Source organism: Brachypodium distachyon, chromosome 3, assembly GCF_000005505.3.
Source record: "Brachypodium distachyon strain Bd21 chromosome 3, Brachypodium_distachyon_v3.0, whole genome shotgun sequence".
NCBI classification, from domain to species: domain Eukaryota; kingdom Viridiplantae; phylum Streptophyta; class Magnoliopsida; order Poales; family Poaceae; genus Brachypodium; species Brachypodium distachyon.
Window position 1 is genome coordinate 35229907 of NC_016133.3, and position 68164 is coordinate 35298070.

At 46.9% G+C, this 68164-nt stretch overlaps 9 protein-coding genes across 11 annotated transcripts in view; 1 reads left to right on the forward strand and 8 right to left on the reverse strand.

Annotated features, from left to right (window-relative positions):
- Positions 1–2565: 2565 nt before the first annotated feature.
- LOC100826247 (expansin-B6) lies at positions 2566–4015 on the reverse strand. Its single transcript, XM_010236687.2, has 3 exons — positions 3743–4015; positions 3531–3640; positions 2566–3444 (listed from the first exon to the last, which is right to left on the reverse strand). The coding sequence occupies exons 1-3, from the start codon at positions 3930–3932 to the stop codon at positions 2935–2937; spliced, it is 810 nt and encodes a 269-aa protein (XP_010234989.1). The 5' UTR covers positions 3933–4015; the 3' UTR covers positions 2566–2934.
- A 2040-nt stretch (positions 4016–6055) lies between these two features.
- Positions 6056–7421, reverse strand: LOC100841962 (expansin-B2). Its single transcript, XM_003574267.4, has 2 exons — positions 7164–7421; positions 6056–7017 (listed from the first exon to the last, which is right to left on the reverse strand). Exons 1-2 carry the CDS (start codon positions 7336–7338, stop codon positions 6380–6382), a joined length of 813 nt encoding a protein of 270 aa, XP_003574315.1. The 5' UTR covers positions 7339–7421; the 3' UTR covers positions 6056–6379.
- Positions 7422–9123: 1702 nt separating this feature from the next.
- Positions 9124–10725, reverse strand: LOC100826560 (expansin-B2). Its single transcript, XM_010236688.3, has 3 exons — positions 10412–10725; positions 10200–10309; positions 9124–9945 (listed from the first exon to the last, which is right to left on the reverse strand). Exons 1-3 carry the CDS (start codon positions 10587–10589, stop codon positions 9418–9420), a joined length of 816 nt encoding a protein of 271 aa, XP_010234990.1. The 5' UTR covers positions 10590–10725; the 3' UTR covers positions 9124–9417.
- A 4915-nt stretch (positions 10726–15640) lies between these two features.
- On the reverse strand, positions 15641–17305 carry LOC100842257 (expansin-B2). The gene is made up of 4 exons (XM_003574268.4): positions 17128–17305; positions 16869–16978; positions 16572–16762; positions 15641–16385 (listed from the first exon to the last, which is right to left on the reverse strand). The coding sequence occupies exons 1-4, from the start codon at positions 17303–17305 to the stop codon at positions 16061–16063; spliced, it is 804 nt and encodes a 267-aa protein (XP_003574316.1). The 3' UTR covers positions 15641–16060.
- Positions 17306–24534: 7229 nt separating this feature from the next.
- LOC100843684 (expansin-B6-like) lies at positions 24535–26185 on the reverse strand. Its single transcript, NM_001279941.1, has 4 exons — positions 25940–26185; positions 25453–25562; positions 25053–25243; positions 24535–24957 (listed from the first exon to the last, which is right to left on the reverse strand). The coding sequence occupies exons 1-4, from the start codon at positions 26094–26096 to the stop codon at positions 24621–24623; spliced, it is 795 nt and encodes a 264-aa protein (NP_001266870.1). The 5' UTR covers positions 26097–26185; the 3' UTR covers positions 24535–24620.
- Positions 26186–30509: 4324 nt separating this feature from the next.
- LOC100843079 (expansin-B3) lies at positions 30510–32260 on the reverse strand. The gene is made up of 4 exons (XM_003574271.4): positions 31950–32260; positions 31690–31799; positions 31323–31507; positions 30510–31139 (listed from the first exon to the last, which is right to left on the reverse strand). Exons 1-4 carry the CDS (start codon positions 32137–32139, stop codon positions 30809–30811), a joined length of 816 nt encoding a protein of 271 aa, XP_003574319.1. The 5' UTR covers positions 32140–32260; the 3' UTR covers positions 30510–30808.
- Positions 32261–43254: 10994 nt separating this feature from the next.
- LOC100826873 (expansin-B4) lies at positions 43255–45664 on the forward strand. The gene is made up of 4 exons (XM_010236689.3): positions 43255–43577; positions 43696–43805; positions 44094–44278; positions 44877–45664. Exons 1-4 carry the CDS (start codon positions 43361–43363, stop codon positions 45217–45219), a joined length of 855 nt encoding a protein of 284 aa, XP_010234991.1. The 5' UTR covers positions 43255–43360; the 3' UTR covers positions 45220–45664.
- A 1857-nt stretch (positions 45665–47521) lies between these two features.
- On the reverse strand, positions 47522–51227 carry LOC100842568 (transcription factor UNE10). The gene is made up of 5 exons (XM_010236690.3): positions 50213–51227; positions 49916–50038; positions 48464–48529; positions 48016–48390; positions 47522–47916 (listed from the first exon to the last, which is right to left on the reverse strand). The coding sequence occupies exons 1-5, from the start codon at positions 50897–50899 to the stop codon at positions 47809–47811; spliced, it is 1359 nt and encodes a 452-aa protein (XP_010234992.1). The 5' UTR covers positions 50900–51227; the 3' UTR covers positions 47522–47808.
- Positions 51228–62731: 11504 nt separating this feature from the next.
- LOC100843991 (CCR4-NOT transcription complex subunit 1) overlaps positions 62732–68164 on the reverse strand; it is a 20663-nt gene continuing 15230 nt past the window's right edge. For all 3 annotated transcript variants that reach the window (XM_003574274.4, XM_010236693.3, XM_010236691.3), the window contains exons 42-51: positions 66934–66978; positions 66700–66843; positions 66533–66594; positions 65129–65282; positions 64849–65040; positions 64656–64760; positions 64237–64368; positions 63595–63843; positions 63395–63496; positions 62732–63310 (exon numbers count right to left, since the gene is read on the reverse strand). In XM_003574274.4, the coding sequence (XP_003574322.1) occupies positions 63173–63310; positions 63395–63496; positions 63595–63843; positions 64237–64368; positions 64656–64760; positions 64849–65040; positions 65129–65282; positions 66533–66594; positions 66700–66843; positions 66934–66978 (1323 nt within the window). In that variant the 3' untranslated portion in view covers positions 62732–63172. The remainder of the gene's footprint in view (positions 63311–63394; positions 63497–63594; positions 63844–64236; positions 64369–64655; positions 64761–64848; positions 65041–65128; positions 65283–66532; positions 66595–66699; positions 66844–66933; positions 66979–68164) is intronic.

Below are 68164 nucleotides of genomic sequence, written 5' to 3' on the forward strand. Positions count from 1 at the left end.
CATGGTGGCGCCTCGCTAGGACGGCACTCCTAGGCACCGAAGGAGTCGGCGTCGAAATTCCGTGCGCCCCCGGAGCTCCCCCGGGTCACACTCGCCTCCGACCGTCGTGACCTCGCCGTCACTGGACGCCTCCAGTGACGGATCGACTTTGCCGCTGCTGCCGATCATCTCCTCATGCCGGCGTGTACCTTCAGGACCTCTCGGCGCGCCTCGCTGTGCCTTCGGGCGCATGATCGGCTGCCATCTTCCTTGACTCCGGCCGCTTCACCGACGTCGTCCTGCGCGCCGCCATTCGGCTCCTTCACTCGTTGATTCCACTAATGAAGCCCGGGGCGGCAGAGAACGGTGCAAAGCCGCGCGACGCCGCACGGCGGAGATGAGCACGCACAAGGAGCGGCGGTGGCGGCTGAGGCCCGCGCGGCGGAGCGGGGAGTGACGGAGGCCCATGCGGCGGAGGCGCGCAGGGAGCGGTTGTGCACAACAGAGCGGCGGCCCTCGGGGTGCAGCGGAAGTGCATGGGCAGTAGTGCGGCGGCAGCGGCAGAGGCACTGTGGCAGTATGGAGGCAGCGAGGTTAGTGAAGATGCAGTAATTTTCTGTTTTTTTAGATGTGATTTGGAGTTGGGTTCAAATATAGACTGAGATGAGGGGTTGGGTGAAAAAGAGACCATCTGCCGTGGCATCTTACATGTGGGCCCGATTTGTCGGTTTCGCTGTCACAGGCACTAATCCGGACATTTTGGGTTTTCTGAAGAAAAAAAATTACACCAAAACCTTTGTCAAACTGTTGCAAGCCTTTAGACATGTGTCTCCGTGATACCCTAACCCCAAAACCCGTGATTTTCTGAAATTTACTCTCCGGCTAAACCAAGATATAATATTTTATTTTTTTATAGCCTGTGTAGGTCATCTTATTAAACTTCCTCCTAAGGAGCGATAATGCAATCTTTCTCGCAAAAGGAGGAAATCATCCGTGAGCATCATTACTATAATCGACCACTGTCGGGAAAACGTGCACTCTTATGAATGTACAGCTACGACTGACGGTTATACTTAACTTTATCGTTGGGAACTAAATTAACTAATTAAGTACGCTTGCAACGGTGCTCCTAATGATTATGACGGAACTAAACACAGGCTTTATATATACTAATGGAAATGCCCGTGCGCTATCACAGCCCAAACACAAGATGGTCGTATTTGTATACACTATCTAAGGATTCTAATCTTTCCGGCCCAAAGCATATAAATCTAACACACTAAAAATCTGAAGGATGTGACTACATGTATATAAATACACAAGGTGTGGCCTCATACAACAGATGCAAAAGATACTTATTGATTGAGAAATCGAATCAGGTTGGCTGATTCAGATTGGCCAAATCTCTTTTTGCTATTCCGCCTCTTATGGTTTTATTATATTCTAGTTGTAATCTCTCTTTCCTCTTTGTCTTCATGGACCATGAACTAATTGCAAGAACTAAATGAAACAAGATCAGAAACATGAACATTTGGAAGAAAGATCTGAACCATGAACGGAAAGTAACGAGATCTGTCATAGAAAAATGCAAGAACAAATATCTAGAAAGAACAAACAACCAAAACAGAATCTCAGAAAAAAGGAAAAAAAATATCCATCGCCCTATGTCCTAATAGAGGCTGAGTTCATTGATTTGTTGAATCAAGGAATGAATCTGAACGAGGAGCTCACAAGAGGTGAAGCACAAGGCAGTGGGTCGTTCTGTCCTCACTGACCCAACATCTCCTTGTCTCTGCCTGGATCTCGCCGGACTGCTCCTCGTTAGCTGCGGTGCTTCGCTTCTAGAGACAGGGCAACTGGGGCACGCCGTGGTCGGGGAAGAGGGAATGGGGCATGGTCATGGAAGAGGGGCGAACGCTCCGATTCTGCCGATCTCACCATGGTGCACGCAGCCAACGCAAACAAGGCCAAGGCCATGTGCGGTTGCAGCGAGCTCGCGAGGACCGCCGCCGCTTCATGCGGCGCCTCTTCTGCTGTTGCTGCCTCGGCGGCCATGTTTGATTTTCGCGTGCGTGAGCAACTTCAGAAACACGTCGCTTCGTCGCCTCTCTCTCTCATCTCCACGGCTCGTCCACTTCATTTTCCCCGATGGACTGGCTCATTGACTCTCTCTCAGACCGTTTATTATCCATGGCGGTGGCGGCGAATCCAGTCTCCATGACGGCGTGCGCAGGAGAGGAGCGCGGCGGCGACGGGCCGTCCATAGATCTTTGCCGGCGGAGATGGCGCTGCGGCGTGCAGAACGAGACGCGAGGTACTCTTTAGTGCCAATTTTGGCTGGCACTGTTCTGAAAAGCGGTAATATAGTATGTTTGTTTTTTCATATCAGCTGCAGATATGCTTGTCCTAAAGCACCAAAGTCCTTTTTCTGCCAGCCCTCTAAACTAATCCCGATCCAGATTCCTGAAATCAATCCATCGCTGGAGTCCATTAAGCTTTTTTTTGTTCGAGTGTGCAGCAGGTTCATCCATGCATCATAGTGTGATGATGCTACGCTCACAGAAAACTGATGCGAAAACAAGAGGCTCAGAGAAATAAATTGAATATATATCGCACACTGTACGTATACAAAATTACAAATTTATAACTTGGATCTGATTACACACTGGTAGTATGATGTACTCCATATGGGTAGTGTCAGTGGACGGGAGATGGAGCACATGCAAAGCTTGCCTTCCTCCCCTTCTTCCGAAAACATGCATGTTGAGGACGCTACAGGACGACGCCCCACTGCACACATATATGACACGCCCGACAGACGGCATCTCATCAAACTTCCTGATCGATCCCATGCAAAGAGCAAATAAATTAAGGCAGTGATTTGGACCGATCGACAGAGAGCACGTGTCTGGCTCGATCGATCGGGCCGGCCGGGGTTGGTCAGTTAATCGATGATCAGCTGAATTGAACGAAGGAGCGGTAGTCGGTGTTGGCCCTCCAGTTGGCCGGGATGACATTGTTGGCAACGAGCTGCTTGCCGGAGTCGCTGGTGATGCGCATGGAGAAGGGCGCCTGGAGGCGGTGGTTGGAGTCCATCCGCCAGATGGAGCCCCAGGACTCGCGCATCGGGACCCATTGCCCGGAGTTGGCCTCCTTCATGTCCACCTGGGTCAGGTCGCCGTCCATGTCCTCGTACTCGATCAGCACCGCCAGGTAGACCGCGTTGGAGCCCTCCACCACGTGGAAGTTGATCTTGAGACCGGGGAAGTTGCACGGCACCCTCCTGAACTGGATGTCGATGATGCCCGAGTGGCGGAGCTTGTCGTTGAGGCCAGGCTTCGCCATGGCGCCGAACGCCGTGCCGCTCAGGTCGAAGTGGTACTGGGCCACCGGGTAGTAGTTCATGTCCGTGATCATCACCGTCTTGATGTTGCCCGAGCAGGATTGGTCCTTGTCGCATCGTATCTGAGAAAAAACAGAGCAACAACAGGTCAACCACTGTCTCTGGGTTGTGTCCGAGTCCCATGAAAATTCTGTAATCGTAAGTGTACCTGGTAGCAGGAGCCGCAGCCCTTGCCGTCCTTGAACAGAGGCTGGTTGCCGCAGGAGGTCATGGAGGAGAAAGGGTACTGGTTCACGTTCTTGAACCCGCACGCACCGCCTGCACGCACACATCAATCAATCAATCAGATAAAGATTAAGCCACGGCCGGCGCGTTTGGAAAGAACAGAGCATCGTCCAGCGCGGGTTGGCATGCCCTTACCGTTGTCATCTGGGCCGGCGCCTGTGGGCGCGCCGTACCAGGTGGCCCTGGCGGGGAGCCAGCCTGAGCTGTAAGCCGCGGAGGTGTCGTAGTTCTCGGCCGGCTGCTGCTCCTGCTGTGCGGCGGCGGCACAAGCGCCATAGGTGGCAACAAGCACGGACATGAGCGCGACGGCCCCAGCCATAGCCATCTCTTCAGTGAAAGTGTAGTTGCTACTAGTAGTTGTTGTACTGTGGACACTGGTCTGTGTGCTGATGGTTCAAGGGAGGACCATTGCCGGGGCATTTATAGGCAAGGGAGCGGGGACAACGGTCGCTGCATCCGTGTTAGTTAGATCGAGCTAAAGATGCCTCGTTACTGTTCACATTACTCACATGGGGTAGAGAGAGCAGAGAGGGGAGCGAATCATGGAGGATTGGACTCGGAGGCTTCGGTTCACGAGTAGCATTATAAAATGGCATCTCGGCCGCTATGCCATGTTACCCTTGATGGAGAACAGGTGCGCGCGTACCGGCCAATGATTTCTTGGAAGTTTTGTTTATTATTCTCTTGGTTTCGATGGAGATGGGCAACTCGATTGGATTAGCAAAGGTAGAACACGGTTGATCGACCCGGGCACATGCGGTGGGAAACCATGCGCATGAACCCATCATCGACCGCCGCCCGCTCGCCAGGTCGATTAGAATACACGGACAGTAGTCTTGGAATCAAATGGAACTTTGGAGGGAATCATCGTATCCGGTTAGGACAAGTATTGCTTGCATGGTTCGGAATTAGGATATCCAACAATTCTTTCTTTTTTTGCGGGGGAGGATATCCAACAATTCACTGCTACTCCCTACTAAATTTGTTATTTTCTCGTCCCAAAATAAGTAACGCGGATTTGTACAAGAATCTATACAAATCCACGTCACTTATTTTGAAATGGAGAGAGTATAACTTCTCCAGCTGGTACCAGTTTTTTTTACTGGGCCGGGACTTCAACAGGTAGTTAGCCTTACTATTAAGACTATCAAAATATGTATAGTTTATAACGATCGGCCCCACAAAATTGATTTTAATTATTTTTTAGCTTTTGTGCGAGAAATATCAATTTATCCAAGGAGGCTGTTTTCTACGTCTCTTTGGTTTTTCCGTATCCACTTCGTCAATATGTTGGCATGTCAACATTTTTGTAACAACTAACTCATCTTATTGGAGATTCTCTTAGTTTCGACATTGTACCCTCGTCCCACTAGGGATCAAAACTCATGCTTGACGTCCTTTGCTATTTTGGATGTATCCCTGACGAATCGGCTGCCGAAGATGAGGAAATAAGGGAGGTGTAAGAAAAGGATTCTTAGGTTGAAAGTTGTGAAGCATGTCTACCCCAGCCATATACAATGGGCCGTCAGCAACAAGAATCATTACAGGTAGCTTAGTTGCCGCGACAATGAATTCTTGGCCTACAACAATGATCGTCCTAAGTGCTATGAGGATGTGCATTGTCGGTTGTTTATACTACCGTACTTACACTTAGATTCGATGAGCATTATTTTGAACCTGGGTGGACTGGTTCCACCATCAAAAACCAGACCACCTAAGATAGGGTAAGTCCACGCCAAGAACGATTTGTTACCTATGTAGATGCCTTAAGCCACTCTCCTAAGATCAGCGAGGCAGCCCGACAGTAAGTTGTAACTACCATGTCACATTTTTTTGCAAGGACAATGATACACCGGTACGGTGGGCATATGTATCAAATGTAGAATAATACTCCCGATTATTCCCTCTTTTTGCGGGGAGAGCATACTTATTTGTTGGGGCTAGCACTGGCACAAAGGCTGGATACAATGATCGATCTAAAAATGGTTGGATGCAGTGATTGCTTGCAATGATTCCGAGATTAGCTAGTGCTTACATTGATCTGCTGTTCTTCGGTTCTTCCAGTTGCATGTGCTCACCTGCTTAGCGAATCCAGCGAACAGAGATCTGTATCTCGAAGAAAGTAAATGGTTAGAGATCGACGATGGAGATGCACATCTTGGTGATCTATTTTGTTAAGTTCTTTTCTTTAGGGAAGCCTATTTTGTTAAGTGAATTGTACTTCTCGACTTAAAGAAAAACATTTTTTTTTAAAAGACGGTCGATCTCGGTCGTTCGATTAAAGACAAACATGAAAGGTTATCTGCATGAATCATCTCCATTTTGATAGGTCTCACAAAGGAAATGCATGCAAACCACAACGTACTGGACTAGATAATCCAGAATTAACGCACACATCTTTGAACAAAACAACTAACAAATAGCAGAGGACACACACAGTAATGTATATATACTAGTCAGACACTCGATCAATCATATCAATAATTTTGAATCATACATAATTTATAAGCTTGATTTGATTACACTCGATCGGGCATGGGTGGAACTGCGATAGTGGCCGTACGTGCATAGCATGCACATGGATACTACTCCCACAAATAATCTTCACGACCCACAATTTTGCATGGAAAGTAAGCCTAGTGGAAAACCCTCGGTCCATCGTAGACTCGTGGTACTACTAAATTTGGTATGGACAAGGACAACACATGGCACGATACAGTATCGATCAGTTAACGCAACTCGGCCTCGATCCACATGACGCGGTTGATCGAGCTAGTAGTACTGGATGTTGGACCAGTAGTTGGTGTCGGGCTTCCAGTCGGCCGGGATGGCCTGGTGTGCGACCAGCGTGGCGCCGAACTCGCTGCGGATGCGGAGGGAGAAGGGCCCCTGCAGCGGGTGGCCCGAGTCCAGCCTCCAGATGGCGCCCCACGACCGCCTCATCGGCATCCAGTACCCGGTCGGCCCGCCGTACCTGGACTCCATGACGTCCATCTGCACCACGTTCCCGTCCCGGTTCGCGAACAGGACGAGCACCGCCAGGTACATCGGGTTCGACCCGGCCTCCACGTGGAAGATCACGTTTATCCCCGGGTAGTTGCACGGCACCCTCCTGAACTGCATGTCGATGATGCCCGCGTGCCGGAGCTGGTCGTTCTGGCCGTAGTTCGCCATGGCGCCGAACGCCGTCCCGCTCAGGTCGAAGTGGTACCTGGCGACCGGGTAGTAGTTCATGTCGGTGATCATGACGATCTTCGGCTGGCCGGAGCAGGCAGGGTTGTTGACGCTGGTGCATTTGATCTGGTAGCAGGTGCCGCAGCCCGCGCCATCCATGAACAGAGGCTCGTTGCCGCAGGAGGTCATGGACGAGAACGGGTACAGATTGGTGAACTTGTAGCCGCATGCACCACCTGCAGTAGAGGATCATCGACCAACATTATGAGCACGCAGCTGTAAATTGTACAAAGTGCGCACTGCGTACGTAATGCAAGCAAATATGAGCGTGCATGAGCCGTCGCCGAAACATATATATGCACGTACGTGCGCGCTTAATTACCGTTGTCGTCGGGGCCGGCGCCGGTAGGGGCGCCGTACCAGGTGGCCTTGGCGGGGAGCCAGGCGCCGGAGTTGTAGGATCTAGCGGCGTCGTAGCTCTGCGAATGCCCGGAGGTGACGAGCACGGCCGAGAATAGTGCCACAAGGGCAATGGCATTGGCGGAGACACGACCCATCCTCCGGCAAACTACAAAATAGGAAACCTTCTAATTGCTGGAGTAGTGCTACTCCAAATTCCTGTTTGTGCTTTGATGGCTGGGTGAGACGACATTAGCGGGGGATTTATAGACAGGCCCAATAGGCAAAATCAGTTGGGAACGACGAGCTGATAGGCGCGCGTCAATGGCAGTTGCACCCGACGTATACGTGTGTGTATGGCGTGTTAGAGCTGCAAGGTCGTCTCACATGGCTATGGAAGGAATCGTGGAGGAAAGGAGGCAGCGGATTACGGTGTGTTATGCGTACACTATCGTACATGCAGTATACGCGGATACCGGGTAATGATTTGGATGCATAAGTCAAACATTAACCCTGCGCTTAGCCGATTCTTAGCACATGGATATATCTTCGTTAGGGCATACAAAATGCAGGTGCTTAATTACTTAATCAACAAAACAGTTTTTTTCGTCACGTAGGATATGATACGCTTATCTTGAAGCGGACTTTCTGCACCCACTTGTGATATAGGAGTAATGCCAGGCCAGCATAACCACTTGACGGATGCCACATCAGCATTGACCCAATCCGTTAACCCGCGATTAAACCCCATGGCCTCCATTCTCCTTCACTGCTCCCAACCTGTAAGAATCGCGTGAAACAGACAAACTATCGGTTTTGTGCTACTTGAGATAAATTGCTTCAAAATGTGTGGTTATGCGGACAATTTTGCGATAAGTGTGGTTCAGCGATACTGAAGAGCTTCATGCACTAGGCAACGCAACCAAAAGACCGATCTAATGGAAAGGTCTAGCCAATCAACTTATACTTCAACACTCCCCTCACGTGTGGCTCCCGCAGACTTAAACATGGACTGAAAGTGTGTCGCAATTTAATTGCGACAACCGGGTCTCGAACTCGAGACCTCTTGGTTCTGATACCATGAAGAGACCGATCTGATGGAAAATGCTACGTAATCAAGTTATACTTCAACAGATACGATTGTCCCAAAAATTATGATTTTCTAAAACCTACTATTAACACTTTAGAGTAGAAAGAGACCACAAAACATATATAGACAGGAGATCCAAGTGAGTACACCTAGGCATTTACGCATTGCTTGACGATGAGGCAACAATACTTATTAATCTGATTGGGGATTTATTATTTATCTTATTTATTTTTTTAGAAACACAATACAAACGTAGACACTCACAACACGCACGTAGACTCATCCCTATGAACGCACAAACTCACACTGTACTACCCCTATGAGCACCTCCGAAAGACTGAAACAATGGGTCTTTTCGTCAGAGGATTTATTATTAAAAAACATAGATACAAACCACGTCCAAAGAAGTGCTTTGCACATCAGCGGAGACTACTCTTGCAGGGATGTTTTCTAACGGATCTAACTATCTCGCTATTGATATAGAGTTGACGGTAAAATAACTTGTGCAACAGGTTGCGTCTTTTAAGCTAACTGCAAATAATTTGTTAGCATTAAATTCGGTCGTGCACAATGGTAAAATGCAAGGTCGACTTTTAAGTAACTATCATTTCTCTCCCCTCCATGTTAGGAATTTTGAAATAAAAAATCATCTTTGTGGATATACATGTGCGCCTCTTCGCTTGTCTTTCTCTCGCATGCATGTCCTGTGTCCGCCACATTTTTTGTGTGTTTCTTTAATCAGCAGATTTTGAAATGATGCATGGAAGCCATTGTGCATGCGGTCCGAATAACATTCAGTCGAGTGCATGCATCGAACTGATGTAGAGTCTGAGCGGATCATGATTCATTAAAATGATCAAAATAAGTCCAACCCTTTTGAATTAATTTATAAGTCTGATAAATTCGATTACACTCGATCGAGAAGGGTATGGAACTGCAACAACAGTGGCCGGGAATATCGATCACATGGATGCTACTCCACTTGCCTCCTTCCATTTCCCACACAAATTAAGATCTTGCAGGACACACACAATTAACGACGCACACTTAACAAGCATAGGAGGAGTAACTTAGTAAAAATCCATTGTAACCTGTGGTGACGGTCACATGACACCGGCCGGCCGAATCAGCTCGGCCTGGATCGAGGTCAACGGTACTGGATATTTGACCAGTACCTAGCGTTGGGCTTCCAGTCTGCAGGGATGGCCTGGTTGGCCACCAGCGTGCTGCCGGACTCGCTGCGGATGCGGAGGGAGAAGGGCCCCTGCATCGGGTAGTTGGTGTCCCTCCTCCAGATGGCGCCCCAGGAGCGCGTCATCGCCGTCCACTGCCCAGTCGGGCGGCCGTACCTGGACTCCATGATCTCCATCAGCACCACGTTCCCGTCCCGGTTCGCGTGCTGCACCAGCACCGCCAGGTAGTTCGGGTTCGAGCCGCGCTCCACGTGGAAGTTCACGTTCATCCCCGGGTAGTTGCATGGCACCCTCCTGAACTGCATGTCGATGATGCCGGCGTGACGGAGCCGGTCGTTCTGTCCGTTGTTCGCCATGGCGCCGAACGCCGTGCCGCTGAGGTCGAAGTGGTACTTGGCCACGGGGTAGTAGTTCATGTCGGTGATCGTCACCAGCCTCGGCTGGCCGGAGCAGGCAGGGTTGTTGGCGTAATTGCATCGTATCTGAAACGAAGCATCATATATATTGATTAATTACTGCAACAAACACAAAAAAAGGCAAGTCAACCGATGAATATGTACTTCTACTTGATTGCATGCACATGGCAGGGCGTACACTATGGTGATCAGCATCGTAAAGTACGCGGATAGGTTTGACCAATCTAATAAAATTATTTGGCACCAACTAATTTTAACTGACATTGTCAGCGTCCTGCATGCATGGAGACATTAATGCAGCACGTAAGTAGTGTGTATACCTGGTAGCAGGTGCCGCAGCCCGCGCCGCCCATGAACAGGGGCTCGTTGCCGCACGAAATCATGGACGAGTACGGGTACTGATTCGTGTCCTTGTAGCCGCACGCACCACCTGCAGATCGATCGACCAACATTAACTTGGCATGCAGAGCGTGATGCATGGCCGTGATGCATGGCCTTGTGCTGTGTGATGGGAACATATTTGCCTGCTTACCGTTGTCGTCAGGGCCGGCGCCGGTAGGGGCGCCGTACCAGGTGGCCTTTGCGGGGAGCCAACCTGAGTTGTAGGATCTTGCGGTGTCGTAGTTGACCTGTTGCGAATGGCCGGTGGAGACGAGCACGGCCGAGAGGAGTGCCACCAGGGCAACGGCATTGGTGGAGACACCAGCCATACCGGCACTACGTACAAGTACTTGCTGGAGTAAGTAGAGTACTCTCCCGCCTAAGCCCAGCAGACTCCTTTTTGTGTTTTGATGGCTGAGTGAGACGACATTGCCTGGGCATTTATAGGCGGCCAGAGGAGTTGGGAACGATGGGTCCGTCAATGGCAGTTTCGATCACCCGACGTGTGTATGGCGTGTTAGAGATACAAGGTCTCACATGGCTAGGGAGGGAATCATGGAGGAATGGAGCTAGGCACCGGTTTACGTGCGTCCGACTATATATAAAACTACATGCATCTTGACAGTCACCGCATGTTACGCGTACACTAGCTTGTACATGGAGCGCCGGTACCGGCTAATGATTAATTCTGATGCACAAGTCAAATGTTGATCGTACAAAGTCAGATGATTCTGTACCCACTTTAGATCTCCTTCCTATGCTCCCCTCTCTCTCCTACTATAAACTATGATCCTTTTTCTTGAAATAATCATATGCATCATATGCACAGATGTCTAGTCTACGATTCTACCAGATGAACATTTACACAACCTGACTCAAAGGGCAGTAAAAAAAAACATTTACACAACTTGTTACTAAAATAGGTCCAATTTTTGTAGAAAATAATCAAAGAGGTACAACCAAAAGAGAGTATTGTTTTCATCGAGAGGGACAACGACATAATTAGGGGGTGTCGATATATGGACTAGAGTGTAAGTGTTAGCTGGATGTGTAGGCGGTCCTTATTCGAGAAGGTCACCGTACACTCGACAAGAATGACATGTCAATGTTTTTCAAATAGGTTATGTCACCCTGACTTCCCGATGAAACCTCAAGGCTCTCTTGACACTCCGTCGGAGATTTCCCAAACTCGGGATAGGCCGCCCAATGTATTCATTGGGCCTTCCCTATGCTTCTTCCCTTGAGTTCATTATATTTAAGCGAGGATAAAATGAGAATACAATCCCAAGAGGGTATGTATATGGATAGAGGTCCAAGATAATTTTTACGAGCAAGCATGAGCACCGCGTTTTCATTAACTATCTGTGAGAGGTGGGTAGGGGGAGGGCTTTACAAACTGAGAGCTAGAGAAGGTAACAAACGGAGAATAGAACAAAAAAAATCCAAGCAAAACAACCTTGAATTGGGGAGCACACTTGGTAGCCAATTTCTATAGATACAAAACAACATTGGGCGTACTTGGGCATCGCCCGAGGCTATATTGGACCGCACCAATGGCCATAATTAGGCCTCTATACATCTTTCCTTCTTTGTGGCTGGCCATCCGCCTCCATTTTTTGTTGGATCACATGCATTCGTGTTTCGATCGCAAGTGCAGATGATGTTGGGAGAGCCGCCCGACTAGGCCTCATGTGTGTTCACTCGGCACAATCCTACTTGGACCTGTTTCAGGCCTGTGGAAACCCTAAGGGGCTTGCTTGATCAAACATCCATGGATGCTTGATGCGGATTCAACCGTGATCACCAACAAAAGGAGCAATCATGAGGGTCGAAACCTTGAACTTTAGCTAGATTGTAAGAAAAATGTGCATATCCATGTTTGAAATCCTGGCTCTGTCCCTAATAGGGACATATATAATTGGCGAAATATCAGGTGAAAACGTCCATCTGATGAAAACCTGAAAACTTGCGACGCCAGACGTCGGATCCGTAATGTACACCTCAGATCGAATGTGGGAATGGAACCCACCACTTAAACACGATTCTACGGAAAAACCCTATCGTTTCCGCCCCTTACAACAACTAGCAGGTGAAAGAGGGGGGCCTACGAAAGAACGAACCGCTCCCGATTTGATCCCCACCGGCGCAAGCGACCTTGAGACCTAAGCCTGGACGGACAACGACCAACGGCGGCGCCGCTCCCGAAGCTCGTGACGATGACCCTAGTCTGCGGTGGCGTCCCCAAGCGCAGGCATCGTGCTGGCGACGGCAAGGCTGACGGCACGCGCTGGCGGTGGCAACGCTGACCCCACGTGGCGGTGGCGGCGCGGCTACCTACGCGGCTCGTCGGCCTGGTCCTGAGCGACAGCCTCCTCTGCTACCTGGCGACCCGGTGCTGCACCACGCGAGGTAGAGATAGCAGCCTCGGCAGTGCCTCCATGGCTTGGCGTCCCGGCGGCTTGCTTGCCCTGCGCCTGCGGTGGCACTGGCCCAGGCAACCGGCCAGCGACGGTGATGGCCACGCGCGGCGATGACCCAGGCGATGACGAAGCTCAACGCCCCTGTGTTTGCTGAACCTGCTGTCTGCAGTCCCCTGGGTGTTTGCTTCCTGTTATCTGAATGGAGCTGTGTTATCTGAAGATTGTGATGTGATGAAGCTGTACAGAATTTTTTTGTGTGATGTTGTTTTGTAGCTGAATCGGTGCTCTTAGATGCTTTGCTGTACACTACTGAATCAATTTGGATGCACAGTGTGTAATTGCGGATTGGTTTAGCCAAAACATGCGAATGTACAGAGAGTATTTGCAATAATGTGAATGTAAGGGATTTTTTTTTGCTGTACACTGAATTATTTTGGATGTAAAGATTTGTAATTGCAGATTGGTTTAGGTTTAGTGTAATCAATGTGAATGTACAAAGATTACTTGAATGAATGTGAATCACATGGGAATTTTGGATGTTTTGCTGATTTTCTATTGTTGCCAAAATCTGTGGATTTTCCTCTGTTAAAAGTAAGGCACGATGCACAGCTGAAAACTAAAATATTTGTTGAGTTCCGAAACAGTTTCATGCAACACAAAAAAAGAGGGGCAAAAGATAGTTGAATTCTTCCACGGTTTCAGATAACACACAGCTAGACATCAAAAAATAGGCATGAATGACACACAGAATGTGAATCTACATGATTTTTTTTGTTGTTTTGCTAAAACACATAAGCTCTTGGACAGGTTGACACTTCTGAGTTCTGACATCAGCTCTTGGATATGTTGGAGCTTCAGCAAAACCTATAGTTTGACATGAATTGATTAGCATTATGTGTGAGCATACGCTTGGAGGAAAAAATAGATTATGTGCATACGACAAATACCTGTAGTTCTTAAGTTTTGTTAGGACAATTACGGCTGTCATGAAAGCCAACTTGATTACACTTCTTGCATGTTCTAGGCACTTTATTTTTCTGTCCACCAACATTTTTCTTCCCCTCCCCATTCTTATTTTGCGTCCCTTGCCCGTCCTTACTTTGGTGTCCACCTTTGTCTAAGTGTCCCTTAATTCTTTTGCATCTCCCCTTTGTACGGACATCAGTTGGTGGATGAATCTCAACTTGGTTAGGCATACTACAACCAATGTATGCCTCGAATTCATCTTGTCTACTAGGACAATTTGCAGCAACCCGTTGAGACATGTTTCGTTTCATGTCAAGAAGAGTGTTTCTCAATGCTTCCAATTCTTCAAGAGATTGTTCAACCAACCTGATTGTGTCACCTAGTGTTTGGTGTATCTCAGAAACCATTTTTCTTTTTGCCAGATCTAAGGAACTCAAATCCACCCTCACCAACACGAAGCAATCGAAAGGCCTCAAATGTGCCAATGCTATCTGCGTGACATGTGAATAATGTGCTTTTGGCCTTTTCACTGACTTGTCTGTTAGACCTAATTAAATGATGCTTCCTTTGTGTGATAAAGTCATGAGTGTGCTCTTCGTGAAAGTATCATATTTGATATTTGTCATCCTTCGTACGCTTCACGATTATCATGGCCTCACACCCACATCTAGTGATTTTCCTGACATGTTTTCTTTTCTTCTCTCCATTCAAACTCATCTTACTTTACTCCTCTTTCTTTGATCGGAAGCCTGATTTTGCGCAAAGAAAGCGCCTCCAGACTATCCCATTATCAATGTTCTCCTCCTTCTGCCTAATTCGAACCGAAAATCCAACATTGTGTGCATAAGCCTTATAAAACTCTTCAACTGCTTCCATACTATTGAATGTCATACTACGGCTGGCTTTAATTTTTCATCACATTCGGGTGAACATGATGAACCCTAAAAATTACAACACCTATTAGTCATACAAGCTGATAATTATTAGAGAAATTTGAGATAATGATACTCACACAAATTGGGCCGCTAGAAGCTCCCTTTTTGGTGTACAGAAGCTATCCAAAATGATCGGGGGAGGATGTACTTATGTATCAAGGACCCCTTCCTGGTTGCAGTGAGCAATTTGAATCAACTAATGAAGAAGAACAGCAACATCAAAGAATTCCAATGCTTACCAGTGTACTGCTACTAGGAGTCAGTTGCGTGGAAGCGGACATAGGCTCATCGATGTTGTTGCTTATGACGAGTGGCAGTAAAACGCGCTTTGAAGGGCGAGTCATGACCGGTGTAGCACAATGGCTCACAGCCAAGGCCAATGGAGGTCGAGGGGTCCCGAAGGAGATCACGGCCGGCGTCCAATGAGTGCTCCCGTACATGGACGGCGGAAGGACAGTGCTTCCATACGGGAGCAGCAGAGGGCGCGGGATGATGGCAGGCAATCGGCGAGCACTCCTGAAGGTACCGGGCGAAGGGATGGCGGACACGTACGAGGCCAGCAGAGGGCGTGGGATCACGGCGGGCGTCCGGCGAGCGCTCCCTTTGGTTGTCCAGCGAAGGCCCACTGTGCCCGAACATGGCAGGTGGTCCAGCGTCGGCAGGCTCCATGGCGATCTCAAGATCGATCGTGGAACAAAAAACTAATCGTTTCCAGTGCCCAATCGTTACAAGTTTTGTGGAAACGTCATGGGGTTTTCCGTAAAATCGCGTTTAAGTGGTTAGTTCCATTCCCACGTTCGATCTGAGGCGTACATTGCGGATCCGACGGCTGGCGTCGCAAGTTTTCAGGTTTTCATGCATCAGATGGTCGTTTTCACCTGATATTTCACCTATATAATTAACGACATAATGCACACTTGATAATGTAAGTATGTTGATTTGAGATCGACTACAATTTGGAACCGTGGCCGCGGTCCATGTGTGAATCGTTATATAACATTTGCATGGACTATAATTCACTAGCTAGCCCACTTCTATTTCCACACAAATTCAAGAATCAAGACCCACAACAACAACAACAAGTCCCTCTGTACCGAATTAATTGGCGCCGGAAGTTTTGTAAAAAAAACTTGCTATTTCTTGAAATCGAGCTCCAGCCCACGTTATACGAGAACTTTTTCAAAAAAAAACTGTAGTTTTTCGAAATCAAAGCGCAGTCCATTTTCAATTGAATATGTGAACTGCATGTTGATTTACAAAATTAACAGGGTTTTTTTTGCAAAATGGCCGGCGCCAATTAATTAGGAACGGAAGGAGTATATATGTACTTTTTTTTTCGGATAACAACTATATATGTACTCATCCCCTGCAAAAGTAAAAACTTATACCGAAAATATAAAAATAAAACATTGTACTGTGTATTTCCAATCACACGTGCAACACCAGGAAAATGACCGATCTGCCTTAATCGCAGTAATATTAGTACTGAACGTTGGACCAGTAGTTGTTGCCGCCCTTCCAGTTGACCGGAATGACCTGGTAGGCCACCTTCGTGGCCCCGAACTCGCTGCGCATGCGGAAGGAGAAGGGGGCCTTCAGCGGGCGCCCTGTGTCCATCCTCCAGATGGCACCCCACGACCGCTTCATCGGCGTCCAGGAGCCATACGACCCGGAGTCCTTGAGGTCCACCTGCACCACGTTCCCGTCCTTGTTCGCGTGCTGGACGAGCACCGCCAGGTAGTTATTGTTCGAGCCACGCTCCACCCGGAAGTTGATGTTCATCCCCTGGTAATTGCAAGGCACCCTGCATGTGTACGTGCAGGCATGACGTTGCAGTCGACGCGTCAGATCGATTGCGAGTACGAAACAGGAGACAAAAATTCCATGAACGAGTCTCCGGATTGTTTCAGGCAACTCGATCATATATTTCAGGTTTCAGCGATGAAGAAGTAATGAATTGACTTATGTCAGAAACGTGTTAGTTACCGACCTCCTGAACTGGATGTCGAGGATGCCGGCGCGGCGGAGGTTTTCGTTCTGGCCGTACTTTGCCATGGCGCCGAACGCCGTGCCGCTGAGGTCAAAGTAGTACTGGGCGATGTTGTTGTAGTTCATGTCAGTGATCGTCACCCTCTTGGGCTGGCCGGAGCAGGCACGGTTGTTCTTGTAGTCGCATTTTATCTGAAACAGCAAGAGGAATCATGTACAGCAGGGCAGGGCCTTCACTAACAGTGATCGGCATCGTAAAATTACTACTCCATGCTTGTATGAAGCGCAATTACCGCACCTCGTAGCAGGTGCCGCAGCCAGCGCCGTCCATGAACAGGGGCTGGTTGCCGCATGCGTTCATCGACAAAATCGGGTACAGATTATTGTTCGAGTAGGCGCATGCACCACCTGCGGATCGTCGACCAACGTTGTGAGGGGTAAGTCAGCACTGCGTAATGCAGGCAGCATTTCTAAAAAGACGACCGAGTTCACACGCATGCCTAATGCAAGCATGTGCCGTCATCGGCAGGAAACATAGTAGTATGAGCTTAGCGTACCGCCGTTTGCGGGGCCGGCGCCGGTAGGGGCGCCGTACCAGGTGGCCTTTGCGGGGAGCCAGGCAGAGCTGTAGGATCTAGCGGGGGAGGCCTGGGCGCCGTAGTAATTGGCCGCCGAACGGTTGACAAGCATGGAGAAGAGGATTGCCACAAGGGCGCCGGTGAAGACCCCAGCCATGTTGGCACTACAATACGCTGCACGATCGATCGAACCTTAGGCTATGTACTTGCTGGAGTACTTCTCCTGTCTGTGTTTTGATGGCGGCATGAGATGACATTGCCGGGGCATTTATAGGCTGCAGGGCCAATAGGAAAATGAGATGGGAATTAATTGAACGATCGATCGACGTGTACGAGACTACGAGTCGATCGGCCGACCGACGTGTACGAGTCGATCGATCGGTGTCGATGCCAGTTGCAGCTGACGTGTGAATGCCGTGTTTTAAAGCTACGTGCAAGGTCTCTCTCACATGGCTGATGGAATCATATGGAAGAACGGAGCTACGCACCGGCCGGTTTAAGTACGTGCGTCCGACTATAAAATCACGTTGGCTCGCAGTCACCGCTTGTTATGCGCCCCCGCTAATGATTTGTACGCACAAGTCAAATGTTGATCGCGGGAAGTCAGACGATTCTCATGCCGCGTTACATCCAATCCTACGCTATCCCGATTCTTAGCACATGTATATACGCTCTGTTAGCTATAGGGCGTACAAAATGCAGGTGCTTGATCTATAAAAATACCCCCTCCCTCTGTTCCTAAGAGGGAGTACTCTTTTTTGTCACTTGGATACGATATACTCCTACCGTCTAATATTAAATAAATCAAATTTGTCTAAATATAGATGTGTGTATATCTAAAAGTGTTTAGATACATGTAATATTTCGGGACTTAATATTTGACGAAGGGACTATTAGTATTAGTATATGCTTGTCTTGACAACTGCTGCTTGACGAGGCAATAACGATGTTCAATACAAATGTGAATATGGATTAGTTTACGTCGATTGTTGATTGATATTAATACAACCGTAAGTCACTTGCAAAGAAGTGCTCTGCACATCAGGGGGACCACTCTCCTCTTTTTCCGGAATGAAAAGAGGACACAATTCTTGCATGGACGTTTTCTAGTGTACCCCATCCTCTCACTTTTTATCCGATTCCGATGAACAACTGTCCAGCAACACACATCGCTGAGGACCGACACATAGCTGAAGTGCCTTTCCCGCGCGTGTCTTCTGCACCGTCATGCATCCCGGCTCCTTGTACTCCCCTCGCATGCATGTCCCGCCTCCCACGGCTCTGTCGTGGGATTCATCAAAAAAGTATTTCATTGTAAGTTCCACACCTTTTAAGTATTTTTAGAAAAAAACTAGCACGATGGCCTGCGCGAAATACGCGGGCTAGATTGATGATCATTGTTGTATTATTTCTATTGTACGTGTGTGCTGATGTCGTACCTCTTTGATTCTCTGTCATACTGATATACTCCCTCTGTTCAGGTTTATAAGTCCCGCATGGAATTTTATGCGGAACTTCGCAAAACATTACTTTGGTAATACGACACTATTGTGACACAAAAAAATATTGTTTTATTCGTATTGAAAAAATCTACCAATAATATAATGTTTATATACATACATTATTTTGTGTATAATTGTTCGTCAAGGTTTGGCCGAAAATTCAACGCATGGCTTATTAATCTGTACGAAGGGAGTATAATTCACTGGTATTGAATTTTGTCTGATACGTATCTATTCGTCGTATTTGTAATTTTAAAATCGAAGACATGAGATTTGTATACCTAAGAGAAACTCCCGCAGATTTCCTAAATTTAAGCCTCCAAAATCCTATATGGGGATTCCCTATAAAAGATTCTTCCTCTAAATTTGTGTTTTCTCCGGCAGGCTTTCTACCGCACTCCCCTTATTTCACTCTTCTAGTATTTTATTCAACCATTTTTCTAAACTTTCGTGTTTCAGACGACTTATTCATAAAATTTAAATTCAAATTATTTAAATCAAATCATTTTATTTATAGCACCAAAATTAACTATATAATATGGAGTATCATAATGGTTATAATTTAATTTACAAAGTTTTTTAATTAGCGGTGTGTGTTTTTACAAACTATTATACTACTACTTGAATTGTTCTCTCCTTGATCTCTACATGAAGAAAGATCCACATGCAGCAACGGCTGTTTCCCTTTTCTCCCTCTCGCTCTCTTACCTTTTTCTCATTCTCTCTCTCTTCCTTTCCACCGTACAGGCTGGGGCTCACTTGAAGCTTAAAATCGTCCGTCGTCGGACGCCTCTCCCCATCCCCAACACCACCGCTAGCTATCCCATCCCCAGCACTAACGCCACCGACTACCTCAACCAACGTCGTCGCATCATTCGTTGCCACTGTGCCGACCTCGACGCCGCTCGGCCACTACCTTCCCCATCTCCTGTCCAGCAACTCGACGACGCCTCGCTCAGATCCGGCGGTGCCCCACTACTTCCTGCTAGTAGTTTGGCGCGCCAGCTTCACAAGCCGTATCGGATATCTTCTTCCTCGTATCGCCGTCGCTAGTGTCCGCTGGCACCTTGTCGGTCTCTTCTTTCTCTGAAGGTGAGTCTTCTCGTATTCTTGTGATATTGTCTTCCTTTTCCCTATCTTCTTCTGCGTCCAAGTCTTCAGATTTCATGGCCAGCTGTTGTACCTACCCATGTCGAACAGGCAGTATCTTCAAGCTAGAAATGAGCAGCAGTGGTGGCCGAAATTGATGAGTAAAGGAGCGGCTAGGGATGAGTTGAGTGGTGAAAGTTTGTTGGCATCTTCGTCCTTTTTGCAACTTTGGCTTCGACGGTTGAATTTAGAAAAAATTTTGTCCATGATGTGCTGCAGTGTGTTATCGGGATCTGACCTGAGGGCAGGGCCATCTCGAGGAATTGGGCCCCCACGGAGCGAAATTGAAAATTTTGGTTTTGAAATTATGACCGAAAATGAAAGAAGACAGGGCCGTGTCTCTTGTTTCGTAGCTTGACGAACTATAGTGTAATAGTGTCGCGTACCGTTAGTCACAAAACTGATCAATTGATTAGACCTGAAAAATGGAACTAATTGAATTGATCTTCAATGAATCAAAGGAGACATATTATTGACCAGAGCTGGATTTGGGTATCTGATCGGTTCGACTCAGGTCGTCTGCCCTCGACTCGTGCAGATGTTTTTTTTGCGGCCTCATGCAGAATTGACGCCGCTTGTGGAGAGCAGGGACGCAACCGCGCAGGGACAGACGGATGCAGGGCAACCAGAAATCAGCTGCAGATGAAGATTGAAGAGTAGATGAACCGACGAAAGTCGAGCAGACGAAGCTTTCAAGCAGGGCGCGATCGAATAGACGATTCCTTTTTTCCTCCGCGTCATTGTCGACATGCAGTTGTATGTCCCTGAGGGGTTGTTATTTTTTTTTCCTTGGCTTAGTCCTATCTAACTAATTACGATTTGGGGGCCGCAGTGGAGAATCATCAGATGGACGAAGCTAACGGCCATGGAAAAGCATCGGACCGCCGAAGCTAACGTAATCTGTTTGGACGACTGGGTTCGGTAAGATCTCATATCTAACGTCTGAAAATAATTGGGGTGATGTGGATCAACATGGAACCTTATATATCATAATGGAGAGTAATAACTCATGAATGCAAAAATATAGATTATCATGAGTAGAGCTGAGCTTAGTACTTAATATTTTCTTAATTCATGAGAGAAAACAACTCCAAATAAAATTGAGAGGTTGTACTATATTGACAGATCATCTTTGAGCTCATAATTTGTTGTATATTTTGCCCTTGCATGTTGTGGCGACGTCACCAGAATTTGGTTAAACACTTGAAGTTCGGCAATAAAAGCTTGCATATAAACAGCCGTGTAGTATTATCAAAGTTTGTCAAACGATTAACCAAATATCGTCAACTTAAATGAACTTAAAAAATGTTGTCGCATTTTAGGAACCAAACAGACCATCGATACGCGTGATTACTTTCAAAAGCCTGTCCATGCTATGAAATATACGACGAGTTAACAACTTATAACTTATTTTCGCGTCTAGTCTAGTACGACAGTGTAGAACATAGATGGATCATTAGTTACTTGTTGGGCTTTACGTGCATTTATAAATTATTACACACATTGGGCCATGTATTTAAGTGAAAAGAACTCCTATTAGCTACCACTAACAATGACACCCTAGGACTGTACGTGTGGGCCAACAAAATCTTTGACGTTACATGAGCAGCCCATTAAATATAAGTATCTCATTAAATATTGACCCATAGATATAAGATCCAACGGTTTAAATAATTCTGATGATGTGGATCAACGTGGAGCCTCCCATCAGTACCCCTCATATTGCTTTTAATATATAATAGATATTTTTAAACACTTTCGACTTTATGGAAAACTTCCAAAATATTTGAAGAACTTCCGTCAACGTATTGACCACCTTTCAACAATTTGAGGACTAACTTTCAAAAATATTACCAATTACCAAACTTACAAGAACACCATTCAAAAAATGTAGGACCAACTTAAAACAAGATTTGAGGAACCAATTTTCAAAAGTTTTTGATAAACTTTCAAGATTTTTAGGTCCAACTTTTAAAAAAATTGAGAACCGACTTTGAACAGAAAGTGGAGCGAAATTTTAAGAATTGACAACAAGGAAGAAATAAAATTAGTAACGCCATAAAACGCCGGCCTCCGACGGTGTCCGAAGCTTGATTCAATCGGTATGAGCTCCTGGCGGCACATAACGTGGCAACACATAGCATCAGCCTCTCGGTGGCAGCCTCTACAATGCCAATGTGAAAGTGAAGGCCTCCTAGTGGCACCTGATGCGACCATGAAGGCATATTAGGGAGCTACATAAGACGACAATGCAACGGCATGGACTCATGGTGGCCTCCTTGTAACACCCCAGGTATCATCCCTACCTAGAATATTACTCCTCTAACCCATCTAACACTAAATCGAGAAAAAAACTATAAAAAAAATTACAGCACTTTCTTTATTTATAAGGACATCCACATCATGCAGGTTATAAAATCTCTCAATCAAATACCAAGATTAAAAAAAAGATAATCAGCTATGAATGACCGAAGACTGATACAAACAATTACAATTCAAGGGAGTTCTCTCTAGGGATGATATCTCTAGTTCAACGGTATGAGATTAGCGCATTAAGTTATAGTGTGTAATGTTCATGTGAAGGTGTACTACTCCTGCCCATGCATGTCTTTACGCTGATGACCTGAAATCCAAATAAAAACAACAAAGGAAAAAGAAGAGCAGGGGTGAGTAAAATATAATCAGCAAAGTACAATATAGAGCCGAAAATGAGAACATACACCTTCTGAAAGCACAATGCAACTAAAGCCATCAAATCTTTTTATAAACTTTGTACTTTACTTTTGGAGCATTCCGGAATATTCACCATTAACTTTCTCACCGTCCGCACCGGAATAGTTAAACACGTGCATTACTCACCGACCTAGCTCAAGCTCACCGGAATAGTTACATAATAACTTAACTCACCGACCGCATCGGAATAGTTACCTGTAACTTACTCACCGCCCTGGCTTAAAATGAAAATTTTCCGATAGCACAAACACCAAATCAAATAGCAACTCGGATAACCAAACAACGTTGGCGAACAATATCACAAGAGGTTTGTCATGCACTTGCCTTAGATATCGTGAACAATCCACATATTTGCCTTGGCTCTCAAACATCCAAAACCTTTGAAGTGCATCTGGAAATTTATCTCCAATTTGGTGTTTTTCGTCTGAATCTAGAGGTTGTTCCCTTTTCTTTTCTTCCCTAGTTCCTCTTCGCCTCTGATTCCAGATTCTCTCAGTCTAGCACAACAGGGCAGGAGCTGCACCTCCTCCTCTCCTTGATCTCTTCTCTCCTCCTTGCTCTGCACCTAATGGAGCCTCCTTCTCCTAGCAGTAGAGGCTGCAACTCTTGGGGCGTGGCTGATTGAGGCATGGATTGGCGACAGAGCTTCGGCAAGATTGTACGGTTATGGTGCAGCAGCAACGGTGCCTGGCAGCGGGAGAAGCGGCGGCGGCGGAAAACAGCAGGGTTAGCAGCAGTGGAGGACTCCACAACGGAGGCTGCAGCAATGGGAAACGGCAGCAGCGGCGCTCAAACCCTAGGCAAGCAACAGCAATGCAAAGGAGTTGGAGAATAAAAGGGTTCAGGTGTGGGCTCCGGTGGCAAGGCAAGGCCCAATGGAAAATATCTGCGGCTAGTAGAAATCCTTCTTTGAATCCAAAATGAAGAGCAAGCCATGAATTTTTATTTTATCTCGAATCCGAAATAGAGAGCAGTCTCAAATTCATTTAAAGGCTGGAAATAAAAGGTGTTCCAAATTATTGGTCGGGACTCCAAATTTAACAAACTATATTTGTTTTCAATCGACGAGACGAGACGGACCCAACCATGGCCTCCGATCTTCGGTACGACTTACGGTCAAAAAAGTTAATTTTTAGTTAATTTCTCTGGCTCGTCAAGAAATTTAAGTGTTAGAAAATTTCGAAGTGTTACACTCCTAATGCGGTGGCGGCGATGTAGCCTCCTCCTGATGCGACCATGAAGGCCTGTTAGGTAGCTACATGAGCCATTGGCTTTCCCATGTTGGCCAGGACTCATGGCGGCATATCTGGCATTTCTCGGCTCACGCACATCGAAGCTCGGAATGCTCGGGAAGGAAAAGACTAGAGTTAGCACTAAGATAAGGTGATAAGTTGAGTGGACCCAACACTGGTAGGTGATGTGACGTGGTTCAACTGAGCGGCACGATCAGTCGCTACCGAGACTTTTCATCTTACACGTGGCAAATATATATAGTATGTTGAGTTGCTACCAAGACTTCTCCTCTTACACATGGCAGCCATGTTAGATTTAAGGTATCCCTAGATTTAAATCCCTCGGATTTCCTATAAATTGTAGTAGAACTACTCCAAAAGCAACCGAGCTAGCTTGCTTACGAAATGTGGACATCAATAGGTAGAAAAAATTGAGCTAGATACGTGAAAATCATGTATCCATAACATTATTTCGAAAAGAACTTTCTGTCGAAATAAACAACTATGTTGAATTTTATAAATATCTTATGATAGAAAATTAGAGGTCAAAGTTGTGGTTTGAAGACCGCCGCGGCTGTACGTGCTGCATACTAATGCACATACTGAGAAATGAATGCATGGGGTACGTATACTTGGACAGAATGCACACTTGATATATATAAGATAAACCCGAATAGAGATTACAACCAATCATATTCTGAATTGGGATAGTGGCTGGGGTAGCACATGGACACTACTCCACTAGCCTGCTTCCTTTTCCCACACATCTCGTTGAATCGAGACCCCATAACGTAGTACCAAATTTAAAATTCAAGGGAGTACTTCCCAATCACACATGCAACACTACCGATCGAGATCAACGGAACTGGACTCTGGACCGGTAGTCGGTGTCGGGCTTCCAGTTGGCCGGGATGACCTGCTTGGCCGTCAGCGTCTGGCCGGACTCGCTGCGGATGCGGAGGGAGAAGGGTCCCTGCAGCGGGCGGTAGGTGTCCAGCCTCCAGATGGATCCCCAGGAGCGGCGCATGGGCCTCCATGGGCCGCTCGGGTGCCCGCGCCTGGACTCCCTGAGGTCCATCTGCACCACCGTCCCGTCCACGTTCGCGTACTCCACGAGCACGGCCAGGTAGTTCGGGTTCGACCCGTGTTGCACGCGGAAGTTCACGTTCAAGCCCCGGTTCTTGCATGGCACCCTGCATCCACCAACGGATGGCGTCAGATTTTGCCGCTAACTAATTAATTAAGCGATTATGCAGAAGTGTTGAGTAGAAAATGTGTTATGGGTCACCTCCTGAACTGCATGTCGATGATGCCGGCGTGGCGGAGCTGGTCGTTCTGGCCGGGATTGGCCATGGCGCCGAACGCCGTGCCGCTTAGGTCGAAGTGGTATTTCGCGACGGGGTAGTAGTTCATGTCGGTGATCATGATCTTCTTCGCCTTGCCGGAGCAGGCAGGGTTGTTGACTTTGGTGCACCGTATCTGAAAAAAAATAACCAATTAAGGATCGAGACAGTCAACGATGTGCATGTTACCCGGCGCCCATGTACGTATTCCATGATGCTGTTCTCCAGCGTGAACGGAGCTCTGCGTTGCAGTTAATGAGCTTTGACTAATCTAATTTAATGACTAGCATCAACTAGTAGTACTGGCAGTAAGCTAATTTAATGAGCTTTGAGTAGTAGTATTACCTCGTAGCAAGCGCCGCAGCCGCTGCCGTCCTTGAACAGGGGCTCGTTGCCGCACGAGATCATGGACGAAAACGGGTACTGGTTCACATTCTTGAAGCCGCAAGCACCACCTGCACATATGCATCCCGCGCGTACGTCGATCAAGGATCATCGATCAACATAATTAGGAGAACACTCTAATGTAATTGACACTGTAACTCCACAACAACATACTCCCTCCATTTCACAAAGAATGACGTCCACGTTTTTTGAGATCGAACTTTGACCAACAATCACACCAATATATGTAGATTATATGTTACAAATTTTATATTGTTAGAAAGATTTTTAAAATACGAATCCAATGACATAGTTTTTTGGCATAAAACTCTCAAATCATTAGTCTAATTGTCAGTCAAAGTAAAATCTTGAAATAGATGCGTGACATTCTTTGTGAAAAGGAGTAAGTATGTACTATACTCATGAGGCCCCATCGATCGGAACATACCGTTGTCGTCGGGACCGGCACCCGTAGGAGCGCCGTACCAGGTGGCCTTGGCGGCTTGCCAGCCGGAGGAGCCTGCAGAGGCGCAAGAGCCACACGTGAGAAGCGCGGTGACGAGTGCAACAAGCGCAACGCCATTGTTGCCAGGGAACCCAGCCATCTTTTGCACTTGCAATTCGATCAGCTCTTGCGCTAGTATATCTAGCTAGCTAGCCGGTGGTTGGCGCTATAGCAACGCAGATGTGGTCTGCCGTTTCGATGGCCGGATGGAACGGCATTGCCAGGGCATTTATAGGGAGGCCAATGGGCAGAAACGGAATGGGAACGGGAATTCTACGTCAATGGCCTCTGCTCTGCACTTGCACCGCAGCCGTCAGCCGACGTACGTACATGTGCATGTATGCCGTGTTAGAGCTAGCAAGGTCACATGCATGTTGGCTAGCTAGCTTAAGGAGCGGATCATGGATCCATGAGAGGCATCGGTTTACGTGCGTCCTACTATAAAATCACATGTTGGCGGTGATCGCGTGGTATTGCCATGGCGTACACTCGTGCTACTACTACGGTACTGTACGCCAGTATTCCCGGCGCTAATGATTACTCCTAGTTTGGATCCGCGCGTCGGACGGGTTGATAGAGCGGAAAGTCAGACGATTTCCACGCCGTTGGATCAAACCTCTGTGACATCCCTGATTGTGACACGTGGTCTCCTCTGCTCTCGTGGCTGACTAGATCGACAACTCACGCCATCCCAGATTCTGACATGTAATCCCTCTCGATCTTATAACCTTTGCACGCCACTCCGGATTCACATGCCTCTATCGCATCTGGCATCAGATCAAGATTACTCAAATCCTCAATATAAAGACAAGCAGGACAGAGCACTGCAGGTCGATCTTTATTTTTTTTTGGCATCCGAGCAGCCGGCACACCTTCAGAGTTTAGGGAATTGCATATGCAGATTTCTGAACACATTCCACAAATCTGCACCCATGGTTCTATACGCGTTTCAGTGCCAACTATGTGCACTTGCAAAAAACAATGTGCACAAATTCACCTCTGTGTGCCCGTACAAAGAAGACAAAGGATAAACCAAATGCTAAAGCAGAGGCCCTTAAAAAAACTAAAGTAGAGGCTAAATTGGCAAGGGAGCACACATTTGTCTATTTTTACACTAGCGAGGAATCATTCAAAAAAAAATTTGCTCATTCCGTGTGACATTCCATTTGGACTGCTTTCATATTCCACCACCTACTAGTACTTTGCACAATTTTGGGAAGGGTTTTGTTACATTCTTCTAGCTTGATGGACACACATTGACTTTGTGTTGGTCGAATTGTGTTACCTAGTAATGATGTACCAATTGGTTACAATAGTATGGTCTTTGCTACTTCTAACGAAGCGGGGACTAGCTGATGAATGCTTGCGCTACAAAGTTGGACATGTTAAGCTATATGTCAAGAGAATATGTTATGGCATGGGTGATGGCTTGCCCTGCCGTTCCTTTCTAGCGTTTGACTTTTTCTTGTTTTACTTAAGGCTCTCAAATACTCCTTCTATTCAGGTATATGGGGTCTGTTCTTCGAAAATCTAGATTCGGAGTTGAGCTATTGCAATATTTGAAAATGATTAGGTAGTTTTGCAATACTGGAAAAATCTCGGCATGCCCTTCGGTATTTGGTAGTTCGAAACGTTTGTATTAATGGGAGCAATTAGAGGGCATGCAAAAAAATTTAACCGTCGCAACTTCTCAAGTAGCTCACGCTATGTCTATTTCTCCCTATCTCAAACAGAGTATTGACACTACCAGACTCCACAAATTTGTTGAGTGGCATGGAACCTCGGCAAAGGGCACTCATCCATGATTCAGTCGGAAATGGCACCTAATTTGCCAGGTGCTTTACTCACCCACTCGACAAAGATGTATGTTACCCATTGCTCAGCTTGGCTTCAGTAAAACTGTGACACAACAATAAAAAGGTTTGACGGACGGTTCAAAGATGGAGATGGGTAGTTTGCCAAGTTTTTTTTTCCTAGGACACTCGTCAAAGTGTCGGACGCTTGAGAGCATCCCAAAAACCGCATGGACCTTGTTTGCCAAGTGTCAACTTGGTGGCAGTTAACACATATTGATGGGTTTGCCGAGTGTCTGATCGTAAAGAAATAAAACAACACGCTGGCCGAGTGTCTAGAAAACACACTCCATAAACACTGACGATGTCAACCGCAGTCTGCAAGGACACGTGGCAAAACCCTTTGAAGATCGACGATTTTCATTCCGACCCTCGTCAAACAATCACTTACGCCGAGTGTTCTTGGTTTGCCGAGTGTACAATGCGACACTCGGGATATCGGGAGGCTTTGCAGAATTTCTGATAAAATGCAGTTGCAAAATCATCTGGCACTCGCCAGGGTTGCCGTTTCTGGTAGTGTGACAGCCATGACTCAGTTTCGATCCAAATCCCGATTCCCCACTCGGTGTCCCAGCCAACCCAGACGAATCCCGCCGTCGCCTCCTCCCGCTAAAGAGGCTGCTGTACAGGGCAAGATATCTCGACGGACGGCCGTGATTTTATTTTCCTGTCCAAAAGAACTCTGGTTAGTTAAGTTAGAAAGCATACGCTACGACCAAGTGCACATAAGCACATCGTCACATTTCCATGTGTGGCCGGCTGGTGCAAGTAATTAAGAACTAGTTGCGCACATGATATTTCCCCGATTTTCTTCGGCGATGCGTGTGTGCATTTCCTTCGCTGCTAGCACTCCACGGAGTCACATGCAGAGTCTGCTTGACATTCACACAACGTACGTTGCACTTCGCTCGTCCAAACATTCCATCCACCGGCCGCCGACGCACGCAAGGTCGAATCAATCAACTCAAAAACAGGCCGCTTCCGAATCAGAATTTGACGGCAGTTAATGGGGACGCGGGTCCTCTGACGTAACGCCGACAGGTGGGCCCGGGTCCACATGTCAGTGTCTGCAATCCATCTCCAATTAAGGGCTCCAAGATCCGTCATACTGTGGTGCTCCTTCTTCGGCTCTTCGCGGCAGCGGGCCACGGCAAGCATCCCCGCTAGCTAGCTCGCGCGCACCGCACACACTCAACACATTAAAGCCAACAGCGCCCCCACACGATCGAGTGGGGGAAATCTCTCGCTTGCTCGCACTGAAAGCTCAGTTCGAGACGGGGCCGGCAAAGCGGCAACGGTGGGTGCGAGCCGCGGCGGGGCCCTGGAAAATCTGGTGCGAGAGCTCACCAAGTTTCGTGGTTCCAGCGGCCGGCCAGGGGGCAGTAGTTGCCTTCGGCGTCCGGGTCCGTGTGGCCCGCACCTCACATGCGCGGATCGGTTCGGGTATGTACGCGACGCAGCCGTCGGCATCCGACTCGGCGCCCCCCGCACATGCGCCTGAGCAGTCCGTTGCTTGGTCACTTTCCCTTTGTTAACTGCTCACACAACCGAAACGGAGAAGGTGAAAGGTCTCCTCCTCGCCACTTTTCCATCTCCTTTAATTTGTCTGCTGGGGGAAGAAAAAGGGCATAGATCGACAAGGTCTTGTTTTCCCCTCGCCATCACGGTCTTCAATTCCGGTACACCAAGGTCAAAGAAAGATGAAGCGCAAGTACATGCAAGAAGCATTACTATTTAGCTAGCGCAACAAACTGGCCGGTACGTCTGGTAAATTTGTTCAAGAGAGTAACAGCTTCGTTGACCGATTAGTACCTCGATTTGATGGGGTCAGTTGCAGTTGACGAGAGGGGTTAATTAGCGCCAGTTTTTACGGCGAAAATCCAGTGGGTCTATCGATCGCTAGCTACGTAGGTGAACTTTTTATGCGGCGATGTTGCCGGCCTCGATCTGATGTTAAAAAAGGCAAACAATGACTCATTCATTCACGGTCATTGGCTAAGACTGACGGTTATAGAATTGGTTAGTGGTTACCATACGGAAAGATAAAGCTTTTTGAAAGAGAAAGACATGTGCTCGGGGATTAGCAATATGATTAGTATCCTTTGCGTTCGATAGACGCTGCAGGCCTGCAGCAATGAATTCAAGTACTCCTCCTCCGTCTATCTGCTGCATGCGTCCGTTGGGCGTTTCAGGAATTATGACGTGACTTTCCGGCCAGGATCGCCAAATCTACCGGCCGGAACAGAGTAAGTACGTACGGAGTACGAATGTACTACGTGAGTCTCACGGAAAAGAAAGAAGCATCGTCGACGCGCAGAAATACACTCCGTATGGTCTCCTCGAGTTGTCGTAACTGGATTTGGATTTTAATTCTGCAAACGCAGCACATTCGAGGTCAGCGGAAGATTAGTTCATTTGTACTACTCCAGTGCAGTTATCTTTCTCGACCTGTACTAGTATTAGCCGTCTGATGAGGAAGCTTTTCGCTGTGGCCGTAAGTTGGGTGGAAAGTCAGGATCAGATTCCTGAATCGTGCATATCTTGGTGGGCATATACGCCTGAATGCTTGATCACAATGGTCAATGCCGAAACTGATTAAAGTGCGTAGCAAACCAGAGATAGAGGCATCGAGGGATAACACTATTTAGCAGATACAGAAGTAGTAGTAATGCCAAACCGAAACTGTGATTAATAACTTATGCTCTGGTTACACACTGACGACTGAACGACACTGGTACAGTGAAAGAGTAGGCGCGGGAGGGCACAAGCAAATTAACGTGCGCCTCTCCTCCATCTCCCACTCTCCCGTGCTCTCACGAACACACAAGACACACACACACGCACGCATGCAACGACGTCTAGCACATGAAAACCGACACCGGACGCCTCACCTAATTAAAAGAGACCATGCAAAACCATACAGTAAGACCCTGACGCCAGCAGCCGGCGATGTATCAGCTCAGCCGCTGTACTGGACGAAGGAGCGGTAGACGGCGCTGGGCGCCCAGTTGGCCGGGATGACCTTGTCGGCGACGAGCGTCTTGCCGGACTCGTTGGTGATGCGGAGGGAGAAGGGCGCCTGGAGGCGGTGGCCGGAGTCGAGGCGCCAGATGGAGCCCCACGACTCGCGCATCGGCGTCCACGCGCCGCCCGAGTTGGCCTCCATCAGGTCCACCTGGACCACGTCCCCGTCGCCGTCCTCGTACTCCACCAGCACAGCGAAGTACACCGGGTTCGACCCTTGCTCCACGTGGAAGGTCACCTTCAGCCCCGGGAAGTTGCAGGGCACCCTGCATCATCAGTTAATCCAGCTTGTGTTATCCTATGAGCGTGTAACCCGGACGGCGTGAAGTAAACAGAGTGCTGCGAATCTCTTTGCGTCCCAGTTAAAGTGTTAAACCGGTCGCTGTCGTGAAAGTTTTGTTGCACAAAGAAGTACTAGTACTACTAGTTATGGTTCTGTACTGACAGACCTCTTGAACTGGATGTCGATGATGCCGGAGTGGCGGAGCTTGTCGTTGAGGCCGGGCTTGGCCAAGGCGCCGAACGCCGTGCCGCTGAGGTCGAAGTGGTACTTAGACACCGGGTAGTAGTTCATGTCGGTGATGACCACAGTCTCCGGGCTGCCGGAACAGGATTGGTCGTTGATGCATCTTATCTGAAAAAAGAAGAAGGCGACCAAAGCAATAGCAGTCAGCACGCAAATTGGCAAACCAACGTGTCCCGAGAGTCCACCAGCTCCTTTTCCACCACGGCAGGGGCAAGCACCAGGAAATGGCACTCGTCACGAAAGAAAAGAAGAAAAACCACATTGAGAGATTAGCGAATCTGGTGGTCTACCTGGTAGCAGGAGCCGCAGCCCTTGCCGTCTTTGAACAGGGGCTCGTTGCCGCACGAGGTCATGGCCGAGAACGGGTACTGGTTCACGTTCTTGAACCCACACGCACCACCTGCACACATCACATCAGATCGATCAGTGCATATACTATATTGTTTACACAAATTAAACAACAATCATCGGTTAGGATTAACAAGGGGCCGGGCGGCGCCATGGATCGTTGCACCGGCGGCGCGCATGTATGTATAGAGACGTGACGTACCGTCGTCGTCAGGGCCGGCGCCGGTGGGCGCGCCATACCAGGTGGCCCTTGCGTTCTCCCAGTTGGGATCGGCGGTGAAGGCGGAAGCATTGTAACTCACAGGCGGGCCGGCGGCGACATAGGTGACAAGGAGGGAGGCGAGTGCGACGAGTGCGACGAGTGCAACGGCCTTGGAGGAAAGAGCTGCCATCTTTAGAGTCTCTGCTTCTTCAAGCTTGAGACAGAGAGAGTACTAGCTAGCAGTGCACCGGCACACTGACCAGACCAGGTTGCAAAGGTTGAACTCTGTTTTGATGTTCTGGGACTAACATATTGCCGGGGTATTTATAGGCAGGCTGAAAGGGGCCACGGTCGGCCGGGATAGCCATCAACGGTGGTTGCACCCGACGTGCTTTGTGCAGTGATAGGGGTCACATGGCTACGGGAGGAAATCATGGGAGGAATAGAGGGCGATCAGTTCCGTTCACCAGTGCACTAAACTAAAATATTTATATGTGAAATCACGGCTGCTTGGCGGTTATCGCAGGTGTCTCTGGACACTACCAGACTACCTGCCTGTTCACTACCTGATACTCTGAATATATTTTTGTGTACATGCAGAGAATATTCTGAAAAATTCGAAGTGTACAGTACAGCTCGGTTTTGTGATGCGGCGTTCGTTAGGAACGAGAGATTCGGGCACAGCCGGGAAACAGCAGGAAAAGGCATGTTTACATTGCAATTAGAGCATGGACGTTAGCCCTGACTCTTGTTGGAAGCAATCATCGTAACCAATCTGTGCAGTAGGCTTGTCTCTGCAACCACCGAATCCTGTACGATGTTGCGTAGAGGTACCTAATCCGTTAAAACAAATTCCTGTACTTGCGATTCAATGATACCTGATGCGTGATTACCATCCATGTTGGCCCTTCAAAATCGGAATGGGTCACGCCTAGATATTTACCAGCACGGAGCTCCAAGTTTACAGTTTCTTTCTCTCTATTTTTCTATGGTTGTCTATTTGACAACGAACTGAAAAAGGTTTGTTTACAGTCAGATTTAGTTCTCCACTACAGGATGAAAAGGATAGTGTGCTTGGGTGTTCCCCACGCTTCTCCCTTGTTCAAAACAATAGGCACGAACCCCAAATCCTAATCAACTTGCTAGACAAGTGAAAACCAAATACGAAGCGGGACGCATCAACCAGAGCGATCAGAAAGGGTAAAAAGAGGAAAATAGACATCTTAAAGAGAAGAGAAAGAGAGGATAGAGACAAAGAAATGTCTGATGAAGGAGGGAGAGGAAAGTCAATATGTTCCAAAAATGAGCAGACGTACGTACATCATGGACATACACGTACAAATGCAAAGGACAATACTAGTGACATGTAAAACGGCATGAGGAAGAGGGGAAAGGGGAAGAGATGTGGAGAACGGGAAGGGAAGAAAAGTCGACACGTACAAAATGCATATGCATAAAACGATAAATACACACGATGCAAAAGACAAAGTGATGACACATTAAATGACAAATATTGGGGCATATACATATATACGCACAACGCTAGCAAAAAACACCGCATACATATACATATAAAATGGTAAATACGAGAATGCATACATTCACTCGCACACATGCAAAACCAAATGACACCGGCACATGAAACAAAAAATACACAGACATATGCATACATAAGCACAAATGCAAAAGTCAATAGCAATGACATATCAAATAATAGGTACGTGTACATACAAGCAAAAATGCAACAAATCTGAGTTAGGACATGTAAAAGAAAAGCGGTTGCTTCCCATGTAATGTTTGGCTTCTATTGGGAAATTTGGAGTGAGTGCGGATCTTGCTCCACGTGCACATAATGCCAAGCATCGTATTCCTCTGGTCAAAGGACTTAATGACTACGGACTATGGAGACAAAGAAAACATCACCAGAAGTATAGACCTATTTGGGAGGGGTAGTGGAGGACCAAGATTTGCCTTGAGCATAGGGCTGAGCACTTAAGTCCATGACTAAACGGTGTATAATGTGCTAAATTAGTTGACATTTTCAATTTTTTCTATAAGTATACAAAGGAACCACGCCCCTTGCTATAGGCCAGGTAGCCCATGGCGGTGAGGATGACTGGCGTTCACGATCAAGATCATGCATTTTTCTTATTTACCTCTCCTTAGTTGAGAAAAATATACTGCGGGGTGCTAGTCTTCTGTTTAGTAAAAATATATATTTTCCTATGTGTTGCTACCTACGGATTCCCATTCATGCCTTTTTTGGCTTGCCTTTGTTGCTTGATGAACATGTACCTGATGAGAGTACCAGAAACTCTAACAGCCGGGAAAACTTCCAAAATATCCGGGAAAAATGACAGTTATAGATGTATACTATATACGTGTACATTTTCAGAACTATCTGGAAAAAAATCAAAAAAATTGTAAATCTAGAATTGTAAGGTGTTGGGCTATTTGAAATGTACATATTTATGATTTTGCACGGATCCCAAGTTAGCGTATTATGAAAATTTCTAGATGTATAGAATAAATTTATGTTTACACTAAAAAAACCAATTCTTTTAAAACTCAGAAATATGAATTTCGTTATTTTACAAAAATTATAACTCCTTGATGTCCGAGCTTCAAAAGCAATTTTCATATATATTTTTTGTGTGGCGAAAACCATTTTCATATAATTAATCAGTGCATAAAGCATAACACAAGGAAAGCTCCAGGGGCGTCCAGCACAAATGAAATCCTCCCTGCCTGCCAGCCCACCAAGCATCCTCACGAGTCACGACCCATGTTGGGCCGCCTGCCACTTGTTTTTTCTGTATGGCCTGGTTGGTGGCCTAGCCGCACAACCCATGTTCTAAAAATAATATCAGCGCTTAGCCCATTAACTGGAGCGTAACGACAATCTCAAGAAAAAGAAAATTGGAGCGTAACTTAACATGGGCTGTAGGCAACAGTCTTTTCCCTATAATTTTTTTTTAACATGGGCTCATTGTCAGGGCCACGACGAATCGATGGATCTTCTTTTCCAATGGAGCGCAAGTACGCGACCATGCTAGTCATCAGCCGACGAGTCGCAATCCCCATATGGCTCCTCAGCACTGCGCCCCCCGCTGAGACGCCCGGACGTTTTTTTTTATGTCCCACATGACTTTATTCAAATTCGAAAATCATTACAGATACCTATAAACAACCTCTATGACAAAATTGCAATGAAATCTCTCAAAAACATATTTTCAGTGGCATTAATCTTTGCAGCACGAGATACTCTTCAGGCTTCAGTAAAAGGACTATAATTAGACTCGAACGACAACATCGTCACTCGTATCCCTGCACGAACTTATAATCTTCGAAGGTTTCAGAAAACACCTTGAGTCGAATATCTAAAAATACGAGAAGCTATGAGCGTTGAACGTACTTGCGCTGGGATGATCTCCTAGAGGTGCAGGTTGTCGAACCACATGATCTTCATGAGAACGCCAGAGAAAAACTCCAAAACCACAAAATATCGGACCAACAAAAACAACATGTCACACTGACAAAGACTCGTCAAATCCACATGAACAGATCTGCGAGGACATACACTCAGAATCTTCGTGATCGGACACATCGGATCCGTGACACTACCCATAAGGCACCGCCACAGCAAAAGAAAAACCATAATACCTTTATTTTCGACGGCATGCACCGCATCCTCCGACGTAGCGTTGCCGATGAAGATCACGAGACTCATAATATTAAGAACTTCTAAATCGTCTAGGAGTACCTGAGATTCCCCCCACCTCACAGCCTTAAGATAGCGACAGGAGACGAGGGGACGGTGCTCTACCTTGAAACTCTAAGCTTTCTCCTCTCTTTGTTCTTCTGTTAAACGTCCATATTAGACGCCCGGTTGCCAAGTCCCGGAGTCGCCCTCACTTGCCTCTGGCCTATCCAAGCCCAAACCCCTGGATTAGTCCGGTCGGGGAACACTCCCGGGTATGCCATGTTTGCTCGTTTGGTTATAGACGCGATGGGGATTTTCCCGGCGCAATCCACTTCAACCCACAGGCTAGGCGCAAAAAACATCTCCTCTGGCTCATGGAATGAAACCACGCGTGGCGGCGAAAGAAGATTTACGGAAGTACCGAGGCAATGGAGGAGTTGGGGCAAAGTCGGTGACTCATACACGCATCGTCCACGGCGACGACCTCATCGTCTCTGGCCCCGATGCCATACGCGATCTCGTCAGACTTGTTGGAAGCATGTGTGCTTAAACCTCGTCTTGAGTTATCAATTGACAATGGCACAACCTTGTGTTAACTAAAAAAAAGGAAACCTTGTTTAAGGGTGTAGCTATATCTAAGAGTCCAAAACATGAAGGAAATGAAGCATTCTCATAGGAATTCTAAGCACCAATCCTACAATCCAAATGGCATCATAGGAAAATTACATGCAGAATTCTTTTCCTGTGAAATTTATATGAAAAACCTTTGTTCCAAACTTGGCATAAAAGTCCAATCAAGGAGAGTTAAAATGTTGGAGGTGCTAACAAAAATATTCACACCACATGCATGCATGGAAACATGTACACTGCATGGTTGAAAGTAAAGATTCCACTAACCTCTTATCACGTGCATGGTCAGAACGTGATACTAGCATAATCCCGTTCACACACAATGCATGCACCAGCGCATCTGAATGCTGCAGCCGCGGTTTGCTTGACCCCTCCCTGCCAGAGTTTCACGACGTAGTACTACCATGGATAACAGAGTCGATCAATCGGTCAGGTACATGGTGCTAAATGCCAACGAATAGAGCATAAACAATGGGGCATCGTCGTGTAATTGTAATCCTATTGGACTCGTCAAGCAAGCAGACAGCCGCCACGTACACGCTGGGTCAGTGAGAGTCACTGTTCAGAATCTCAGATCACCGCCCCGGCGGGGCACCGGCCGGCCACCGACGAGGGCGAATTTATATTCGTTGGGAGCCGTGGCCGCCGCGATAAATGCGGCACGGCCGGTAGGGGCCGATGGGTGCGTGGCAGATCAGGTCGCGTTGCAGCATCTCATCTCATCTCATGCGATCGACAATACAGTGCACATTTGTACGTACAATGATGTACCGCGTGCCACTCGGCAGGTCATTTTGAGATCTACAGGCGGTCCCCGAACGATTGCTTTAAAGGCGTGGGGTCGTGTCAGTGAGCAGCGGCGTGCGTCGAGACAGTTTTTCTCGTTAGAGTGGGAACAAAGAATAAAGGGCTCGAACGCAGGGCGCTCCTCCCTAGAAAAAAGGCCGTTGATGGTGGGCCGTCCAGCGGCGACGCGAGCTCTCCGTCTCCTCTCTCTCGTCTCGTCTCGCCTCACCTGACCTCTCCGATGAGCGGTGACCATTTGGTTCCTCGTGTCATGGCCGTCTGATATGCAGATGTCAGCATCACTCTGCGCCGTCTAATCTTATCGCCTTTCACTGCCGTGTGGGTCGTCTGGACTCTAGTAATAGGGTGTAGAGCGTAGACGTTGCCGGTCAAACAAGTCTCCTTTTTTCTTCTTCTTCTTCTTGCCTGATCTGCTCGTTGCCGCAAGCAGAAGCGCCTTGATTTACGGCCGTTTCCTGCTTTTTCTTCTCTCCAGGGCCCAAGAAGGAAATTCCTTGCGAGTCCCCACAATCCACGGCAAGCATCGCTCCTTTGGAACTCGGCCTTGGATTAACTAATGATCAGTGATCTGGTTTTATCCGGCCTGGATGGTCTGGTCTGACAGATTATTGTGTCGCCCTCCCGTTAGGCCGCATAATTTGGGATGTTTGTGTAAAGTTGAAGGCAGGGGGATAGGTAGCTACTAGGGTGCTGCTGATGCTTTGCTCTTTAGTACAGGCACGGAGTACTCCTGCTCATCGTCTTCTCCCGGATTAGCGCAACGTACGTCCGTGTCAGATTAAGCATCTTGCGTCGCGTTCCTGCTCGCTCGCTCCCAGCCGCATTGTGCTCTGCCATCATTTCTCCCCTGCTCCGGATTCCCTGGATGGCTGGATGGATGAGTCAAGTCAAGCAAAACCTCCGTTTCCGTTGCAATCGTACTGATCTCGAGCCACGGATGGAGGTTTCTCCCGAGAAACTCGTCATAGCAGCATTGTCATTTTGTTCTCGAGAAACGAGGAGGGTTGATAGCAGAGGGACAAAAAGCTTGAGACGACAATGTGCTGGTGTTACTCCAGCTTTTGTTGTGTATCACCGTGTTATTAAATGCCTTTCCGTTAACCGCCTGCGCTAGCTGCGAGCGCCCATTCAATGCAGCGTGCAGCGGCAACCACCTCCCGCAAAGCCGGTGGCTTGTAGCGGAACCCTTGCCTGGTCGCGTGTGCTCGAGATGATTACCAAACAGGGTTAACCCAAAAAAACAGGGCTCAATGCACAGCACCGGACCAACGAACGCACGGTAGCTCGCGCCGAGTGCAGATGTAAAGCGGCCACTTGCATTGCACAACACATGCGGTATGATCTATCTGCATGCCGCTTTTGCTGAAAGAGGAACGTAAGGTCGAGAGTCGCTCTGAACATGAATATATTTCAATCGGCCTAACATGGAGGAACAGTTCCGTCGATCGAGCCAGACGGTACGTGAAATTGCCGGTTGCATTAGGTTCCGATATTACATCACCCATGTTAAACACCGCTTTCGCGGATGAACTGACCGGTAAAGTGACCGCCGGGACTTATATCCGGCCAGTAGTCCGTGCGTATCGCCGATCCGTCGCTAGCTCCGTCTGTCCATTTCACCGTATCGGTCGACGATCGATCAACCCATGTGGCATGTGCGCACTTGCTTTCGTCTGTCCAGCCGTTGTAATCATGTCCACGTAGAAGCTTTGGCACTTACTTCACTTCACTTCACACGCTGGTATGAACACAGTGGTACTGCTGGAGAAGTCGCTGTTCGTCAAGAATTCAGACCCAGAACCAGAAGATGCTGCTTGCTAGCTCTAGTGGTAGCCCCAAGTTAGCTAGCTGTGTGAGTGAGTAATCATCTCTGCCGTGCTAGCTAGTAGATGGTGTGTCTTGGCTATGCCTCGTTGCGGTGGTGATGAAGAGGCAGCTACGTACTTAACTGAAGCAGGGCACGCGCACATTTTACGATTCAGCGCTGCCAAGGAGATGCCGGGCCGGCGAGCGAGCACGGCACTGGCAGTGTGCCGAGCACACCGCCCAGGCGCAGAAGTAACATTACTTTACTCGATATCCCCCAACCGGCACGGATGCAGGCAGTATACTGGAGTGCGTGGCATCATGCTGTTTGCCAGACGGCCGGTTGCCATGCATGATTGCTGTTAATTGCCTGGCCGGCCGGCCGGCAGGAGTACTCTGCTCGTCGACCCAATTATTCCTGACAAAACAACTCCTTTCATCCGTGGATGGATCGACCAGGCGTTCTGTTCTGATCCAACAAAGCAAAATTGCTCACGCGAACGAGCGCACTGCAACTGCATGCGTACGCACGGTCTACTGATCAACTGCTGGAAGCCTTGAATCGATCACAGAGAGACAGAGATAGAGCGGCGCCAACTGGCAGGTGAGTGCCGAGCATTAACTCCGCTCGTGCTCAGCGCCTCGAAGTCGCGATGCAGTTAGGTGTGCACGTATCAGATCAGACCACCGTCTAGCGACCGTTCACAGAACGCACCGTTGCTCACCTACAGGCGAGAAATATCAAGAAGAAAGTCACCGGAAAGCGACCTGGCGATCACGGTCACGAGCCGGCCCGCGAGCGAGTGAGCCAACGCCGCGACGCGATGCTCTGTTCCTCTGACCAGATGCTTAGCTGCGATCGATCGATGCATGCAGTCCCATGCATTATTGCCGGGCCAGATGTGGCTTTGGTGCGTCGCAACGTTAATACTCCGTGCATTATATCGATCGATGGAATGAAAGTGTTTCCCCGCAAAAATAATAAGTAAATAAAGAGTATTTTTTAAACCTTGAACTGTAAAGCCGGTCAAAATCGAACCTCTATCTTCTAATCCCTTACTAGTCTGGTCATTAGTGACATTAGGAACGTATAGAGCCATGAACTGACAATATACTGACTATTGCCAATTAAATATGTTTGAAACCTTGACCTTGTTGGGCCGATCGAAATCAAACCTCCACCTTGTGATCACTGAAATCAACACCCTGACGTACTATTCCTGGTCATTAATTATCTTAAGAACGTGTACAAAAGTGATAGCCGACGTGGCCATGCTCAGGCCTAGTATCACATTGACTAATTATTGCAAGGTGGATTTTGTGTGGTGAGAAAACTGAGATTGCCGCTTTATTTTGATGGTTTTGACTTTTGAGTAAGATTTTTTTCTCAAGAATGCAACCCAGCTGGTGCCACAAAACCGCCACTACGTACGTACAGTGTCGCTATGTGTGATAAGACACTAATAATCTAAAGTTATTTAGAGACAATTATAGCGTCTCTACGGGTTATTCCTCTTGTAGTGACCTTGTAATCACTAAAATCAACACCTTGGCGTTACTATTCCCGGTCATTAGTTATCTTAAGAACATGTACAAAAGTGATAGAAGACGTGGCCACGCTCAAGCCTAGTATCACATTGACTAACTATTGCAAGGTGGATTTTGTGTGGTGAGAAAACTACGAGATCGCCGCTTTATTTTGATGGTTTTGACTTTTGAGTAAGTTTTTTTTTCAAGAATGCAACCCAGTTGGTGCATCATCAATTAAAGAAGAAGGGTCAGAAGACCAATTACAACGCCGCTAAGCGGCTATATCGCTAAATAGGCAAAGAAGTGTGCGTGGCATCAAGTAACCCACTCGCCAAAGCGGTCGAAAAAGACAACCCACCCTTAAGAAGCCCAGTGCTTTTCCATCGCAACGCCTCCTCATAGTGGCGGTGCTAGAATTGCAAACTTGTGATGTCAATATGTAATATTATTTAAAAAATACCAAATTTTTCACATGAATTTACACTTGTATATGGAGATTTTGCTAAAACGATGTGTAGTCAGTTGACTACACAACCATAGCTTGGGTTCACCATTGCCTCCTCGAGGATGGTCAGGAGTACTCTAAATGGTTCTACTGAAGACCATGTCATTCCGGTGACACTAAATGGTTGAAAACACAAGAGAGACCATCATGCGATAGTCCTTGGTCTCGCCAGGAGGTCCGGTGATGGCGGCCCTGACTAATTAGTTATACATGAAACTTATGTTATTCCAGTTGCAACCATGTCGTTCCGTTGAATCATATACCCAATCAAGATGTTGAATGTGAGATTTCGGTCTCCAACACTATCATTGCAAATAGTCACCACGTTTCTTAAGCAATGTGACATTCTATAGAGAATGTGACCATATGAGTTAGCGTTAGCCAACACGTGAGTAAACCGGTATCGAAACCTTGTTATGAGTAGCATAGACCTAGGGTTGCTAGTGGGACGGACCTGCCACTTATCCGGTCTCCCATCCCACCAAATGAACCCACTTAATCCAACTAACGATGCCCACATGTCCCGCACGGGCTGAAGCGGATGAACCCATCAAACCCACCGGGAACCCACGTATCCCGTTCTCTCAATAACCGTACATCAGAGCCACACTGAGGGGGCAGAACCTGGTGTCGTGCAGGTGTCGCGTTCACCGTCGGCCTTGGCGTGGCGGTCAGGGTGGTGGACGAGCGCGAGGAGGAAGAAGACGGCCTCGCAGGCGTCCTGCCAGAGCCCCACCGCGTCTTGGGAGCGGCCGGCGGGCAGCAGGGGCGCGCGGCAGCTTTCGGGTGGCCGGCGGGCAGCAACTTCAGGCAGCAGTACAAGTTGACGGGATTAAGAAGGATTTATGCGCTCAGCCCACTTAACTCGCTGAATCCGTTGGGCATTAGTAGATGGGAGGTGGGTACGATTAGACGCCCGCCGGGATTGAGTAAACGGGAAGTGGACGGGAGGATCCCACCCCACTTGCATCCCTACATAGACCCTCTCATGGAACAGGAAGCAGAGGTTTGATTTCGACTGTCTCTACTAGCTCAAGTTTTTTTTTAGGAAAAGCGCAGGCTAGCTCAAGGTTTAAGCAGGCTTTACTCATAAATAAATGTAATAGATGTGTTTGGTATTTCGATGGGCATCTTGCATGTGCCAAAAAATTATCGTCTTTACCGGCCAACTTAATTCTGCGGCAGCTATCGATGGAGATACTGCGGGCTCTTGCGGGCATGTGGGATGATATGGAGTTTAAGGGCAAATGGGGTCGAAAAGCAGCATTTGCGCAGGGCGTTCCATTATCCTGGCTTTCTTTATGCCGATCGGTCACATCGTTTCTTGGGGAAATTCAGCGTCGCTAGCGCATTATTGCCTGCGCTAAGGATTAGCGGAAAAGGCAATGTACAGCTATGCAATTCGGAAATACATTGGGCTGTTGTGCTCGATCGGAGTAAAGCTAGCGGTATCTTTCCGAAAACTGAAGTCTGAACACTCGTTCAGGTTAGGAACCGGATGCACCCAAGACTAAACCTCCGATTAAATCCTGGTCAAGCAAGGAATCCCAATTCAATTTTTCTTTAGAGAAACTAGTCTCAATTCTCAAGTAATTCAGTTGGTTTAGATTCTAATCTTCACTGTTGGCACCAACAAATATGCAGACCACCCGTAGCTTCACAAGTACGAGATCACAGATTCATCGGTCATGCATGGTGTGTTTACTGTCAACTTTTCCAGTGAAACACACCAGTACTGGAGTTAATCAGCGTACGGTCTGCTTTCTCGCCCCCATCATATCTAAACAAAAAGGAGAAAAACGCAGAAGCAACACCGCAGGATCTGTATCCCGTCTCCATTGCAAAAATTGGAACGGACATGGCAGAATAACCAAATAAACCTACGTTTTAACTCAATGCGCACTTTGCAGCTGAGTTTTGGCCAGGTATGGAGTGTGAAGCCTGAACCCGTTCTCTTCTCACGTCATGGGCAGACGGGCCACCACGGCACATGCCGACATTTCTCCCACGCACCTCCAGTCCTGCTCTGTTCTGTGCGTTCCTTCGAACTCGTCTGCGATCCGAGGCAGCTGAAGCCTGAGGGGGGCCTGAGCTAAGCTGCATGGCAGCTAGCTAACCACCAGCCCCAACTATCATCTGCCGCCTTTAATTCGCGCTGCCGTAACACGATGAGTCTGCATGCATTCGAGCCAGGCCATGTGCCACCCAACATGGCACGTTCGCCCCCCCTCCTCTGCTTCTGCTCTGCTCTCGCGCATCACACAGCGCCTCCCCCGGCTCGTTACCGGCGTACCCGACCCGGCTTATAAATAGCCCCACCGCACCACGGCCACCTCCCCACTTACAACAAGAACCAAACAAGCCCATCACTCCTCTCACACTACACTCCCCACAGCTCAGATCCACAGCAACACACTGCCAAGCAGAGGAATGGGCACGCTCTCCTCCTTCGCTGCTCTGGCGGCGCTCCTCGCCGTCCTGGCCGCCGACGCCGGCGCCGTGGAGTTCAACGTCACCGACGCCACCCCGGCCGACTACGGCGGCGCGGGTCTCAACAGCAGCGAGGCCGCCGTGTACTGGGGCCCATGGACCCCGGCCAGGGCCACCTGGTACGGCCAGCCCAATGGCGCCGGCCCCGACGACAACGGTGAGGATGAATCAAAAGCACCCACATTTCTCGTTCTTCTTGCTTTTGCTTTTCCGCGTTCTTGTGGAAGAAACGAAATGTGGCTCATGTCGGTGTGGTGAATCTTTGCTGCTGCTAGGTGGCGCCTGCGGCTTCAAGCACACCAACCAGTACCCGTTCGCGTCCATGACCTCCTGCGGCAACCAGCCATTGTTCAAGGACGGCAAGGGATGCGGCTCCTGCTACAAGGTAAATAAAACCAAAACAAACAGTTCATTGCAAGCGTTGCCGCCCGTTGCAGTCTGTCTCTGCGCCGGCCGGTCGTCGGTCCTGGAGCGTCTGCGAGTGGACCCCACATGCATGTGCGTCGTGTGTGTGGGGTGTGCTCTCTCAGTCGCTTTCCGTGACACTGTCGTCTTTTTCTGTGCGGCGTTGCCGTTGCCGCGCATTGATTGGCGCTCTCTCTCTTCTACAGCATCTCTGAGGTGCTTTGTTGCTGTTTGAGGCTGACGTTTTGTTTCTGTTTCGTGGGTTCAGATCAGATGCCGAAAGGACCAGTCCTGCTCCGGCAGGACGGAGACGGTGATCATCACCGACATGAACTACTACCCCGTGGCGCCGTTCCACTTCGACCTCAGCGGCACGGCGTTCGGCAGGCTCGCCAAGCCCGGCCTCAACGACAAGCTCCGTCACTCCGGCATCATCGACATCGAGTTCACCAGGTCAGTCTCTGAACACACAAATTGTGTCTCTTCTGCTGCCACACACTCCGTAGTAATTTTGAACCCAAGACGTCACTGTATTCGTTGAGTACTAGTGTAGCAGTTTTAGTTTGTACCGTTTGTCAGTATGATTTCCGTCCAATTCCTCGTCGAGTTTTCCACCGGCCAAGTCTGGCAGTTCAAAGTTAAAAAAGTTCGGTAGGGGGTGGAATTGGGTCGACCCAACCGCCTACATTACTCTCTGCCGGACACGGGCGCCAGACGCACTGACCGTGGCGGTCCCTCGTCTGCTCTTCGCATGCATGTGCAGCTACCATAGCACAGATCTTACCTTTATTGCTCGGGCCCAACGCACCTCTTTTTTGCAGCGTTAGCATATGCGTGGCCTGCCACCATACGGCACCGGCCACCCATTTCCGTCTCCTGTCACACAGCTTTATCAGACAAAATACTGGCCGAGCCCCTGATCCAAACATATAGAAACGCAAAAAATATTCCACGGCAAGATCGAGGAAGAAAACAAAACTAGGACTAGTGTATTACACATCGTACCATTTTCTACTCTTTTTGTCTAAATCTTTGCGTCTGTGGGGTGCAGGGTGCCGTGTGAGTTCCCGGGGCTGAAGATCGGGTTCCACGTGGAGGAGTACTCAAACCCGGTCTACTTCGCGGTGCTGGTGGAGTACGAGGACGGCGACGGCGACGTGGTGCAGGTGGACCTGATGGAGTCCAAGACAGCCCACGGGCCGCTAACGGGCCAGTGGACGCGGATGAGGGAGTCGTGGGGGTCCATCTGGAGGCTGGACTCCAACCACCGCCTGCAGGCCCCGTTCTCCATCCGCATCACCAACGAGTCCGGCAAGAGGCTCATCGCCCGGGAGGTTATCCCGGCCAACTGGAGGCCCAACACCTTCTACCGATCCTTCGTCCAGTACAGCTGAACCGGCCGGTCCCCACGGGCGCCATCGCCGCTTCTACTGCTAATAGGAGTACTAGTAATAATTACTACAGTACTAGTATTACGCAGCTAGCAGCTGCTACAAGGTCTCGTCGGGGAGAGTCCGGCTGTCGCCATTGCGTTTTGGTGTAAACTGTATCGTTTGGGGGAGTGTGTGTGGTATGGCCGTATGGGGTGCGTCCTTTTAGGTGAGGCGTCGTCTCGAGGAAGAAAGTGTCCGTCCGGGAGTATGGTTGGGGTCTGGGTCTCTAGGGCCGTGACGAGGGTTGGAGTCATGAAATATTGCAGTATTGGCAAGTGGGGGAGGCAAAGCTGTGTGGGAAATGGAGGAGGCAGGCGTACAAGATACGCTCTCCCGCCCACTGTCGCTTTATAATTTACCATTCAAGGCGGTGATTAATGGAAAAGTATATTGTTATTATATTAAACATGCTCCTCCATCCCCGTACCCCTGTCCTTTTTTTTTACATTTGATGTGCAACTACTTTCATTGGATCCTCGCATGGTAAAACCGAGCAAGTTGATTCGCACGCGCACGTCTCATGTCTGTCTTGGTAAGCAAAAGTTCGACGTGCAGAGAAAGCATAAAAAAATCGCAATGTTTGGCAGCTATCATGTCGTACCACGCAAAAGGAAAGTTGGCACCGGCCGGGTAGCCTGATTTTTTCTTTTCTTGAAACTGAAATCTGAAGGCTGAACTTGTTCCCGCGCGCGGTAAATTTTAAAGACTGGTTTCACACTTTCACGGCCGGATTCACTTTACACGCTGCCCTTTTCTGTAGATAGATTCCATAGTTACTACGACTAACATGATAGGTTGCCGGAAAAGCGTCAAAGCACGCAGCACAACTAACCAATCTCCTTGCGAGCTAGAGCTAGTACGGCCTTCGATAAAGCACGCTCGTCCATACGGACATACGGTACCAACATTTCTTGTTCCATCAAGCATGGGCACCAGCAGCAAGCATTATAGCATAGCCTTTTCTTTCTACGACGGTCTTGCCACTTCGGTGCGTGCCAACCTAGGCTAGAAAAGAGAAATTCCCCGGCCTGCACCGGTCAAACAGAACAGAGCCCGGCACCGCCGCGATCCAACAGCGTCCGGTCAAACCAAACCAAACCAAACGAACCGTCCCATCTCTCGCCCGCGCGCCCTCCAAATCCCTATTAGCTGTGTCCCGCTGCCGCGTACGATCGAGTATGCTTTGCACTTGAAGGGCATCGCAAGCGCACGATGAGCTGCTTTGCACTCGTAATTCCTTTGCTGGCTTGCTTCTGCTACTGTTTCTGAGTCCTGATGCCAGTATGCGACACCTCGTGTGCGCATCGGTCCTTGCCGCTTCCTGCGAAATCATGCCCACGGATATGATCGAATCGAGACGGATAAGCCCAAACGTCGTCTGTATGATCAGTGTTGTGAATATGTATACTCTATCCGACCAACAAAAGATAGACTTAATTTTCACTACATTTGAATGTATCTGTACACTAAGTCATATCTAGATACATTCAAATTTTGATAAATTTAAGCCATCTTCATCTTTTTTTAGACGGAGAAAGTATTAAAATCTAGGGCTCTCTTGTTCTGAAATTTGCATGGAGCGGACCGGACCGGTCAGGCCACACGGCTTGGTTGACTGACCGACACTAGTCTTGTTTTGGAGGCTCCTTTCCCTCTTTCTCTTAAAAGAAAAGAAAAATCTTATCCGCAGATCGAGCTGGTTTCCCCGCGGTTCACGGCATGTGCGCCTGCATGGCGCCCAGGCCCATGGAGTCAAAGAAAAGGTGACCTGTACCCTGTACCTTGCCGCCGACCGGTACGGCATCGCTAGCTTGCGATCCGCCTACGCATGTGTGCTGCTGAATTATTGTCATTATTCCTCCACTTTTTTTTTCTTCTCCCTGGCACGCACCGGAATAAGTCATTATTATCACTAAGTAGACACTAGGATACTGCTACTTGTAGCAGTGCGGACGAGCGGTCCAAGCAGCTCCATCGACATGCCAAAAGAGCAACGAAATCATCACTCACTTTCTCGGTCAGTCAGGCTACTACTGCGGCACACCGGTTTGGAGCACCACCGGAGGAAAGAGTATCTCGGCAAATTGGCATGCGGTTGGAGTTGGAATGGGACGGAGATTGATACGGAGGAGTAAAAAAGATCTGGCAAAACGAGGAGCGGTTGGCACCAATGGAACGGTAGGAGGCTGCGCAATGATTGACTTGAGCTAGCTAGCGAGCTGAGCTGCTTCCCATGTCCTACATTCACTTGCCGACAATGACATGCAGGCTGCAGCAACAACAGCCGTGGAGAAAGTCATACTATGAGGTTAACCGGACCTCACGTACAAATCTGGTGCAATTACTTGATGTTGATGATACAAACGGAGCGTATCGATCTAGCGGTGTGATTATACACACACACTAGAAGAGGTCAAAAAGGGCAAAAAAATAATAAAATTAAATACCGATGTACCATGTGCGTTCGTATCGACGGATTTTGTCTCGAAAGGCCTGTGTTGGCCCTGCTGCTGTACGACGACCGTAGGGACCGTACTACACGATGTACGATCACTGTTTGGAGTTTCCTGGTTGGCTCTGCTGCTGGCTGAGTTTCTGGTACATGGCGACCATCCTGTTGTACGCCTCCATGCCGTTCGGTTGCGCTTGCTGCTGCTGCTGCTCACGCAGAGATTCGTACGTGCAACTTCGTAAGAATCTATCTATCGAAAATTTACAAGGGAAGGCAACCGTGCACGTAGATTTCGTAGCACGTACCTGCGCCGCCGCCTGGCAGGCGAGGAACGCGGAGTAGGCTGGCACGGCGGCGATTCCGGCGGGCTGCTTCTGCCGGTCGCCGGCGGCGTCCCAGGGTTGGATGGGGACGAAAGGGTTGGGCGGCTGCATGATGTTCATGGGCGACGCGAGGCCTGGGTAGGCGGCGGGCTGTGCGGCCATGTTCATCATGCCCAGGCCCATCTGAGCCATCTGGGCCATTTGGGCCATGTTGGCCATGACGGACATTTGCAGCGGCGGCGCCATGGCCATGCCCATTGGCATCATCATGCTGCCCATCCGGCTCATCATCTGCACCTGCGCCTGCAGCTGCTTCAGGTGCTCGATCACCTCGTCCAGCATGGACGCCTTGTCCGTCTAGAACACGCACGTGAAGAAAATTAAGAATTCACATTTCGTCTGTTGATTTTGGGATGAGGAAATACAGTACCTTGCTTGAGTTGGGGACGAGCTTCTGCAGGGTCTGCATCTTCTGGTTGATCCTGTCCCTTCGTTTCTGCAAACAAAGAAGAAACGATTGGTATACAGAAGCCGGGTATGCCACTTTTCGTAAGGAAAAAAAAAGAACTTATATAGGAGAGACATTACTTTTGGCCCATGGACAAACTGCCCATTCTAGCAGCCGTCTCTCTGTATGTTAGCCTTTTAAGCCAGAGCTTTACGCCACATGCGGCCCATGTGTCTCACAGGATATGCCAGAGGATGGTGCAACAAAAAGTTCCTCAGTTTTTGAGAGATTTCTTCTTCATTCCTTTTTTAGAAGCCACAATTTGAATGGTTCTGGAAAAACTATCACTAGGTTTCGCCGCGTTTCAAACCTGTCCGGGTTGAAGTATTATCATTCTCCATCATTTTTTAGATTTAAATTTTTTACTTGTATTTGTGTTTTATATTGTCAGTGAATTTTAAGTTCTTTTCGCCGTGTTTCAAACTTGTCCGGGTTGAAATATTATCATTCTCCATCATTTTTAGATTTAATTTTTTAATCGTATTTGTGTTTTATGTTAGTGAATTTTAAGTTCTTTTTCATGCCATAATACAACGTCCGAACTAATGTCCCACTAAGTTCCAATTATTTTTTAGATTCATGTGAAGTGGGATCCCATATATACCCGAACAATCTCCAGCAAAATTGATTTGTTCCGAACGGACTAGGACAAGTGTATGGAAATCTGTGGCCAGGAAATCCTAAGACGTGTTTGCTAGTTTCGATCGAGACTAGCTCAATACCGCGCGCGATGATCCTATTAATTTCTCGCTAGCTCGATATCTAATCCAAATCAACTCAAACGTGGGCTCGCTTTACTTTGAAGACGAGTAAATTAAGCTAGCAACCCTCTTCTAAGTTAACCATTTAAGTGATCTGTTAGGTGAGTGCGATTCATATAGATCAATCTTGGCGAGAGTACAAGCCAGTGGCGGAGCATGTTGCGCCAATCAGTACCACTGATTATCTCAAGAATAGCACCATTCTTTCTTGGACAGCTCCCTCCGTCCCATATTAAGTGACTCAAATTTGCTTAAATATGGATGTATCTGTACTTAAAAAACGTCTAGATACATGTAATAAAAAATCACTTAATATGAGACGGAGTGATTACTTGCCGAAAGAGCCCGGGCTACTCGGGGAGGGTAGCTTCGCCACTGGCAGAAGCCAGTTGATCACACATGCATGATATGCGAGCATCGAGTTCTTAGAACTTACTAGAACCTAGCTAGCAGCTAGAGATATAAAGCACGTGCCATCAACGTCAGATGTACGAGAATAAATTAAGCATAGCTTAGCTGATTAACAATAAGAAGTTAATTATTTAATCTATGTACGCAACAACAAATTAATCATTGCCATGTACGAATGGCACTAAAGATGAGGGTTGCTTACACGCTCGGATTCGTTATGGATGGCAGCAGCCCGGCTCCTCTTGGTGGAAATGGACGACCTCATCCTCATGGGAGGTTCCTCCTTGATCACGACCGTCTCCGCCTCGTCGCACAGCCCGTCTCTCTAATTTTGTATTTCAACACAAGAATTAAAGGTGCATGCGCACCGATTAGTACGTGCATGAGAAGATGGTCACGAGATCGCTGATCAAGTGGTCATGCATATATGACAGTGTGTGTATGTGTGGAGGTAAGCTGTGACTCGCATGGGGTGATGATGAGGCTTTAATTTGCTTGCCTGCGACCGGCGGCTGAAGTAGCGCGAGTCGCTAGCGGCGCCGCCGCCGAAGCTGGTGTTTTCCGTCGTCTCCTCGGGCGAGCCGTGGTCCAGGTCCAGCGACGTGGAGTTGTTGGTCGTGGTCGCTGTGAAGCCGCAGGGCTCCATCGTGAGCAGCGTCGGGCTGTCACGGGCGGCGCCGGGCGCCGCGGCGCTCCCCTGGCTGGCGGCGCACGCCTGCAGCCGCCGCGCGCGCTTGTTATCATTCCTCACCCGCGCGTCCTCCTCCGCCTCGTCGGCGTCCCCCGCCGCGCACGGCACGACGCCCGCGGCGACCTGATCCACGCCGACGGCGAGCCAGTTAGGCGCGAGGTGGTGCGAGTGCGAGGAGGAGCGCGCGGCCGCCTCGCCGACCACGGCCTCGAGCGTCTGTTCCCGGCGGTCTCCGGGGGAGGCGTGCATCGGAGCCGCAGCCGACGGAGGCGGGTACTTAATGGGCGCCGGGCGGCTGAGCAGGCCCTGCCAGAAGATGTTGCCCTTCTCCCACGTCAGCTCCGCCACCTCGTCGTACTGGTCCGGCTCCGGCATCGGCACGGCCACCACGGGCGCCGCCAAACCGCGTGGCTGGTGCGCCGGCCCGGATGCCGAACGCTGGTTGAGGCCGGCCGTGTCTTCCAGATCCCAGCTCGGCACGCACTGGTTGTTCATCACGCGCGCTCCAATTAATGGCACTCAGCTAGTTATATGCTCCTCCCGCGCAACCCCCGGCTTCAGCTCAGCTGGCTGGCCGTGTCGTGCCAGAGCAGAGGCGTATACAGCCAGTAGGTTACACGTACATGGGTAAACGTAGTGTATGTATGGCGAGCAAAGGAAAGGAAGGGTAGGAGGCGGAGATACTTATGTGACCAGCGCGCGGTGCGTGCCGGAGGTCGAGGTGTGTGTGGAGGAGCCATGCAGAGCGCGTCGGGGATGGATGGATGGATGGAGGTTGAGGAAGCTAAGGGGGGGGCAGGGAGAGGGACGCGACGGGGAGAGGGAAGGACTAGGCCTTGTGAGGAGGAGACGGGCACGTAGCCGCATTGCCTTCCACATGACCTGCACGGCGGCACGTAAGCTACGACTAGGAGAGGAGATCGATCAAGTACGTGTACAGTATAGAAGAGATCGAGCACTCGCATTGCATGACCAGCTAATTTGCGAGTAGCAGCAGCTAGTAGCACGTTCCTTTCGCGCGCCCGTCTTTTCCGTGGCTGTCGCGACGGGGGTTTGCCATCGGGTCAGGTGGTGTGGCGCACGTATATCTCGGCTCTGTTGCTGCTGGACCTGGTACAGTTCCCAATCCAGGCCCCGGGGCACCTGCACCGACGCACGCATATATAAGCTCGGATAGACCCAAACACAAGCAGACGCACGCGGTGCGGTGCATGTACCCAACTGCCCTTAATTGTGGCAGAGGCTGCCTTTGGTTAATTAGACCGATACATGGACGAGTACTTCGTAGCGAATTTACCTATGTCACTACTGTATGTCCTAACCAGGATCGACCGGTGGGGCTACTGAATTAAACACTTCATCTGGATCAGGTTACTTTGGATGGATCTTATAATGCTGAGGTCGAGAGTCCAACAGGATACGACTTTTTTTGTGTGCTAGTACGTACTGCCTGTTTTACTCCAGTTGTTTCTGTGGCCATGCGTGCGTGCAGCGTGCATCCTTTCTCCCTCAAGGACCGACAGTAACATCTATCGATAGATATGTCTATGTGTGCCCAAATATCGGCGCCTTCCGTCCACTGCAGATGGTCATGTGTCATCTCTTGGATCATGGAACTCGAATCTCTTGCCACCAGTTTAAACAGTAAACAAAGGGATGAGCTTTACTTGACTAGCTATCCTCCAGTGGACGGCAGAGAGGGGCAAGATGGATCGCCACCTGGGAAATTAGACTAAGAGAAAAATTCCAGCAATATCAGACATGTCGCTGATCGAGTCTTCAATCTTTTCTACTTATAAAGATTGGAACTGGTGGTCGTCAATTCACTCCTTTCTAACTTTTTTTTGTCATCCTTGACAAGTAGATCGTACAAACTCATGAGTTAAAACTTCATGTCATAATCCTCCTTTACATAGTCTCTACTACTGCGTTTCCTCTCAAATCTTCATGACTTTGGGTTTAAAGTTCAAATTCAGCAAAACCTATCATCAGGCTTTATGGCATTGGTTCATAAGCTGACTAAGTGACTATCATGTTTGAAAAGGCATTTCTCTCCTAGTTAATTTTGATGGTGATGACAACGTGTGTTGTGGACTAATCGTGCGTTAAGTATTTCAGATTTGATATCAAATGACGCAAAACGATTCGATGCCCTCAAGTTGGAAAATGAAGAGTAGTGGAGTTTTAGCGGCTTTTTCAGTTATTGAGTCGTAGGAACTCCGTACTATTAAGAGGGAGTCCACATGGGAAGGTAATGGGTGAATCGCTTTTCACGTACACAAACAAACAACTTACATCCACATAGAGCCTATCCAAAAAGTGAGAGAGAATCAACTCTAGAGCCTAACTGGTGTGCATTTGCCTGCCCAGGTCCGGAAGTTCCGGTGGGGTTCCGGTACACCGGAACTTCCGCCCAACCTTCGGATCAGGTTCGCAACGCTACTGGAATCCATTGTGGAGTTCCGCCCCTGGAACTCGCAGTGCATAACCGTTAGATTTTGGGGAGTCCAAATAGATACCCCTTCGTCCCCAACAGTTTTCTGGCCCGAGCACGAAGCAAAGAACAGCACCCACTCTCCCAAGAACTCCCTAAGCTTCATTCTACTAGATCTCCCTCCATAAAGCTTCCCCCTTGTTGATTCTTTAAGGATTGGAGGAGAAGACCTAGATCTAGGGTTTCACCAAGTCACAAAGTTGATTCCCATTGTTTCTCTCGTGGATTTCATTTCTCTTGGGCATTTGGGAGCTCTAGACGGAAGTGGTTACCTTGAGCTCTTCCCTTGGGAATTGTGGAGCTTAAGGATTGGATTGGGAGCCTCCAATTAGTTGTGGAGTTAGCCCCGGTCAAGTTTGTAAAGGTTCGGTCTTCGCCTTCAAGGAAGCCATTAGTGGAGCTCACTCACCTTTGTGGTGCCATGAGAGGAAAATAGAGTGAGCCTTTATGGCGTCTCTACCTTTGTGGTAGAGCACCCTCCAAACGGAGACGTACACCTACCCCAATCGGTGTAACTCCGGTGAAATCTTCGTCTCTCGTGTGGTATCCATTCTTACGTTTTACATTCTTCTTATCTAGTTGCACTTCATCCTAGGGTTGCATTACCTTTAGAGAATTTAGTAAACCCTAGGTTAAGTGTTTGTATCTTTCTAGAAAAGAAAAAAAAGGATTAAAATTTGTTAGTCGCCTATTCACCCCCCCTTCTAGCCGACCATACCGATCTTTCAATGTTGTCTTCAGTTTTAATTTTTTTCCTTGATAATTCCCTAGCAAACACTACTAGAAATCTAATTTTTCCCGACAGGGAATTTAAATAGCCGACAGATTTTCAGTAAACCGTCGGCCTTTTCACACATATCCGACTGACTATTAAATCCCCTACAGTTGAAGTCGTCCACTCAGCTATGAGTCCTAAATACCGACGGTTTTCTGTAATTCCCGAGGGGCAACAAAGTACACACATTTATAAGATGTGTTACCCGATTGTTGTGACTATTAGCTGACAGTGGAAGAGTAGCACTCAGTTATTTGACTAAATAGCTGACGGTTGAAGGTGACACACCCGGCTATTTAGCTAGATAACCGACAGTTAAGGTTCAACACTCGGTTATTTCACTAGTTAACCGACGGGGTCACCAACCACTAGGGTATTTGACTTTATAGCTGACAGTGAACGGGCAACACTCGGTTATTTGACTAGATAACCTACGTTTTTGTCTTTAGTTTATGCATCAACATGTTGGTGTACGGGGCTGTGGACATCAAGACGCGTTGACATATGTAATAAAATTGGTCAAGAATTTATTTACTTTAAAGCCGTGAACCACCACCTATCACGTGTTCTGTAGTAGTGGGGAGTATTGTACTACTAGCTCCTTTAAGTAAAGAAAAATTGCCCACATGATAAGCAATTCGGTTACTCGATTTTTTTTATATAGGCACCCTGAATCACGAGGAACCTTAACAGTGGTCAACTCTTGCTGACATTTGTCCGAACAAGACTTTTTTAATGACACTGGTTAATAATCTTAATGGAAGTAGCGGAAATTTCTTGAGTAGGACTACATGAGGCGGAGTTCGTCTAGATAGCATTTCTCACATCGTGAGGCCACCCGTTAGGGCTTGTTTGGTGTTAGTGTATTTTTTAAGCCACTAGTGTTTTGATATTTGAGGGGTTCCCAAAACTGTAAAAAACCCAAACACTAGTGTTTTTCTCTGTGTATGTGAAATGTTTTAATTTGTGGGGGAAAACTAGGGATGATAACTCTAAACCCTTCGTACCAAAAAACTATTTGGAGTTTCTAGTGTTTTTCAATTTGGAGCGGATAATACTCTAGAAAACACAAAAAAATTCTAGTACTAGACATGGCCTTAGGGGTTGGTGCACACCTAGCAAGAAAACAAAATATCATTTTACTTGATTGTTATTAACCGCTAACAGGCCAAATACTGAGCCTATTTTTAAAAATAATAAAAAATCAAACACACATTTTTGAAGTTGCAGTGTTTTGGAAATATGCTATGGATGTTTACTGTATAGTCGAAATTTTTCATGGATAAAGCATTTCGTTAGTGGGCTACACATTTGAAGAAAAAATGTGAGACAAATACAATTGTTTTGACAGCGTGGGCGTGCTGGCGTGGTCTACCACTATGAACACACAAACAATCGTATCTTAGAAATACAATTTGTTAAGATAAAAATGGCTCAAATATCTGCAGAAACGGGAATGGTGTCGTTAATAAATACAATGCGGAAAAAGAAAATCTATGAACACAAAAAAAAAATCTTACCTTAGAAATACAATTTGTTAAGATAAAATGGCTCAAATATATATCTGTAGAAACGTGAATGGTGTCGATAATAAATACAATGTGAAAAAAGTAAACTTCAGATGTGATACCGATATGATTGTTCTTCCTTAAAAAATGGTTGTTCTAAAAAATCGTATTGTAATCAACAATTGCTAGGTCCGAATCCCAGACTGGCACCTGGCTGGCACTACGTTGTCAGTAACTGCCAGAATAGAAAGATTATTAATTCTATCTAGGTGAAGGAAACCTGAAATCGTGTTTCGGCGGTCACAATCTCGCACCCGCGAAAACAACTTCGCGCCATCGCGCGCCGCGTGCCCACGAATTCCTAATATTGTGCGGTCTCCCACTCTCCCGATTCCAATCACAACTCATCCATCTTCCTCCAAAACCGATCTAGATCTTCTGAAATTCGAGGTCTGCTTCTTGCCGGTCGTGGGGGAGAGGAGTTCCTCTGCTTTCCCCTCTGATGGACGAGCACAGACGCGGCCAATCCTCTGCTTCGCCTCCGATGGATGACAACCCTAGCAGAGCGCCAAGGTGTCTCTCATTCATCCTCTCTTTCACTCCCTGGATCTCTCTCCCGCAGTCCCCAATTGCGGGCGCCTCATAGCCTGCTAGGACATACAGTGGCCGAGGACCCTCTGTGGCTAGGTGTGGCGTTCGCCACACCTTAATCCGGCCGTTAGCAATTAGTCTGTGCTTCGATCAACGAATTAATTAGCCCAGTCATTGCATCATTCAAGCAATCACATGCTGCGGCTCGAATGCAGCACGGGTTTCGTTTCTCACATCAGGAGACTAGGTGGAACAATGTACGTACTTTTCTGGACCCTAGACCTTTTTCCTTGTAGAATTAGAGAGGTAAAGTTTTCCTTGTACAATTCGTTAATACCTTAGAATTGGAGACTAGGTTTATTTATAGATGTTTTCTCCTCCTGGCTCCTGTTGCTCTTCTTTGGTCTGAATATAAATTTTCAGCTACTCCAATCTATTTGCATTTTAACATGAAAATTTGTTTTTGATAAATTTGAACGGATGGACAATAGGCATTTGCAATGATAGAATAGATAGAGAAGAGTAAAGCTGGGGTGAAGGTTTGGGTGGTTTGGGGAAATTCACATAGTTATGGAGCTCAACAAAATACTGACATCAAACGTAGCCAACAGAATGAAACAACAAATTATGTCTGATGACACATCCCTATGATACAACGGCAGAAGAATTTGACAGGAAGATTGACATGAAATAGATTGAATCCTCAAACAAGTTAAATTGCCTACCTTCTGCACGCGACCAGAGATTGCTACTAGCCGGCTCTTAATTTGCCCGGCTCGCTCAAGATTAAGTGTGCTGATCTTTGAAGTTAGCTCATCCAATGCTGGATATGCCTCTTTCTCCATAGTCACAGTCTGAAAAAAGGAGGCCAGTCACTGTCTACAAGTAGATCAATTTCTGTTTATTTGTGAGAACTACTGATATCTCAAAAGATAATTAAACTTTATACTAGATGGGGGTAGATACAATTTACAAGTATGAGTTAACATGCTGGACTTGGTGCTTTTCTAGCGTTGAGTATAGTTTTGGTATTTGAACCTTGCACTGGTTTAGGTAGTTCGTATCATCCCGTTGCCACGTAGTTCAATGATTAATTTCTTATTTTCATGGTTCTAGATGCATAACTGTTTTTTTAACCTAAACTATTTTATATGTGTAGTAGTATGGAGGACAACCGTAGTTGGATGTACAAAGAGAGAAAAGGAAAGTTGTTCAGTGAAACTTGGCGAAATGGATTAGAGAATTTTCTTGATCATGCATTTGCACTGCCTGAAGCTGCTGTAGATGAAGAATCTCCATGCACTAAATGTTGTTGCTGTCATAAGCGCAAAAGGGATGAGATGACGATTCATTTGTGCTCCAACGGTTTTTAGTTAGGATATGAGAAATGGACTAGCCATGGGGAGCCTAATACACTTGAAAACACAGAGGAGCGTGATTTTTCAGTGCACGCACATAGAATGAATGAGATGCTAGTTGATGCAATTGCTGCAGAAGGAGTTTTTCCGGGCGAGGAGCCGACACACGCTGCCAAAGAGTTCTATAGAATGCTAGTGGAAGCTGACACACCACTACATGAAAAAACATCACATACATGTTTATCCATGGTAGGTCGCCTAATGAATATAAAGACCCGATATAATCTATCGGAAGCCTGGTACAATGAAACTATGACTTTAATACATGACGTGGTCGGAGATGCTGCTGCGGAACATCTCCCTGTAAACTTCCATATGTCAAAGAAGTTTGAGCGGCGCCGTCTGGAGAATGAAAATCGCCATCTGCGGCAGGACAACAAGAAGATGCGATGCATGGAACATGTTCTACGGGTAAATTTTACTATTTTTTTAAATCTGAGCATGCAACAATGGAATTGTGCTTATGTGTTCATGTTTATAGACTCTTGCGTCAGACCGAGGACTGGACTTTGATGGCTTAATGGAGGAAGCAGAACATGAATATGTAAGTTTAGCACGGAATCAACCGTTGGTGACAAACTATTGATGAGTACGAATGGAGAAATTTTAATTTTGAAGTAATTTCAGTGCTTACGTTGTTGACTATTCCTTTTGTGCTTGATGTACATGACAATTCATATTTAGAATATTTGTATAGACATGATGATGATGATAATGTAACTGAACCGGTAAGAGTAGTTGCATTGTTTCATAAATTGTTTGCTTGAACTGCCTTAGTTTTTCTCTAACAGATACATGTCCTATAGTCTGTAGTCTTTTCTTATAATTTTCTATCTGTTTTTCGTTTGACATTTGTATTTCGAGATTCAGATATTTGGAGTAATATAGAAGTCCCAGAAGGCAGCTAAGTAATCCAGCAAATTCACAGAAGTGAGAAAAAAGTGCATTTCTTTTAGTAAATAATTAATGTGTTTGAGTGGTAAAAGGAAAGCCTTGTGTTCCTTTGCAAAAGTTGTTGTACTGTAACTTTAGCACTATAGCTACTAAGACATGCATGTCAACTCCAGTCCACACATGAGCTGAATACAGAGAAATAAAAGAGAGATGCATGCAATAGCTTTAATTTGCATTGCTAGATAACAAGCTAGTAAAATTGATATTTACAACTGGTGCTCTAAGGACCTTTTGAATGGTTACATGCTGGAATATATGCTCTGTACAGTTATTTTCTGAGCCTTCAAGTAGGAACAAACAGAGTTGTAGCCACACCTTAATGCGAGGACATCTGACTATTTATTTCCACCAGTTATGAGAACGGAACTCGATCTCTCTCTCTCTCTCTCTCCTGTGTGCAAACAACAAATTCTCATCACTATATCATGTATATCTTCAATATTTCCACATATGGTATTACCATGCATATTTTAATTCTGACAACTGGTATTTTCATTTCTTAGGGCACTAGAAGCGACAATGGAGGTGGTGGAGCGGATGACACTGGAGGTGATGCTGATAATGAAGATTTCTTTGACTTCTTGGAAGATGGAGCAAAGTGATCTTACCAAGGTGCATCTTGCAAAGGGATTGATGTTTCAAGCTGTTCGGGATGTACTGTTGTTTAGTTAGCTACCTTTATCTTTTACGTTTCCATACTGTCAATCAGACATTGAAGATTCTAGGTAGTTTTTCATTATGGAACCAACTCTCATTAGGCTTGTGGTATGTCCTGAGACATATGTACTTTAATTATGTGAGCATCAATCATATCTTTTGGTCAATCTGAAATGTGACTAGAAGTGAGCCTATTTGTAGGACTATAGGATGTTATTATAATGTCACGGAATTTGATCGTTGAGGATAGTTTCTTAGCTCTCGGTTATCCATAAAACCGGCAGGGATAGAAATTCTCATTTATAATTAACACTGACAGGAGTCCAAACCTCTCGGTTATAACTTAGACCGACAGCAGTACATACCCTCCTGGTTATAAGTAATACCGACAGTACTACAAACCTCTCGGTAATAACATAAACCGACAGTAGTACAGACCTCTCGGTGATAATATAAACCGACGGTACTTCATAACTCTCGGTAATAATATAAATCGACAGTATTAGAAATCTCTAGGTTATTACTTAGACGACGGTAGAACAAACCTGTCGGTTATAGTTAATGCCGACGGTATTTAAACACACTTGGATATAAGATAAACCGACGGTGCATATACACTGCCGGCTATACAGATGCCCTACGGCACGCTTGGGTATTAGGGTAATGGCAGACTAAACATGCCCGAGTGGAGATAGCCGAGTGGGCACTGTCGGTCATTACAATATCCGAGAGTTATCATACATACCCGACGGTAGTTCAGCCCTCGGGAAAGATTAGTATCGTAGTAGTGAAAGCACGGGCACAAAAAGCTAATAGCTTGTAAAGTTCCAAGAAGAAAAGCAAAGAACGTTTTTAGTGCTCTAGAACAACTTAGCTTGTCGAACACTGACATGAAGGACTTGGGGCATGTCCAGTGCGGCGATTATAAGCCGATGACAGTATCAAAATCTTGGCCAATCTGCGATTATTGACTCTAATCCTAGCCTCATCTATGGCGTCACTGCCAAAAGAGTCATCTGGCGCTACATCATTTTTTGGCTCATGGCGTGAAGAGCGGTAACATCTGAACACTAGTTAAGCGTCTGGATTTAGCACCTAACACTGGAAGATGGAGCTGCTTGCAGTTGGTATTTTAACCTCCTGGTAATTATTTTTTCATGTTAAGCTGCTAAGCCCCGACCATTGCAAATGCTCTTAGGATGAGCTTGGTATTGTGGTGGATTATGATAATTATGTTTTTTAAACCAAGTAAGCCTCAAACATGTAACCATTTCATGATTTTTTGGCATTTACGGTTCTTACAGCAGCATGAAACGAACGTCAGACCGATCTTCTCGTTGTGCTAGAGTCGGAGATGAGGGCATGGCGTACAGCCAACCTTTTCTGTAGAAATTCTTTTTCTAGAGTGCCTTTAGATCCCAATAGTGGTTCCATGTGAAGAGATACCGGGTAATTGTATTAATATTGTATTTTCGCTGCGATCCCAATAGTCGTAGGAATCCGTACTATAAAAAGAGAGTCCACATGGAAAGGAAATGAGTGAATCAACTTCACGTAGACAAATCTACCATATTAGCACGCACATAAAGCCTAATCCCATTGGTGAGATGAGGGAAAACCAATCTTGTTGCTGCTGCTTCTTGCTGGAGGCTAACCTGGAACCTCTAGGATTGAGGAGGGCTAACCTGGAACCTCTAGGATTGAGGAAGTTTCGGTAGAACTTCCGGCCCAACCTCCAGTCGCTCTCTGTTACCCCTCGGTGAATTTGCGGAACTTCCGCAGAACCGGAAGTTCCGGTCTGTGACTGCGCAGTGTATAACGGTTCGATTTTGGGGAGCCCATATAAATACCCCTTCGTCCCCAACGGGTTTCTGGCCCGAGCACAAGCCAAGAACAACCACTCTCTCTCCCCAAGAACACAAAAGCTTAAATCTCCAAGATCACCCTCCCTAAGTGCTTCACCAAAACTCTTGATTCTTTGAGAATTGGAGGAGAAGATCTTGATCTAGGGTTTCACCAAGTCAAAACGTTGATTCCCCTTGTTTCCTTTGTGGATTTCGTTTCTCTTGGGTTGTTGGGAACCCTAGACGGAAGAAGTCGCCTCGTGCTCATCCTTAGTGTTGAAGAGCTCGAGGATTGGATTGGGAGCCTCAAATTAAGTTGTGGAGAGAGCCCCAGTCAAGTTTGTAAGGGTTCGCCGTTCGCTCTCAACGAAGCCATTAGTGGAGTTCACATCGCCTTTGTGGTGTAGTGAGAGAAGAATAGAGTGAGCCTTTGTGGCGCATCTAACTTTGTGGTAAAGCACTCCTCCAAACGGAGACGTACACCTCCCCAAAAGGTGGAACTCCGGAGTCAAATCTTCATCTCCGCATGTGGTATCATTCTTGCAACTTACTTGCCAAGCTTAACTGTTTATCTTGTGCTTCTGCAATTGTTTCAGCTATTGCATCATAATAGGGCAATTGCTTTGGCTATTGCATCATAATAGGGCTGTTCATCATTTAGACGTTTTAGTGAACCCATATATTGATGTTTGTATCCCTAAAAGTGAAAAGAAAACGTAAAATCTGTTAGTCGCCTATTTACCCCCATCTAGTCGACCATACCGATCTTTTACACCCGAGGGAGCTGTGGTAGCAGGCAGCAGCAGCTTTGCCGCGCTGCCATCCTGGCGCGCCTCGACGGCTGGGAACGGAGGCCGTGCCGAGAGAAGACGCCAACCTCACCCTTCATCTCCTGGATTATGGTCCAATCCCTTCTCCTCCGCAGTAGTTCGTGCGAGCAGGAGACGAAATTACTTTCTTAGCGCTGGTACCTCCTCTTGGAATGTCGTCATTGATGTGATGGTACCAGGAGGTATAATCCATCTCCAACCGTTAGATCTAATATAATGGATGGCTCAAAAAAAAAAATCTGACAGTAAGGTTTTTCATAGGAATTTTACAGAAAATTTTCCAATGATGCCATTTGGATTGTAGGATTTGTAGTGAGAATTCCTATAGGAATACTTTCTTTGCTTCATGATGCCTCCTTCGCAGTTTTTCCTCCACAAGACCTTGCGACAGACTCAAAACATTTGCTCAAACCTCGTGTTTTCATTTCGTTTGAGAACTCCAATGCAACATGTGTCTTTTATCTCTCTTGTTGTATCTCCTGTGAAAAAAACTTTCCTGTAATATTCATGTGAAGCATCCAAACTAGAGAACATGGCATTCAATTCCTGCAATTTTCCTATTCCTCTGTTTTTCATATCCTGTGTTTCAAACGGGGCCTAAGGCTTATGGGATTGACAATGTCCTTGCCAATCCGAATTCCGTCGTCAACTCGGAGAATTCGTTACTTGACTCATCTGCAAGCGTCGTCCCTAGAGCAAAAGAACTTGGGTGCCTTGTGCCCGTCGCTTGGGTGCCTTGTGCCCCTGTGCGACGGGTCGCTTGGGTGCCTTGTGCCCCTGTGCGACGGGTCCCACCATGGGGCCATCACAACCATACACGGCGGCCTAAGGCTTATGGGATTGACAATGTCCTTGCCAATCCGAATTCCGTCGTCAACTCGGAGAATTTGTTACTTGACTCATCTGCAAGCGTCGTCCCTGGAGCAAAAGACCTTGGGTGCCTTGTGCCCCTGTGCGACGGGTCCCACCATGGGGCCATCACAACCAAACACTTCCGCCGTGTAGTACCCAGGTACTCAAATTTGCAGAATGTCGCCAACTCTCAAAAACTCATATCCTGGCTCTGATTATGTAAACCTAAATTTTGAGAATGCCACTAATTCTACAAAACCAAACCATGGCGCATATGTCAAATTTTGTTTTACATTGCAGTGAACTGCTTTTCCATCATGTCATGGCACCTGTCGAATTCCAGGGTCGAGCTAACCATTGCATGTTAAAAAACGTGGGCTACCAGTGGTCATGGAGGGCGAAGATTTGGTGTCAGAACAAACCGCAAGCTGAACACAAAGCTGTTATTACATCAAGAGCCGGTTTATGCCATGATTACTCACTACAGGATCAAGTCCAGGCATAACTCACATGCCATGATTGACTGGCAGATTAACGATTGCCAGGACCCTCGGCGAGATCCCCCTTGGTTACAGCGAAATTGGAGGACGGTCAATTCAAATGAAAGCACAGTTCTACTGAAACCATTGGCCACCCCCCTTGGTTACAGCGAAATTGGAGGACGGTCAATTCAAATGAAAGCACAGTTTCTACTGACACCATTGGCCAATAAAGCCTAAATTATCCGATATGAAAAAAAGCTCAAAAGGAAAATTTACAGGTAAACTGCACAGAACTAGATTGTTCTTAACAAATGATTGACAGCCCTCAATGCACAGACAGCTGACTGGACGCATCAACATTCTCTAATGACCACCATCAGCTATCACGGTTCCCTCTTCCGCAGTTTTTCCTCCACAAGACCTTGCGACAGACTCAAATAGCCTCTCAATCTCAGGTGCACAGCGTATGAAGGACCGAGCCCAAAAAGTATAGCGAGGATTCTACAGAAAGAAACCATGTATTAGAACTCTTTCCAGCCAGAATCGTCTGGAGCATCATGGCTTTAAGTGGTCACAGGAGCATACCTTTATGAGCTCAATGAACGTAATAAGTAACCCCCAGGGATGAGGACGGTTAACTATTAGGCGTTCTAAAAGAACCCTAGTTATCTGCTCCTGTATAATATCCTGCATGTTTCAGTTGTGTGGCGTCAGAATGTGATAAGGTATTTCACAAATGACTACCACACAATGCCCACAAAAACAGAAGGAAATCATTGACGTACCTGTGTTGTCTCAGCAAATAAATATAGGATGATGAAAGAAAAGTAGTGAGTATGGTTGTTTGGGTAGCGTAGCTGGTTAGCAATTGCATTCAGGAGGAGGTATCTGCCTTCTGTATCCATATTTACTGCAAGATTTCTGAAGACCTCGGTAGCTGTTTCAATCTGAACGTTATCCAACTGAGAACTTTGGTTCACTTGCTGCGCTGATGCTGATGCATTCGCCTTGTTATGCTGCAACTGTTGCACGGCCTACATTTATAAATAAAGTACCATCTTAGAGTCTTCAATCATACCCAGCAAGTATTCAATCGCAAACAAAGGAAACAAAGTTAAAATACTTCATGACTGTAACTGTAAATCCTTTGGATTGATGCAATGATTTTAAAAACAAGATATGTTTATGCCCTGGGAGCCGAAGTTTGCTTTTATTATGGAGCAACTTTCAAATAATTTGACAGTAATAGGTTTATCAAGAAAAGCTTGGTAAGGCTGTCACTGCCAGCCAATTCGGCTGGGTTTTCAGGTACTAAATTTGGACACAAATCAAACCAGTCAAAAGCTTTAAACTCGGTCCATATGTTGTCAGCCAATACTGAAATTTAAAGGGTAGTTGCATGCAATATACAGGGCAAAGATACTAACCTGGATGCCAACATAGACAACAAGCGAATTAACTAGGGGAACATTGTAACGAGTCCCAGCAACGTTTGCTTCACTAGGAGGCAGCAGTAACTTCTGCTTTAGATCAGTTAAAAAGGACGAACCTTCAGGCCTCTGCACGAGTGCAAATGAGAGAAAAAAGAACTTCATGAGTTTAAAACAATTTACTACCCCCTCTGTCCCATATTAAGTGACGAAATATTACATGTATCTAGACGCTTTTTGGGTATAGATACATCCATATTTGGGCAAATTTGAGTCACTTGATATGAGACGGAAGGAGTATATTAATGCGTCAGATCAGCTTACAAGACTGTCTACAGTATAAGCTACTGTTAAGTCAGAAAAATGCACAATATAAAAATAAGCGTAGCACAACATCAGCAACAATGGTCATTCACCTTGAGGTACTCATCAACCTGAGTCTTCATTTGCCTTGCCTTCAAAGCTCCTTCCACATCAGACATGATTCTTGGAGCAATTGAAATTTCAGCTAGCAGATCAATCTGTGTTTCAAGAAACGGCCGGAGTTGATTAAACTACAAAAAAACAGGTAGAAGATTGTAGGAAAATGCACTCGTAACCAGCAAATACCTTCAAATTAGGAGTAGAGGGATCTGGAAGCCTCATATTGCGTGGAAAAGCACTGAGAATAACATTACGCATTTGAATGCAGCTTGGAGGAATCACATCACAGAAACTGAAGTGGTAGTCGCAAAGAAATTCTGGGAAGTCATGCAGTAAAACAAGTAGTACTCTCAAAGTTCCTTTGTATAAAAGATGAATCTACAAAGAGAGAATAGTAGAAGTCCATCAGAGTGCAACATCCATTGTACGATACATCTGAAACTGAAAATGCAGGAATAAAACTTACAGGTTGTCCCAGCTCAGCATTTCTTAGATATGGTTCCATGAATTTGAACAAATCAACAAGCAGTCTCTGGAAGAATGGCCAGCCTTTTTGGGAATTACACATCAATAACTTCGGCATGAAGCTTCTATGGCTTACCAATTCAAGCCAAGCGAAACTGCAGCGGGAAAGGTATATAGTTGGCATGCAACATAAGTACATAGTAACTTTGAGTCAGCGGCACTAATTTCACATACCTATCACACTTATTTCACCACTTCAAATTTTTTTAAAAGCACATACAGGGATGGGGAGGTCAGACTTATGAGGGATATAATATATGAGGTCTTTTACGGTGCGTTCAAATTGTTGTGAGCCATCCATTTTAGTAGATCCAAAGGCCCATATCAATTTATACTGGTGGTAAAACCAGGAGTAACAAAACAGAGTAGTAGTTCGATGAAGCGTAAAATCAGTTAACAGTCCTGAATAAAAACCACGCAGAAAATTTTGTTTTGTTGAAGAAGCCAGCCCAGGCCCATCTGCCTGACCGGCAAACCGTCCCTCGCTCAAAACGGGAATGGAATCGTCCCTGGTCCCTCTCGCTCCAAACGCGGAACTGAGTCGGCTAGCAAAGTCCGAACCCCAAGGAACGAGCAGCCCTAGGCGCGGGCGAAGAAGGGCAGCGCCGGCTGAAAGGTACAGGCGAGTGGTGGAGGAGCAGGGACGCGCGACAACGAACAGATGGAGCAGCGCGGCGCTGGCATTCTTTTTCTGGAGATGGCGGCGACGAACGGAGTTGCAATCAGTAGTTTTGGGTCTAATGGACCTCGTCCGATCAGTCCTATCGTGTTTTGGAGGAAAAATGGACTGCGTGTGAAAAATCTTAACTAACCATATTAATCTTAAGGATAACGGATCAATTCTGCTACTCCCTCGTTCATGTAATATCAAAAGGTACAGTAAAAAAGCTCTAATATATATAACCATGAATCAAAACATTCTTTCATTTTACAGTGAATACTTCTATTAATTGTTTCTTGCACGACTCTACAAGCCTTTAATCAATTTACAGGGGTTTCAATCATCATACTAGGATGGTTGGCCTATCTGCAATTTTGGTTCCATGGCCTAATTCCCCATCCTCTAATGAAATCATGACCATGAGACCATGTGGAAATTGGAATGGCAGGTGAAGTTTGGAATAAGGATCAGATGGTTGGTCTATCCACAATTCTAGGACTCGACCATCCTTCACAAGCCCACCATTTCAGATGGTATAAAGATGGTATTTTGATACCATATGTTGACGTCAATTACAGCACCAGGCATTGTTAGGAACACACTATTTTGTGCCCGTTAAGGATTCAAGATGGAGAAGACAATCACAAATATTACGAAAATTGACAAGTAAAGAATATGACAAACCTCCATGCAGGAACTCTCAAGGGTTGCAGCAAATGGAAAGCATTTGCAAACGAAGTCAAAACCTGGGACAATGAACCATTGTCATAAAAAAAATGTGCAAAGTTTCACAAATCTGATTATTATGTTAGCATATCTAATTGGTGAAGCTGAAATTTCATGGCTAATACCTGAAAATTAGCACCCTCATGAAGGTCAGCAGTACTAAGCTCACTTAACAAATTTATAAATAATCTGAAATACGGACGAGGGTTGAAATTAATTTTCTTTTCTTCTGCATCTTTCTGAATGGTCCTAGCGGTTACAGAGAGAAACTGCACAGCAGTGAAAGGAAACATATTAGCCCATCTCCCCAATACAACCTTACATTCTGTATGAGCATTATTGAAAAGGTGAACACTGACCTTTGGTAGAAGGCTGCCTTTATTTGGTCCAAAATCCACGCAGTACTGAAGATTGTATAAGGAACAGTAAGTAAAATTTATCTTGAAGAGCTTCAATATTCAATAGAAGTGAGACCTTCCAAATCAAGTTTATCATATTTTTTCAATGGTTAATTAATAATATATGTTCATCTAATTATCTTTCATGATATATGTTTCACAATATAAAGAAATAGGAAAAAGTGTATTTGACTGCCTCAACTATTAGGCCATGGTCATTTACCCCTCTGAACGATAAAAGCATCAACCAACCACCTAAACTATTGAAAACTGTGTAGCTGTTGCCACGGTAACTGGCCATGGCCGCTGCTCAGCGTCGATGCCCAGTGTTCCAAGAAAGAGGAGTACCACCTATGGGTCCCCCGTGCTTCACTGATTCGATTTGGGTCACCTTCCTCTGTAAGACTAAATCCAGCCAGCCACTGGCCGCTCCACTGTTGCCTCTAAACACAAAGCAGAGCAATGGCGGCTCTCCATTCTTCGTCACTGATAATCCCATGTGTCTAACAGTAAAACAAACAAAACAAAACTAGTGATGTCCATGTGAGAGAGCCACCTGGGTAGATTCGCTCTATAAACCATCATAGGGAATTAAACAGATGGCTTCCAAAAGTTCAGGGGGTTAAGTGGAATGAACCCTCGTAGGTCAGGGGATCAAATAGACTTCTCCCTAAAGAATATCACTTTCAAAATAAGTGTTACACAATTCCTTGTCAAATCAACAGAGAGAAATGAATTTCTAATAATGCTAAATAAATATAGAAGTTATTTGAGTAACATAAATAGCCTACAGCTCTGACACATTGTTATCTGTTTACCAGTCTTGTGGCCTGGCAAGCTATCAGACGATGTATCAAAATATCTTGGGTGGGCAAAGTCAAAGGGTTCTACTTGGACCAGTCTTATGGCCTGACAAGATATCAGATGATGTATCAAAATATCTCGGGTGGGCAAACCCAAAGGGTTCTACTTGGATATTTCGTCACATGATCGAACGTTACAGGACAACCACTTTTGGTGGTCTGGGCAACAACAGGAGTGTCACGATTAGGAACCTGGCAGCAGCAGAAAGGCTCACAAAAAACCCTGGCAAGGTCTACCACTGCTGACCAACTATATGGAGATCATAAATATTATGCATCAAATTTTGTTTGCTCAATGCGAGAAAATCAAAATATTTTCGTTGAAGTAA

What these genes read in the sequence shown, in the direction of transcription:
- LOC100826560 (XM_010236688.3), bottom strand. Translation starts at nt 10,589, where the DNA reads ATGGCTGGTGTCTCCACCAATGCCGTTGCCCTGGTGGCACTCCTCTCG. An exon ending in CGCCGGCCCTGACGACAACG is followed by an intron (nt 10,310 to 10,411) that starts GTAAGCAGGCAA and finishes ATCGATCTGCAG; the next exon opens with GTGGTGCGTGCGGCTACAAG. An exon ending in GCTGCGGCACCTGCTACCAG is followed by an intron (nt 9,946 to 10,199) that starts GTATACACACTA and finishes GCTTCGTTTCAG; the next exon opens with ATACGATGCAATTACGCCAA.
- LOC100826873 (XM_010236689.3), top strand. Translation starts at nt 43,361, where the DNA reads ATGGGCACGCTCTCCTCCTTCGCTGCTCTGGCGGCGCTCCTCGCCGTC. An exon ending in CGCCGGCCCCGACGACAACG is followed by an intron (nt 43,578 to 43,695) that starts GTGAGGATGAAT and finishes TGCTGCTGCTAG; the next exon opens with GTGGCGCCTGCGGCTTCAAG. An exon ending in ATCGACATCGAGTTCACCAG is followed by an intron (nt 44,279 to 44,876) that starts GTCAGTCTCTGA and finishes TGTGGGGTGCAG; the next exon opens with GGTGCCGTGTGAGTTCCCGG.
- LOC100843684 (NM_001279941.1), bottom strand. Translation starts at nt 26,096, where the DNA reads ATGGCTGGGTTCCCTGGCAACAATGGCGTTGCGCTTGTTGCACTCGTC. An exon ending in TGCCGGTCCCGACGACAACG is followed by an intron (nt 25,563 to 25,939) that starts GTATGTTCCGAT and finishes GCATATGTGCAG; the next exon opens with GTGGTGCTTGCGGCTTCAAG. An exon ending in GCTGCGGCGCTTGCTACGAG is followed by an intron (nt 25,244 to 25,452) that starts GTAATACTACTA and finishes ATTTTTTTTCAG; the next exon opens with ATACGGTGCACCAAAGTCAA.
- LOC100841962 (XM_003574267.4), bottom strand. Translation starts at nt 7,338, where the DNA reads ATGGGTCGTGTCTCCGCCAATGCCATTGCCCTTGTGGCACTATTCTCG. An exon ending in CGCCGGCCCCGACGACAACG is followed by an intron (nt 7,018 to 7,163) that starts GTAATTAAGCGC and finishes CCTCTACTGCAG; the next exon opens with GTGGTGCATGCGGCTACAAG.
- LOC100826247 (XM_010236687.2), bottom strand. Translation starts at nt 3,932, where the DNA reads ATGGCTATGGCTGGGGCCGTCGCGCTCATGTCCGTGCTTGTTGCCACC. An exon ending in CGCCGGCCCAGATGACAACG is followed by an intron (nt 3,641 to 3,742) that starts GTAAGGGCATGC and finishes GTGTGCGTGCAG; the next exon opens with GCGGTGCGTGCGGGTTCAAG. An exon ending in GCTGCGGCTCCTGCTACCAG is followed by an intron (nt 3,445 to 3,530) that starts GTACACTTACGA and finishes GTTTTTTCTCAG; the next exon opens with ATACGATGCGACAAGGACCA.
- LOC100843079 (XM_003574271.4), bottom strand. Translation starts at nt 32,139, where the DNA reads ATGGCAGCTCTTTCCTCCAAGGCCGTTGCACTCGTCGCACTCGTCGCA. An exon ending in GCTGCGGCTCCTGCTACCAG is followed by an intron (nt 31,508 to 31,689) that starts GTAGACCACCAG and finishes TTCTTTTTTCAG; the next exon opens with ATAAGATGCATCAACGACCA. An exon ending in ATCGACATCCAGTTCAAGAG is followed by an intron (nt 31,140 to 31,322) that starts GTCTGTCAGTAC and finishes CTGATGATGCAG; the next exon opens with GGTGCCCTGCAACTTCCCGG.
- LOC100842568 (XM_010236690.3), bottom strand. Translation starts at nt 50,899, where the DNA reads ATGAACAACCAGTGCGTGCCGAGCTGGGATCTGGAAGACACGGCCGGC. An exon ending in TCCATAACGAATCCGAGCGT is followed by an intron (nt 48,530 to 49,915) that starts GTAAGCAACCCT and finishes CTTTGTTTGCAG; the next exon opens with AAACGAAGGGACAGGATCAA. An exon ending in TCGTCCCCAACTCAAGCAAG is followed by an intron (nt 48,391 to 48,463) that starts GTACTGTATTTC and finishes TGCGTGTTCTAG; the next exon opens with ACGGACAAGGCGTCCATGCT.
- LOC100842257 (XM_003574268.4), bottom strand. Translation starts at nt 17,305, where the DNA reads ATGGCTGGGGTCTTCACCGGCGCCCTTGTGGCAATCCTCTTCTCCATG. An exon ending in GCTGCGGCACCTGCTACGAG is followed by an intron (nt 16,763 to 16,868) that starts GTGCGGTAATTG and finishes TTGCTGTTTCAG; the next exon opens with ATAAAATGCGACTACAAGAA. An exon ending in CTCGACATCCAGTTCAGGAG is followed by an intron (nt 16,386 to 16,571) that starts GTCGGTAACTAA and finishes GTACACATGCAG; the next exon opens with GGTGCCTTGCAATTACCAGG.